Consider the following 68,684-nt stretch of genomic DNA (forward strand, 5'->3'; position numbering starts at 1 on the left):
TTCAGACTTTGAAATATGGCAGTTCCTCTTTGTTCCTTTTTTTTTTTTTTCTTAAGAAGAAACTGTTCTGGCTCAGAAATTTAAAATAAGCTATGGTAACATCCTTTATATCTGGTCTTTTCCTGTTTAATCTCTCTCTCTCTCTTTTTTTTTTTGCTTAACTATTTTGTTTTGCAGGAGGGGAAAGAAGGAGAGTTCTAAGAAAAGCTTTCATAACAGGTTCAAAAGTATAGAAGCCATTTCAAGCTCCAGACATTTGTAGCCTTTATTTCTATGGTCCTTGAAAGGGCTTTTTAAATGTTAACAGCTAGGACAGGACTGCTATCCTATACTGATTTTCCAGGCTTCATTTCCTTTGTAGTCTTAGGTTCTTCCCCACCCTTAATCCCCCAATAACCTCCATGCCAGCTTCTTTTTTAAACAAAAACAATTGAAAAAAAGATTTCATTCATCATGGTAATGTGTATAGACAGACCTCTAAGATCCCACACAGGGTGACCGTCTCTGGGATACAGAGTATTAAAATACTTTTGCTTTAATTTCTTCTGCATTTGGTGATTTTGTGTGCCTTCTTAACATCCTTTCATTTTTCAAATAATGACATGGCACTTGCAAAATTATTAGAACTAAATTAGCTAGCAGGAAGCTTTGTTAGTTCCCTCTCCTTAAGAAATGCTGAAATACAATCTTTAAAAACTAAATGTCAAAAAAGTGCTCATTGATATACTCTTAAGTTTTAAAAAAAGATCTAAATTGTTTAAATCAATATGGGATACATTGTTATCTTATGTTAGAAAAAAATTAAACAAACACAAAATGTAAGTCTGAAACACCTTATTCCAAGGTCATATTATTTCTAGATGGTAAGATCATAAAAGTTTTTATTTTTTAATTTTCTTCTTGCTTATGAATACATTTTATCTTAAGTGTACATACATTGTTTGTAATAAGTGAAAATATTACTTAGTTTAAATAATTATTGTTTTGTTACTTTTCAGCACATCATATGAGTATTTCTTTAAATTTCATATACATATGTGTTTGTGAGTGTGTGTGCATGCTCAATCATGTCCAACTCTTTGCAACCCCATAGACTGTAGCCCGCCAGGATCTTCTGTCCATGGGATTTCCCAGGCAAGAATATTGGAGTGGGTTGCCATTTCCTTCTCCAGGGGTTCTTCCAGACCCAGAGATCAAACCTACATCTCTTGCATTGACAGGTGGATTCTTTACTACTGGGCCACCAGGAGCCCACATATATGCTTGTACTTATCTATTTATATGTACATTTTATAAGTATTTAAAAATTTTAGTGTATAATTTCCAAAATGGTAAAATCATGACTCATATAAACAGCAGTAACCATGAGTCAAAATGTTAAGTGTCAGGGATTTTATTTAATGTATTAATTAAGAGGAATCTAGCAACAAGTGAAAATCTATTCATAATAGAATTTAACTTACAGAGATTTATATTCTCTACTGGAAAAGATTGTCCTGCATTGCTGAGAAGAGGAATCATTTACATTGTTATGGGCAGAAAACATTTACATTGTTTTCTATTTTCTTTTTTTTTTAACGTTTTTTTTTTTTTAATTTGATTTTATTTTTAAACTTTACAATATTGTATTAGTTTTGCCAAATATTGAAATGAATCCGCCACAGGTATACCCGCAATTTTTCTTTCTTTTTTTTTTTATGGAAGCTTTTTTGTTTTCTATTTTCTACACTTTAACTTTTATCTCTAAAGAACTGTAAAATAGCCTCATCAATAAAAGATGACAAAAAATACACACTCAGTTAGAATCAGATAAACCCTCTAGTGCCCCTTCAGTTCAGTTCAGTTCAGTCGCCCCCGCTCAGTCATGTCCGACTCTTTGCGACCCCATGAATCGCAGCACACCAAGTTTTCCTGTCCATCATCAGCTCCCGGAGTTCACCCAAACTCATGTCCATCAAGTCGGTGATGCCATCCAGCCATCTCATCCTCTGTCGTCCCCTTCTCCTCCTGCCCGCAATCCCTCCCAGCATCAGAGTCTTTTCCAGTGAGTTAACTCTTCGCATGAGGTGGCCAAAGTACTGGAGTTTCAGCTTTAGCATCAGTCCTTCCAAAGAACACCCAGGACTGATATCCTTTAGAATGCCCCTAAACACTCAGTATTCCCATAAACAGAAATCCAGTGATTTTTTTTTCAACGTTTTGACAAATTTCCCTGATATATTTTACTAATTGGTAAACTGAATCACTTCATAGCAAATAGATGGGGAAACAATGGAAACAGTGATAGACTTTTTCTTGGGCTCCAAAATCACTGCAGATGGTGATTGCAGCCATGAAATTAAAAGATGCTTGCAACTTGGAAGAAGAGCTATGACCAACCTAGAGAGTGTGTTAAAAAGCAGAGACATTACTTTGCCAACAAAGGTCCATCTAGTCAGTGTTATGGTTTTTCCAGTAGTTATGTATCGATGTGAGAGTTGGACTGTAAAGAAGGCTGAGTGCCAAAGAATTGATGTTTTTGAACCATGGTATTGGAGAAGACTCTTCAGAGTCCCTTGGACTGCAGGGAGACCAAACCAGTCAATCCTAAAGGAAATCAGTCCTGAATATTCATTGGAAGCATGATGCTAAAGCTGAAGCTCCAATACTATAGCCACCTGATGAGAAGAACCGACTTCTTGGAAAATACCCTGATGCTGGGAAAGATTGAAGGCGAGAGAAGAAGTGGGTGACAGAGGATGAGATGGTTGGATGGCATCACTGACTCAATGGACATGAGTTTGAGCAAACTCAGGGAGATAGTGAAGGACAGGGAAGGCCGGCATGCTGCAGTTCATGGGGTTGCAAAGAGTTGGACACAACTTAGCAATTGTACAATTTGCTACACCCCTACTGTTTCTTATTAATCTTAAAAAAAAATTGTTTTCAGTCTTTTAGACTGCTTAAGGATCTAGGGCATATGTTAAAGGAGAGATTCTTAGGCCTTCTTTCCAGAGGTTCTGATTCAGAAGTTTGTCTTTTTTTAATTTATTTTTAATTGAAGGATAATTGCTTTATAATATTGTGTTAATTTCTGCCATATATCAGCATGAATCAGCCATAGACACACATATGTCTCCACCCTCTTGAACCTCCCTCCGACCTCCCACCCCATCTTATCCCCCTAGGTTGTCACAGCTCCAATACTTAGGGCACTTGACACAAAAAGCCAATTCATCAGAAAAGCCCCTGATGCTGTGAAAGATTGAAGGCAGGAAGAGAAGGGGATGACAGAGGATGAGACGGTTGGATGGCATCACCGACTCAATGGACATGAGTTTGAGCAAGCTCTGGGAGACGGTGAAGGACAGGGAAGCCTGGAGTGCTACAGTCCATGGGGTCACAAAGAGTTGGACACAACTGAGCAACTGAACAACAAAAACAACAACAAAAGAAAAACTGAATGAAAACTATTACAAGTAAAATTTAAATTCCTTTACTTCTTTCTTATGCATCCTCTAGAAATGTTTAGCAAAGTTTGCTGAATTTAATGTGTATATAACCAAGGTATAACACAAAGTATTTGAGGTAGTACACACTTTAGAAACTGCTGCTGCTGCTGCTGCTGCTAAGTCACTTCAGTTGTGTCCAACTCTGTGCGACCCCATAGACGGCAGCCCTCCAGGCTCCCCCGTCCCTGGGATTCTCCAGGCAAGAACACTGGAGTGGGTTGCCATTTTCTTCTCCAATGCGTGAGAGTGAAAAGTGAAAGTGAAGTCGCTCAGTCGTATCCGACTCTTAGCGACCCCATGGACTGCAGCCTACCAGGCTCCTCCATCCATGGGATTTTCCAGGCAAGAGTACTGGAGTGGGGTGCCATTGCCTTTTCTGTTAGAAACTTCAGATCAGTCTAAGAGATAAAACATTAATAAATTATAAAACACCATGAAATACTGATATACAAAATAGAAAAAAAATAAAGAAATTACTAATTCAAAATAAAATCATAATCACAAAAACAATGTCCAGGGACTTTCCTGGTGGTCCAGTGGTTAAGAATACACCTTCCAATGTAGGAGATGCAGGTTCAATCCCTGGGCAGGAAACTAAGATCCCACATGTTGCAGGACAACTAAGCCCCCAAGCTGCAACTACTGAGCCCATGCACTTTGGAGTCCTTGTGCCACAACTAGAGAAAAGTCCACATGCCACAATTAAGAACCAACACAGCCCCCTCCAAAATATATACACACACACACACACACAAATATCCACAGAGAAACAAGCCATCAAACAAAGCACGATTGACTCTGTTTTTTCATCTGTAACTTTTCTAACATTGAGAAAATTTTACAGGAGAAAAATTTTAAAACTGAGAATACTCCATCTGCTGAATTAAATTTCGCTTCCAACTAAAAAATGATTGTCATCATCTGACTATTACAATGAAACAACTAAGTCCAAATCACAGAAGCACAATTTGATGAAGAAACTGACACCCCAAAAATTTCAATGACACTCCAAGGTCACAATACTACTTAAATATTCAACAATACTTGCTATTATAAACGTATAATTCACAGTAGTCCCACCTTATATAAAACATAAAATATCAAAACATAAAAATATTTTATTACTGGACACAGCAATGAATGAATTAACTACTAGACACAAGAACATTGAAGGAATACTTGATTTTTAAAATTGCCTTGAAAGAGGACAGTTCTTTCTTGGAACTAAGTATCCCAAATTTGTAGGAAATTGATTGTTTGCAAGTTTTCATTCAGTAAATGTGTGACTTAACTAAACATAAAGCAGCTAACAGGTGATTAAGAACCTAAACTCTAGAGCCAGAGCAAACCATCAGCTCTGCTATTTTTCAGTTCAATACAGTTCAATCGCTAAGTTGTGTACGACTCTGTGACCAACGGACTGCAGCATGCCAGGCCTCCCTGTCCATCACCAACTCTCAGAGTTTACTCAAACTCATGTCCATTGTGTCGATGATGCCATCCAACCATCTCGTCCTCTGTCACCCCCTTCTCCTCCTGCCTTCAATCTTTCCCAGCATTAGGGTCTTTTCCAATGAGTCAGTTCTTCACACCACGTGGTCAAAGTATTAGAGTTTCAGCTTCAGCATCAGTCCTTCCAATGAATATTCAGGACTGATTTCCTTTAGGATAGACTGGATCTCCTTAAAGTCCAAGGGACTCTCAAGAGTCTTCTCCAACACCACAGTTCAAAAGCATCAATTCTTCGATGCTCAGCTTTCTTTATAGTTCAACTCTCACATCCATGCATGACTACTCGAAAAACCATAGCTTTGACTAGATGGACCTTTGTTGGCAAAGTAATGTCTCTGCTTTTTAAAATGCTGTCTAGGTTGGTCTTAACTTTTCTTCCAAGGAGCAAGCATCTTTTAATTTCATGGCTGCAGTCACCATCTGCAGTGATTTTAAAGCCCAAGAATATAGTCTGCCACTGTTTCCACTGTTTCCCCATCTATTTACTGCGAAGTGATGGGAACAGACACCATAATCTTAGTTTTCTGAATGTCAAGTTTTAAGCCAACATTTTCACTCTGCTCTTTCACTTTCATCAAGAGGCTCTTTAGCTCTTCTTCACTTTCTACCTTAAGGGTGGTATCATCTACATATCTGAGGTTATTGGTATTTCTCCCAGCAATCTTGATTCCAGCTTGTACCTCATCCTGTCCAGCATTTCTCATGATGTACTCTGCATTTAAGTTAAATAAGCAAGGTGACAATATATAGCCCTGACGTACTCCTTTCCCTATTTGGAATAAGTCTATTGTTCCATGTCCAGTTCTAACTGTTGCTTCCTGATCTGCATACAGATTTCTCAAGAGGCAGGTCAGGTGGTCTGGTATTCCCATCTCTTTCAGAATTTTCCACAGTTTGTTGTGATCCACACAGTCAAAGGCTTTGGCATAGTCAATAAAGCAGAAATAGATGTTTTTCGGGAACTCTCTTGCTTTTTCCATGATCCAGCGGATGTTGGCAATTTGATCTCTGGTTCCTCTGCCAGAAATCGAACCAAATCCAGCTTGAACATCTGGAAGCGCACAGTTCACGTACTGTTGAAGCCTGGCTTGGAGAATTTTCAGCATTACTTTACTAGCATTGAGATGAGTGCAATTGTGCAGTAGTTTGAGCATTCTTTGGCATCACCTTTCTTTAGGATTATAATGAAAACTGACCTTTTCCTGTCCTGTGGCCACTGCTGAGTTTTCCAAATTTGCTGGCATATTGAGTGCAGCACTTTCACAGCATCATCTCTTAGCATTTGAAATAGCTCAACTGGAATTCCATCACCTCCACTAGCTTTGTTTGCAATGATGCTTCCTAAGGCCCACTTGACTTTGCATTCCAGGATGTCTGGCTCTAGATGAGTGATCACATTGTTGTAATTATCTGGGTCATGAAGATCTTTTTTGTATAGTTCTTCTGTGTATTCTTGCCACCTCTTCTTAATATCTTCTGCTTCTATTAGGTCCATACCATTTCTGTCCTTTATCGAGCCCGTCTTTGCATGAAATGTTCCCTTGGTACCTCTAATTTTCTTGAAGTGATCTCTAGTCTTTCCCATTCTATTGTTTTCCTCTATGTCTTTGCATTGATCAGCAAGAAAGGTTTTCTTTTCACTCCTTGCTATTTTTTGGAATTCTGCATTGAAATGGGTATATCTTTCCTTTTCTCTTTTGCCTTTAGTTTCTCTGCTTTTCTCAGCTATTTATAAGGCCTCCTTAGAAAACCATTTTGCTTTTTTGCATTTCTTCTTGAGGATGGTCTTGATCCCTGCCTCCTGTACAATGTCACGAATCTCCGTCCATAGTTCTTCAGGTATTCTATCAGATCTAATCCCTTGAATCTATGTCTCACTTCTACTGTATAATCATAAGTAAGGTATGATTTAGGTCATACCTGAATGATTTAGTGGTTTTCCCTACTTTCTTCAATTTACGTCTGAATTTGGCAATAAGGAGTTCATTATCTGAGCCACAGTCAGCTCCCAGTCTTATTTTTGCTGACTGTATAGAGCTTCTCCATCTTTGGCTGCAAAGAATGTAATCAATCTGATTTTAGTATTGACCATTTGATGATGTCTATGTGTAGAGTCTTCTCTTGTGTTGTTGGAAGAGGGTGTTTGCTATGACCAGTGTTCTCTCTTGGCCAAACTCTCTTAACCTTTTCCCTGCTTCAGGGCCAAATTTGCCTGTTACTCCAGCTATTTCTTAACTTCCTACTTTTGCATTCCAGTCCCCCCAAAAAGGACATCTTTCTGGGGTGTTAGTTATCGAACATCTTGTAGATCTTCATTGAACCATTCATCTTCTGTTTCTTCAGCATTACTGGTTGGGGAATAGATTTGGATTACTCTGATATTGAATGGTTTGCCTTGGAAACAGAGGTCATTCTGTCATTTTTGAGATTGCATCCAAGTACTGCATTTCAGAGTCTTAAATTGACTATGATGGTTACTTTATTTCTTCTAAGGGATTCTTGTCCACAGTAGTAGATATAATGGTAATCTGAGTTAAATTTGCTCATTCCAGTCCATTTTAGTTCACTGATTCCTAAAATGTCGATGGTCACTCTTGCCATCTCCTGTTTGACCACTTTCAATTTGCCTTTGATTCATGGACCTAACATTCCAGGTTCCTATGCAATATTGCTCTTTACAGCATCAGACCTTGCTTCTATCACCAGTCACATCCACAGCTGGATGTTGTTTTTGCTTTGGCTCCATCCCTTCACTCGTTCTGGAGTTATTTCTCCACTGATCTCCAGTAGCATGTTGGGCACCTACCGACTGGGGGAGTTCCTCTTTCAGTATCCTATCTTTTTTCCCTTTCATACTCTTCATGGGGTTCTCAAGGCAAAAATACTGAAGTGGTTTGTCATTCCCTCCTCCACTGGACCACGTTTTGTCAGAACTCTCCACCATGACCCGTTCGTCTTGGGTGGCTTTACACGCCATGGCTTGTAGTTTCATTTAGTTAGACAAGCTGTGGTCCATGTGATCAGATTGGTTAGTTTTCTGTGATTGTAGTTTTGAGTCTGTCTGCCCTCTGATGAGTCTCCCCTGGTGGCTCAGACGTTAAAAGTGTCTGCCTACAATGGGGAGACCTGGACTTGATCATTGGGTTGGGAAGATCCCCTGGAGAAGGAAATGGCAACCCATTCCAGTATTCTTGCCTGGAAAATCCCATGGACGGAGGAGCCTGGTAGGCTACAGTCCATGGAGTCACAAAGAGTCGGACATGATTGAGTGACTTCACTTTGCTTTTTTGCTTTGCCCTCTGGTTTCCCTGGTGGCTCAGACGGTAAAGTGTCTGCCTGCAATGAGGGAGACCCGGGTTCGATTCCTGGGTCAGGAAGATCCCCTGGAGATGGAAATGGCAATCCACTCCAGCACTCTTGCCTGGAAAATCCCATGGACGGAGGAGCCTGATAGGCTGCAGTCCATGGGGTCGCAAAGAGTCGGACATGACTGAGCGACTTCACTTCACTGATAGAGGATAAGAGGCTTCTGGAAGCCTCCTGATGGGAGAGACTGACTGAGGGGGAACTGGATCTTATTCTGATGGGAAGGGCCATGCTCAGTAAAACTTTAATCCAATTTTCTGTTGATGGGTGGGGTTGTGTTCCCTTCCTGGTTTTTCAGATCAGATCAGATCAGATCAGTAGCTCAGTCGTGTCCGACTCTTTGTGACCCCATGAATTGCAGCACGCCAGGCCTCCCAGTCCATCACCAACTCCCGGAGTTCACTCAGACTCATGTCCATCGAGTCAGTGATGCCATCCAGCCATCTCCTCCTCTGTCGTCCTCTTCTCCTCTTGCCCCCAATCCCTCCCAGCATCAGAGTCTTTTCCAATGAGTCAACTCTTCGCATGAGGTGACCAAAGTACGGGAGTTTCAGCTTTAGCATCATTCCTTCCAAAGAAATCCCAGGGCTGATCTCCTTCAGAATGGACTGGTTGGATTTCCTTGCAGTCCAAGGGACTCTCAAGAGTCTTCTCCAACACCACACTTCAAAAGCATCAATTCTTCAGCGCTCAGCCTTCTTCACAGTCCAACTCTCACATCCATACATGACCACAGGAAAAACCATAGCCTTGACTAGACGAACCTTTGTTGGCAAAGTAATGTCTCTGCTTTTGAATATGCTATCTAGGTTGGTCATACCTTTCCTTCCAAGGAGTAAGCATCTTTTAATTTCATGGCTGCAGTCATCATCTGCAGTGATTTTGGAGCCCAAAAAAATAAAGTCTGACACTGTTTCCACTGTTTCTCCATCTGTTTCCCATGAAATGATGGGACCGGATGCCATGATCTTCATTTTCTGAATGTTGAGCTTTAAGCCAACTTTTTCTCTCCACTTTCACTTTCATCAAGAGGCTTTTGAGTTCCTCTTCACTTTCTGCCATAAGGGTGGTGTCATCTGCATATCTGAGGTTATTGATATTTCTCCCGGCAATCTTGATTCCAGCTTGTGTTTCTTCCAGTCCAGCGTTTCTCATGATGTACTCTGCATATAAGTTAAATAAGCAGGGTGACAATATACAGCCTTGACATACTCCTTTTCCTATTTGGAACCAGTCTGTTGTTCCATGTCCAGTTCTAACTGTTGCTTCCTGACCTGCATACAAATTTCTCAAGAGGCAGATCAGGTGGTCTGGTATTCCCATCTCTTTCAGAATTTTCCACAGTTTGTTGTGATCCACACAGTCCAAGGCTTTGGCATAGTCAATAAAGCAGAAATAGATGTTTTTCTGGAACTCTCTTGCTTTTTTGATGATCCAGCAGATGCTGGCAATTTGATCTCTGCTTCCTCTGCCTTTTCTAAAAACAGCTTAAACATCAGGACGTTCACGGTTCACATATTGCTGAAGCCTGGCTTGGAGAATTTTAAGCATTACTTTACTGGCGTGTGAGATGAGTGCAATTGTGTTGTAGTTTGAGCATTCTTTGGCATTGCCTTTCTTTGGGATTGGAATGAAAACTGACCTTTTCCAGTCCTGTGGCCACTGCTGAGTTTTCCAAATTTGCTGGCATATTGAGTGCAGCACTTTCACAGCATCATCTTTCAGGATTTGGAATAGCTCAACTGGAATTCCATCACCTCCACTAGCTTTGTTCGTAGTGATGCTTTCTAAGGCCCACTTGACTTCACATTCCAGGATGTCTGGCTCTAGGTCAGTGATCACACCATCGTGATTATCTGGGTCGTGAAGATCTTTTTTGTACAGTTCTTCTGTGTATTCTTGCCGTCTCTTCTTAATATCTTCTGCTCCTGTTAGGTCTATACCATTTCTGTCCTTTATCGAGCCCATCTTTGCATGAAATGTTCCTTTGGTATCTCTGATTTTCTTGAAGAGACCTCTAGTCTTTCCCATTCTGTTGTTTTCCTCTATTTCTTTACATTGATCGCTGAGGAAGGCTTTCTTATCTCTTCTTGCTCTTCTTTGGAACTCTGCATTCAGATGTTTATATCTTTCCTTTTCTCCTTTGCTTTTCACTTCTCTTCTTTTCACAGCTATTTGTAAGGTCTCCTCAGACAGCCATTTTGCTTTTCTGCATTTCTTTTCCATGGGCATGGTCTTGATCCCTGTCTCCTGTACAATGTCACGAACCTCAGTCCATAGCTCATCAGGCATTCTATCAGATCTAGGCCCTTAAATCTATTTCTCACTTTCACTGTATAATCATAAGGGATGTGATTTAGGTCATACCTGAATGGTCTAGTGGTTTTCCCTACTTTCTTCAATTTAAGTCTGAATTTGGCAATAAGGAGTTCATGCTCTGAGCCACAGTCAGCTCCTGGTCCTGTTTTTGCTGATTGTATAGAGCTTCTCCATCTTTGGCTGCAAAGAATATAATCAATCTGATTTCAGTGTTGACCATCTGGTGATGTCCATGTGTAGAGTCTTCTCTTGTGTTGTTGGAAGAGGGTGTTTGTTATGACCAGTGCATTTTCTTGGCAAAACTCAGGACAAAACTTTGCTCTGCTTCATTCCGTATTCCAAGGCCAAGTTTGCCTGTTACTCCAGGTGTTTCTTGACGTCCTACTTTTGCATTCCAGTCCCCTATAATGAAAAGGACATCTTTTTTGGGTGTTAGTTCTAAGAGGTCTTGTAGGTCTTCATAGAACCATTCAACTTCAGCTTCTTCAACTTTACTGGTTGGGGCATAGACTTGGATTACTGTGATATTGAATGGTTTGCCTTGGAAACGAACAGAGATCATTCTGTCATTTTTGAGATTGCATCCAAGTACTGCATTTCAGACTCTTTTGTTGACCATGATGGCCACTCCATTTCTTCTGAGGGATTCCTGCCCTCAGTAGTAGATATAATGGTCATCTGAGTTAAATTCACCCAGTCCAGTCCATTTCAGTTCACTGATTCCTAGAATGTCGACATTCACTCTTGCCATCTCTTGTTTGACCACTTCCAATTTGCCTTGATTCATGGACCTGACATTCCAGGTTCCTATGCAATATTGCTCTTTACAGCATCGGACCTTGCTTCTATCACCAGTCACATCCACAGCTGGGTATTCTTTTTGCTTTGGCTCCATCCCTTCATTGTTTCTGGAGTTATTTCTCCACTGATCTCCAGTAGCATTTGGATACCCCTCATCCAAGGTAAGGAGCATTAGCTGCGCTTTTCTGGAACAGCCATGAAGAGATATGGCTGTTCTTCAAGAGAAGAACAGCCATGCCTAAGGTAAGAGAAACCCAAGTAAGACGGTAGGTGTTGCAAGAGGGCATCAGAGGGCAGACACACTGAAACCATACTCAGAAAACTAGTCAATCTAATCACACTAGGACAACAGCCTTGTCTAACTCAAAGAAATTAAGCCATGCCCGTGGGGCAACCCAAGATGGGAGGGTCATGGTGGAGAGATCTGACAGAATGTGGTCCACTGGAGAAGGGAATGGCAAACCACTTTGGTATTCTTGCCTTGAGAACCCCATGAACGGTATGAAAACCAAAATGATAGGATACTGAAAGACAAACTCCCCAGGTCAGTAGGTGCCCAATATGCTACTGGAGATCAGTGGAGAAATAACTCCTGGTTTTTACCTGGGGCCAAACTATGGTGGGGGGCTTCCCTGGTGGCTCAGAAGTTAAAGCATCTGCCTGCAATGCAGGAGACCTGGGTTCGATCCCTGGGTCAGGAAGATCCCCTGGAGAAGGAAATGGCAACCCACTCCAGTACTCTTGCCTGGAGAATCCCATGGAGGGAGGAGCCTGGTAGGCTACAGTCCATGGGGTCACAAAGAGTCAGACACGACTGAGCGACTTCACTCACTCAAACTATGGTGGAGGTAATGAAGATAATAGAGACCTCTTTCCAAAGGTCCCATGCACACAGTGCCCCCAACCCTGCAGCAGGCCACTGCCAACACATGCCTCCACTGGAGACTCCTGTACACTCACAAGCAAGTCTGGATCAGTCTCTTGTGAGGTCACTGCTCCTTTCTCCTGGGTCCTGTTGCACACAAGGTTCTGTTTGTGCCCTCCAAGAGTCTGTTTCCCCAGTCCTGTGTACGTTCCGGCAGCTCTATAGTGGGGTTAATGGTGACCTCCTCCAAGAGGGCTTATGCCATACCCAGGTCTGTTGCACCCAGAGCCCCTACCCCTGCAGCAGTCCACTGCTGACCCATAACTCCACAGGAGACACTCAAACACAGTTCTGTCTCAGTCTCTGTGGGGTCTCTGGGTTCTGGTGTACACAAGATTTGTTTGAGCCCTCTGAGTGTCTCTGGCGGGTATGAGGTTTGATTCGAAATGCAATTTTGCCCCTCCTACAGTCTTGCTGGGGCTTCTCCTTTGCCCTTGGATGTGGGGTATCTCCTCACAGCTGCTCCAGCACCATGCAGCTGCCACTCCAACTGGAGTGGGTAGTCTTTCCCTTCTCCAGGGGATCTTCTCAGCCCAGGTATCGAACCCAGGTTGCCTGCATTGCAGGCAGATTCTTTACCAACTGAGCCACAAGGGAAGCCCCTGCTATTTTTAGATATGTGATTTTGAACATGTTATTAACCTTTATAGGTCTCAATTTCCTTGTCTAGTTACTTAATCTGTATGTGCCTCAATTTCCTCATCTGTAAAATGATATATTAACTAACACATATGAAACACTTAAGGAAGAAACTGAGGACAAAGAAAGCATTACCAACATGTTTGTCAAATCACTGGTTCTAAAAGTGTAGTCCTCAGACCAGCAGCATATAAAAACTTGCTACAAAATCTACACATCACAGGCTTACTAACTCAGAAACTCAGGTAGGGCCCAACAATATAAACTTTCACAAAAAATCTTCCAGGTGATTCCAATGCACACTGAAGTCTGAGAGCTATTGGTACAAATTAATAAGATGTTATCTGTTTAGTATAAAGTCCTTTAGTATACACAGCCATTAGTATACTTGGTGTTTTGCCCCAAGTATAAAGACATCATATTTTACTGCAAAACAACTAAAAGATTTGGTTTCAGAACTGAAAGTAACTTCATATCCACTAGGATAGCTATAATAAAAAAAGAAAAACACATAATAACAAGTACTGGGCAGACTGTGGAGAAATTGGACCTTCAAACATTGCTGGTGAGAATGTAAAATGGTGCGGTCACTTTGGAAAGAAATCTGACAATTCTTCAAAAAGATAACCACTGAGTAACCTCGTGACACAGCAATTTCTTTCCTAGGCATAAACACATGAGAATGAAAACATGTTCACACAAAAACTTGCACATAAATGTTCATAACAGCATTATTCATAATAGCCAAATAATGGAAACAATCCAAATGCACATGAAATGGAGAATGAATAAACAAAATATGGTATATCCACGTGATGGAATCTTATTCTACTATAAAAAGGAATAAAAGCATTGATACATGCTACACTATGAATGAACCTTGAAAACATTATGCTAAGTCAAACCAATCCCCAGAGACCACATATTGTATGATTTCACTTATATGAAATAGGCAAATCTACAGATGCAGAAAGTAGATTAGTGGTTGCCTAGGGTTGGGGGACTTCCTTGGTGGCTCAGACGGTAAAGCATCTGTCTACAATGCGGGAGACCCGGGTTCGATCCCTGGGTCAGGAAGACCCCCTGGAGAAGAAAATGGCAATCCACTCCAGTACTATTGCCTGGAAAGTCCCATGGACAGAGAAGCCTGGTAGGCTACAGTCCATGGGATCGAAAAAAGTCAGACACGACTGAGCGACTTCACTTTCACTTTCACAATCTTTGATGACTACAAAAATACTAATCGTAGCCATAAAAAAGAAAATGATCATCATAAACCTGTACTGAGTGGTCACTACAGGCCAGGTACTTTGCAGGAATCTATGCTCAAACTATATTAGATAATAAAATATTCCTATAAGTTAGGTACTGATTAATATTTCCATTATCAAGATGAGGAAACAAAGGCTTGGAGAAAGAAATGGCAATCCACTCCAATATTCTTGCCTGGAGAATCCCAGGGACGGGGGAGCCTGGTGGGCTGCCATCTATGGGATCGCACAGAGTCAGACATGATTGAAGTGACTTAGCAGTAGCAGGGGTGGGAGAAGTGGGAGGAAAAACTGCTAATGAACACATGGTTTCTTTTGGGAATGATAACATTGACTGTGGTGATAACTGTATAACTCTGTGACTATATTAAAAAATAATTGTGTACTTTATGAATGAAAAATGTATACTTTATTATGTGAATTAAGTGGTATGTGAATTACATCTCAATAAGCCTGCTGTGTAAAGAGCCTAAGGCATAGGTCAAAATATTATTGATGGAAAATATTTGTAATATAAAAATTGATGCAATAACAAAAATTTGTACTTAAATTCTAAATTATATTATCCTGAAAGTGAACGAGGGAAGAACAAGGTGAAAGGGAAGGTGTTAAATTCTTCATACATCTAACGGAAGTCAGGAGACATTGAGATAGTTATAACCTTGATTGGAGCAAAAACTAAAATATAACGATTCATAATACTGAAAATAAAATATATATCCTCCAAATCAAAAGAAAAAAGAAATGAGAAGGGATTACACTTGGATGTTAACTAGTTACCCCACAACTATTGCTTTATGAGTGATTTTTATTTCCTCTTTGATGTGTGTGTGCTCACTTTTGGCTGATTCTTTGCAATCCTATGGACCGTTGCCTGCCAGGCTTCTCTGTCCATAGGATTTTGCAACCAAGATTACTAGAGTGGATTGCCATTTCCTCCTCCAGGCGATCTTCCTGACCCAGAGATGGAACCCACATCTCCTGCATTGCCTGGCAAATTCTTTACCACTGAGCCATCTGGGGATATCCAAGCCATGAAACTCACTAGTTATCTCACAACTCTGGCACCATGAGTGACTTTTTTTTCTGCTTTATTTCCCACATTTTCTACAAAGGGTTGTTTTATCTTTGTGTAAGCCTGCTTACCTTTGTGACCTTAACTTTTTTAAAATCCAATTTCATTTACTTATGTATTCACTTATGGTTAATTTTAATATGTTAATAGATTCAAATAATTTAAAATTCAAAAGATACAGAAAGTATGGTGAAAAGACTCGCTGCTACCAGTGTACTCAGTCCCCCAGCCACTACCACAAGCACGGAGGCTACAAATATTATCAGTTATTTCCTGGGTATCTTTCTGAAAATATTAGATGCATATATATTAATTCTTTTCTGTCTTTTTAATACAAATATACTGGAACATACACATTGTTCCATACTTTCCTGTTTTTATTCAAAAATGTGTCTTACAGATTGTCTTATATTAGTATGTGTAGAGCTTCCTATTTCTTTTTAATGGATACATGGTAGCCCACTGTATGCATTACCATAATTTATTTCAGTTCAGTTCAGTTCAGTCACTCAGTCATGTCCAACTCTTTGCGACCCCATGAATCACAGCTGGCCAGGCCTCCGTGTCCATCACCAACTCCTGGAGTTCACTCAAACTCATGTCCATAGAGTCGGTGATACCATCCAGCCATCTCATCCTCTGTCATCCCCTTCTCCTCCTGCCCCCAATCCCTCCCAGCATCAGGGTCTTTTCCAATGAGTCAGCTCTTCACATGAGGTGGCCAAAGTCTTGGAGTTTCAGCTTCAACATCAGTCCTTTCAATGAATACCCAGGACTGATCTCCTTTAGAATGGACTGGTTGGATCTCCTTGCAGTCCAAGGGACTCTCAAGAATCTTCTCCAACACCACACTTCAAAAGCATCAATTCTTTGGTGCTCAGCGTTCTTCACAGTCCAACTCTCACATCCATACATGAACACTGGAAAAACCACAACCTTGACTAGATGGACCTTTGTTGGCAAAGTAATGTCTCTGCTTTTGAATATGCTATCTAGGTTAGACATAACTTTCCTTCCAAGGAGTAAGCGTCTTTTAATGTCATGGCTGCAGTCACCATCTGTAGTGATTTTGGAGCCCAGAAAAATAAAGTCTGACACTGTTTCCATTGTTTCTCCATCTATTTCCCATGAAGTGATGGGACCGGATGCCATGATCTTCGTTTTCTGAATGTTGAGCTTTAAGCCAACTTTTTCAGTCTCCTCTTTCACCTTCATCAAGAGGCTTTTTAGTTCCTCTTCACTTTCTGCCATAAGGGTGGTGTCATCTGCATATCTGAGGTTATTGATATTGCTCCTGGCAATCTTGATTCCAGCTTGTGCTTCTTCCAGCCCAGAGTTTCTCATGATGTACTCTGCATATAAGTTAAATAAGCAGGGTGACAATATACAGCCTTGACGTACTCCTTTTCCTATTTGGAATCAGTCTGTTGTTCCATGTCCAGTTCTAACTGTTGCTTCCTGACCTGCATATAGGTTTCTCAAGAGGCAGGTCAGGTGGTCTGGTATTCCAATCTCTAAGAATTTTCCACAGTTTGTTGTGATCCACACAGTCAAAGGCTTTGGCATAGTCAATAAAGCAGAAATAGATGTTTTTCTGGAACTCTCTTGCTTTTTCGATGATCCAGCAGATGTTGACAATTTGATCTCTGATTCCTCTGCCTTTTCTAAAACCAGCTTGAACATCTGGAAGTTCGTGGTTCACATACTGCTGAAGCCTGGCTTGGAGAATTTTGAGCATTATTTTACTAGCATATGAGATGAGTGCAATTGTGCGGTAGTTTGAGCATTCTTTGGCATTGCCTTTCTTTGGGATTGGAATGAAAACTGACCTTTTCCAGTCCTGTGGCCACTGCTGAGTATTCCAAGTTTACTGGCATATTGAGTGCAGCACTTTCACAGCATCATCTTTCAGGATTTGAAATAGCTCAACTGGAATTCCATCACCTCCACTAGCTTTGTTCATAGTGATGCTTTCTAAGGCCCACTTGACTTCACATTCCAGGATGTCTGGCTCTAGGTCAGTGATCACACCATCGTGATGATCTGGGTTACAAAGCTCTTTTTTGTATAGTTCTTCTGTGTATTCTTATCACCTCTTCTTAATATCTTCTGCTTCTGTTAGGTCCATACCATTTCTGTCCTTTATCAAGCCCATTTTTGCATGAAATATTCCCTTGGTGTCTCTAATTTTCTTGAAGAGATCTCTAGTCTTTCCCATTCTGTTGTTTTCCTCTATTTCTTTGCATTGATCGCTGAGGAAGGCTTTCTTATCTCTTCTTTCTATTCTTTGGAACTCTGCATTCAGATGCTTATATCTTTCCTTTTCTCCTTTGCTTTTCACTTCTCTTCTTTTCACAGCTATTTGTAAGGCCTCCTCAGACAGCCATTTTGCTTTTAATAATAATTTATTTAGCCTCATATAAAACTTATTACTTTTATAATTGGCAAGAACAGCAAAGAGATTATGGAAGAAAAACTATCTTTTAATCTCAGGCTCTTTTTCCTCACAAAAATGTATTGAGTCATGGTTTATCTACAAGACATGGTGCTAAGCCTAGATCCTATCCAAAAGAATCTTACAGTCTAGAATAGCCAGTAACACGTGTATCTTTATTCATACCTCTATGATAGCACATATACTTTTGCTATAAATAGTGATGGCAGATTAATAAAGATAAATAAAAGGTAGTGGCTCAGGGATAAAGAATCCGTCTGCAGTGCAGAAGACTCAGGAGATACAGGTTCGATCCCTGGGTTGGGAAGATCCCCTGGAACCCACTCCAGTATTCTTGCCGGGAAAATCCCATGGACAGAGGAGCCTGACAGGATACAGTCCATGGGGTCGCAAAAAGTCAGACACAATTGAAGTGACTAAGCACACAGCACCGTACAAAGTAGTATTGGAACAGATGATTGAGGTCAGAATATAGACCCTTAATTATAGGCTTAATTATATCAACTTAAAATCTGTATGAAATGGGAAGCTCCTGAAATTTTTTGAGTAAGGGAGTCTCTACATTCCATTTTCAGATGATAGATCTGACTGTGATGTAGAAAAATTATTTAACTGGGGACCTATTCAAGGATGGGAGAACATATCTATTAAACAGATGATGGGAACCTGAAAAGACCTAAATTAAGACTTTGATCAGGTTGTCTTTGATCAGCCTATCGAGTTTTCTCTCAGAATATAATACTTTCATGCTTATCAGGTTTCATTCACATAGGACACTCAGTTCAGTTCAATTCAGTCACTCAGTCGTGTCTGACTCTTTGCGACCCCATGAATTGCAGCACGCCAGGCCTCCCTGTCCATCACCTACTCCCGGAGTTCACTCAAACTCACGTCCATCGAGTCGGTGATGCCATCCAGCCATCTCATCCTCTGTCGTCCCCTTCTCCTCCTGCCCCCAATCCCTCCCATCATCAGGGTCTTTTCCAATGAGTCAACTCTTCGCATGAGGTGGCCAAAGTATTGGAGTTTCAGCCTCAGCATCAGTCCTTCCAATGAACACCCATGACTGGTCTCCTTTAGGGTGGACTGGTTGGATCTCCTTGCAGTGCAAGGAACTTGCAAGAGTCTTCTCCAGCACCACAGTTCAAAAGCATCAATTCTTCAGCGCTCAGCTTTCTTCACACTGCTGCTGCTAAGTTGCTTCAGTCGTGTCCAACTCTGTGCAACCCCATAGACAGCAGCCCACCAGGCTCCCCCATCCCTGGGATTCTCCAGGCAAGAACACTGGAGTGGGTTGCCATTTCCTTCTCCAATGCATGAAATTGAAAAGTGAAAGTGAAGTCACTCAGTCTATTCCCAAATACATGCTCCACCCTGCTCCACTCTTTTCCAACGTCTAGCTCAAAAACTTTGGGGGAAGAATTTCCCCCATTTCCCTCAGCTAAAATGAACTGCTTCCAGAACATTTTATCTGTAACTTACTGGTGCTACTTAATCATTCTCCCCCACCAAGCTGTAAACTCCTCTAGGTAAAGGATTACTCATTATTTATTCTGGTTTTCCAGAAATTTAGTACACTGCCTGACACATACTAAGCACTCTATATAAATTGTTGAATTATACTGGCACAGTGGAAAGTGCATGGGTTTTGGGAGTTTCACAGACTTAAGGACTTAATCGCAGCTTAGCCACTCTCTCATTGGCTATATGATTATGAGCAGGTATTTAACTTTTCTTATCTATAGAATAAAACTTCTTGCAAATTGTTGTGAAGCTTTGAGATCAGTACCTAGGAAAGTATACAGTGCATAATGGATAGTCAATGAATAATAGTCAAAATAATGGCTCCAGAAATTTTTTTTTTAGTCTCAGGTAAAAGAGCAGATCTCTTGTATTTTTGTTTACATTGTTATCTATGCTCAGTTATGACTCCTCTTTGTTGAGGGATATCAATGTATGCACTCAACAAACATTTTTGAATGCCTACTACATGTTAAGCATTGAGTATATAAAAATGAGGAAAGCATGGTCTCTTTAATTAGGACAATTATTTCAAAATCCTTTTAGTAACAAGATCTCCTCTCCTTGTCTTTACTATCCAAGAAAGAAGGACATTGCAGAGTTTCTGGGCTTTATATGAGATGTCACCCTGTTGCATTGTATAATTTCATATTTCTTATATTAATTAAAAAAAAATACTTACTAACTATCCTGTGGCAGGCGTTGTTCTAGAAGATACAGAAACAAACAAACAAACAAACAAAATACAGAACAGCCCCAGTCTTGAAGAAGGTATTTTAGAGCATCTTCTTCTTGTTTTTCAAAACTAGGAAGAAGAGTATTACTAAGTTTTTCTACCACATATGCATTTCTATTACACTGTGTAATTTCATCCTTACCTATAGCCTTCTATAGATGAAACTGAGTAGAATCTGATAAAATGATCCAGTCTTTACTACCTCCTTTGTTATTTGTTGGCTTTTAATCTTGTTTTATGGTAACTTGAAGATTTAGCCATCCATGTACCAACAATTCTGGGGACGAAATAAAAGACATGTCACTAGATCATTAACCTTTTCTGGACTTTCTCCAACATTACTGATAGTTCTTTTTTTACTTCAGAATTCTTTTAGCAATCTAAATTACCGACTCAGCCATCCTATTTACTAATAACAAAACTAAAGGTTTTAAATTATATATACTACAGTCTGTTAAAACCTTCGAGTGTGAGCTGTAGCCCATCCTAGAAAATTCTCTAATTTAATTGTATTTCATTGTAGTTAAACTTATAAACATTTTATAGAATCATAGAGTTAGACAAAATGTTATAAATAATTTCATAGTTAAGAGCAAGCAACCACTTCCCCAAAATACCTTTCCTCCTCTTGATTTTACTCTTCTCCTCCTTGATTTAAGGTTTATTTTTACCACAGAACTAGTTGATAAAGCTGCCCTTGCTTGGTTATAAAATAGGATGTCACAGTTAGATTTAAAAAAATATTTCCTAATTATAATTGTTACTCCCTTGCTTCCAAAATAAAGGAGTAAAATTCGAATACTGCATAAATTAAAGAACTGTCTTCTACTAGTCATAGTTCTATAAAAGGTTCAGTGATTATCAGAAATTTAGGAAAGTAATAGGACCACACAGGCAGTCAGATTAGAGTAATTGCTGAGCTCAGAAGCTAATAGCTAAGCAGCTTCATAGGCTGCGCTCAATACCAAATTGCACTTTCAGTCTGTATTGTCTGTACAGACCGTACGTACTGACTTTGGTTTTCAAACAAAATTAAAATTCTGAACAAGGTAAGAAAGCTTCAGAATAAGTAAGGAAAAAGAAGTTCAGGTTCAGCCAGGTTCTGGCCTAGTTAAAAAAAATTCAGATACCTTGCTACTCCATGAATTAAACTCCAATACCAGAGGTGGTCCTAAGATGGCGGAGGAATAGGATGGAGAGATCACTTTCTCCCCCACAAATTCATCAAAAGAACATTTGAAAGCTGAGTACATTCCACAAAACAACTTCTGAATGCCGGCAGAGGACATCAGGCACCCAGAAAAGCAGCCCATTGTCTTCAAAAGGAGGTAGGAAAAAACATAAAAGACAAAAAGAGAGACAAAAGAGGTAGGGATGGAGCTCCATCCTGGGAAGAGAGTCTTAAAAAAGAGAGAAGTGTCCAAATACCAGGAAACACTCTCACTGCTGAGTCTGTGGCGAACCTTGGAACCACAGAGGGCAACATAACTGGGAGGAAAAATAAACAATTAAAACCCATAGATTCCATACCCAATGGTAACTCCCCCAGCGGAGAAGCAGCCCAGAGGTCTGCATCCGCCACTAGCAAGTGGGGGCTGGGCAGGGAGGCGCGGGCTGCATTGCTTAGAGTAAGGACCCGGCCTGAAGGCCCCGAGGGCAATCTGAGGGAACTAACTTAGGTTAGCAAAGCAGACTGTGGGATAGCTACCATACGAAAAGCCCTAACCTAAGACACCACCAGGCCCGCTCACAGAACAACGGACTGACTAGAGCTAAGGGAAAAGCCCTAACCTAAGACACTGCCAGGCTCACTCACAGAACAAAGGACTGAGCAGAGCTAGCCGGCTGCAGGCCATCCCCCTCCAGTGACAGGCAGCCAGAGCCGAAAGGGGGCAATTGCGGCCCCAGAGAGGCATTATCTATCAAACTGCAAGCAGACTTTGTTGCTAACTAAGACTTCTTGGGATTCTGGAGGGTCAACATCCGCCTGAGAAGGTGCGCCGGTTGTACACCCAGAAAACCAAGCAGCAGGGACAATGGAGGCAATAAGTCACAGCGACCACTCTCGCCAAACACCTGGTCACCTGAGCTGCTCCGACCTGGGAAAGGCACAAAACGCAGGCCCAACTGAGTCTGCAGCTCTGAGGACTACCGGAGTACCTGAACCTAAGCGGCTTAGACCTGGGAAGTGCATACAACCCAGGGCTGGCCTCATACAGTTTCCAGCAGAGCAACCTAGAGCATAAGCAGTGTTGACAGGGAAAACACACACACCGTGAGTGGGGGCAAACCCAATGTGGCCAAGACACTGCAAGCACACGCCAGTGTTATTTGTTTGCAGCTTCCCTCCCTCCCCAACTGAGCCTAAAAAAGTGTCCACCACCACCCCCTTGAGACAGGGCGGAAATTAGACACTGAAGAGACCAGCAAGCAGAAGAAGCTAAAATAGAGGGAACCTCCTTGGAAGTGACAGGTGCAATAGATTAAAACCCTGTAGTTAGTACCAACTACATAGAAAGGGGCCTATAGATCTTGAGAAATATAAGCCGGATCAAGGAACTATCCGAAAATGAACTGACCCCACACTGCCCACAACAACACCAGAGAAAGTCCTAGATATATTTTTACCATTTTTACTATCATTCTTTATTTTTTTAATTTAAAAAAAATTTTTGCGTCCTCTATTACTCCTTTAATTTTCATTTTTATAACCTACTATTAAATTTGTATGCAGGTCAGGAAGCAACAGTTAGAACTGGACATGGAACAACAGACTGGTTCCAAATAGGAAAAGGAGTACGTCAAGGTTGTATATTGTCACCCTGTTTATTTAACTTATATGCAGAGTACATCATGAGAAACGCTGGACTGGAAGAAACACAAGCTGGAATCAAGATTGCCGGGAGAAATATCAATAACCTCAGATATGCAGATGACACCACCCTTATGGCAGAAAGTGAAGAGGAACTCAAAAGCCTCTTGATGAAAGTGAAAGTGGAGAGAAAAAGTTGGCTTAAAGCTCAACATTCAGAAAACGAAGATCATGGCATCTGGTCCCATCACTTCATGGGAAATAGATGGAGAAACAGTGGAAACAGTGTCAGACTTTATTTTTCTGGGCTCCAAAATTACCGCAGATGGTGACTGCAGCCATGAAATTAAAAGACGCTTACTCCTTGGAAGGAAAGTTATGACCAACCTAGATAGCATATTCAAAAGCAGAGACATTACTTTGCCAACAAAGGTCCATCCAGTCAAGGCTATGGTTTCTCCTGTGGTCATGTATGGATGTGAGAGTTGGACTGTGAAGAAGGCTGAATGCCGAAGAATTGATGCTTTTGAGGTGTGGTGTTGGAGAAGACTCTTGAGAGTCCCTTGGACTGCAAGGAGATCCAACCAGTTCATTCTGAAGGAGACCAGCCCTGGGACTTCTTTGGAAGGAATGATGCTAAAGCTGAAACTCCAATACTTTGGCCACCTCATGAGAAGAGTTGACTCATTGGAAAAGACTCTGATGCTGGGAGGGATTGGGGGCAAGAGGAGAAGGGGACGATAGAGGATGAGATGGCTGGATGGCATCACTGACTCGATGGATGTGAGTCTGAGTGAACTCCGGGAGTTGGTGATGGACAGGGAGGCCTGGCGTGCTGTGACTCATGGGGTCACAAAGAGTTGGACACGACTGAGTGACTGATCTGATCTGATTACTTTGCAAAAAAATAAATAAATAAATAAAAGAGAGAGAGAGAGAGACCCTATTTTTTAAAAGCAAACTTCATATATATATTTTTTATAATTTTTGTGACTTTGTTTTGTTTTGTTTTCTTTTCCTTTTCTTTAATATTGTATTTTTGAAAATCCAACCTCTACTCTAGATTTTTAATCTTTGCTTTTTGGTATTTGTAATCAATTTTGTACTTTAAGAACCCAATCTTCAGTACCCATTTTTACTTGGGAGTGAGATTACTGGCTTGACTGCTCTCTCCCCCTTTGGACTCTCCTTTTTCTCCATCAGGTCGTCTCTATCTCCTCCCTTCCCCTTCTCTTCTCTACCCAACTCTGTGAATCTCTTTGTGTGTTCCGGACGGTGGAGAACACTTAGGGAACTGATTACTGGCTGGATCTGTCTCTCTCCTTTTGATTCCCCCATTTATCCTCCTGGCCACCTCTGTCTCCTTCCTCCCTCTTCTCTTCTCTGTATAACTCCGTGAACATCTCTGAGCAGTCCAGACTGTGGAGCACACATAAGGAAGTGATTACTGGCTAGCTTGCTGTCTCCTCTTTTGATTCCACCTCATCTCATTTGGGTCACCTCTATCTCCCTCCTCCCTTTTCTCTTGTCCATGTAACTCTGTGAACCTCTCTGGGTGTCCCTCACTGTGGAGAAACTTTTCATCTTTAACCTAGATGTTTTATCAACAGTGCTGTATAGATGGAGAAGTCTTCAGGCTACTATAAAAATAAGACTGAAAACCAGAAGCAGGAGGCTTAAGTCCAAATCCTGAGAACACCAGAGAACTCCTGACTCCAGGGAACATTAATCAACAGGAGCTCATCAAAGACCTCCATACCTGCACTGAAACCAAGCACCACCCAAGGGCCAAGAAGTTCCAGAGCAAGACATACCACGCAAATTCTCCAGCAACACAGGAATACAGCCCTGAGCTTCAATATACAGGCTGCCCAAAGTCACTCCAAACCCGTTGACATCTCCTAACTCATTACTGGACACTTCATTGCACTCCAGAGAGAAGAAATCCAGCTCCACCCACCAGAACACCGACACAAGCTTCCCTAACCAGGAAACCTTGACAAGCCACCCGTACAACCCCACCCACAGCGAGGAAAATCCACAATAAAGAAAACTCCACAAACTGCCAGAATACAGAAAGGCCACCCCAAACACACCAATATAAACAAGATGAAGAGACAGAGGAATACCCAGCAGGTAAAGTGACAGGATAAATGCCCACCAAACCAAACAAAAGTAGAAGAGTTAGGGAATCTACCTGATAAAGAATTCTGAATGATGATAGTGAAAATGATCCAAAATCTTGAAAACAAAATGGAATCAGAGATAAATAGCCTGGAGACAAGGATTGAGAAGGTGCAAGAAAGGTTTAACAAGGACCTAGAAGAAATAAAAAAGAGTCAATATATAATGAATAATGCAATAAATGAGATCATAAACACTCAGGAGGGAACCAACAGTAGAATAACGGAGGCAGAAGATAGGATTAGTGAGGTAGAAGATGGAATGGTAGAAATAAATGAATCAGAGAGGAAAAAAGAAAAACAAATTAAAATGAGGACAATCTCAGAGACCTCTGGGACAATGTTAAATGCCCCAACATTTGAATCATAGGAGTCCCAGAAGAAGAAGACAAAAAGAAAGACCATGAGAAAATACTTGAGGAGATAATAGTTGAAAACTTCCCTAAAATGGGGAAGGAAATAATCATCCAAGTCTAAGAAACTCAGAGAGTCCCAAACAGGATAAACAGCGAAACACCCCAAGACACATATTAATCAAGTTAACAAAGATCAAACACAAAGAACAAATATTAAAAGCATCAAGGGAAAAACAACAAATAACACACAAGGGGATTCCCATAAGGATAACAGCTGATGTTTCAGTAGAAACTCTTCAGGCCAGGAGGGAATGGCAGGACATACTTAAAGTGATGAAAGAAAATAACCTACAGCCCAGATTACTGTACCCAGCAAGGATCACATTCAAATATGAAGGAGAAATCAAAAGCTTTACAGACAAGCAAAAGCGGAGAGAATTCAGCACCACCAAACCAGCTCTCCAACAAATGTTAAAGGATCTTCTCTAGACAGGAAACACAAAAAGGTGTATAAACTTGAACCCAGAATAATAAAGTAAATGACAATGGGTTCCTACTTATCAATCAGATCAGATCAGATCAGTCGCTCAGTCGTGTCCAACTCTTTGCGACCCCATGAATCGCAGCACGCCAGGCCTCCCTGTCCATCACCAACTCCAAGAGTTCACTCAGACTCACGTCCATTGAGTCAGTGATGCCATCCAGCCATCTCCTCCTCTGTCGTCCCCTTCTCCTCCTGCCCTCAATCCCTCCCAGAATCAGAGTCTTTTCCAATGAGTCAACTCTTCGCATGAGGTGGCCAAAGTATTGGAGTTTCAGCTTTAGCATCATTCCTTCCAAAGAAATCCCAGGGCTGATCTCCTTCAGAATGGACTGGTTGGATTTCCTTGCAGTCCAAGGGACTCTTAAGAGTCTTCTCCAACACCACACCTCAAAAGCATCAATTCTTCAGCGCTCAGCCTTCTTCACAGTCCAACTCTCACATCCATACATGACCACAGGAAAAACCATAGCCTTGACTAGATGGACCTTTGTTGGCAAAGTAATGTCTCTGCTTTTGAATATGCCATCTAGGTTGGTCATAACTTTCCTTCCAAGGAGTAAGCGTCTTTTAATTTCATGGCTGCAGTCACCATCTGTAGTGATTTTGGAGCCCAGAAAAATAAAGTCTGACACTGTTTCCACTGTTCTCCCATCTATTTCCCATGAAGTGGTGGGACCAGATGCCATGATCTTCGTTTTCTGAAGATCATGGCATCCGATCCCACCAATACAATTACCTTAAATGTAAATGGGTTGACTGCCCCAACCAAAAGACAAAGACTGGCTGAATGGATACAAAAACAAGACCCCTATATATGTTGTCTACAAGAGACCCACCCTGAAACAAGGGACACATACAGACTGAAAGTGAAGGGCTGGAAAAAGATATTCCATGCAAATAGAGACCAAAAGAAAGCAGGAGTAGCAATACTCATATCAGATAAAATAGACTTTAAAACAAAGGCTGTGCAAAGAGACAAAGAAGGACACTACATAATGATCAAAGGACCAATCCAAGAAGAAGATGTACAATTATAAATATATATGCACCCAACAAAGGAGCACCACAATATGTAAGGCAAATGCTAACAAGTATGAAAGGGGAAATTAATAATAACACAATAATAGTGGGAGACTTTAATACCCCACTCACACCTATGGATAGATCAACTAAAGAGAAAATTAACAAGGAAACACAAACTTTAAATGATACAAAAGACCAGTTAGACTTAATTGATATCTATAAGACATTTCACCCCAAAACAATGAATTTCCCCTTTTTCTCAAGCATACATGGAAACTTCTCCAGGATAGATCACATCCTGGGCCATAAATCTAGCCTTGGTAAATTCAGAAAAATTGAAATTATTCCAAGCATCTTTTCTGACCACAATGCAGTAAGATTAGATCTCAATTACAGGAGAAAAACTATTAAAAAATTCCAACATATGGAGGCTGAACAACATGCTGCTGAATAACCAACAAATCACAGAAGAAATTTAAAAAAAATCAAAATATGCATAGAAATGAATGAAAATGAAAACAACAACCCAAAACCTGTGGGACACTGTAAAAGCAGTGCTAAGGGGAAATAGCAATACAGGCATACCTCAAGAAACAAGAAAAAAGTCAAATAAATAACCTAACTCTACACCTAAAGCAACTAGAAAAGGAAGAAATGAAGAACCCCAGGGTTAGTAGAAGGAAAGGAATCTTAAAAATTAGGGCAGAAATAAACTCAAAAGAAACAAAAGAGACCATAGCAAAAATCAAAAAAGCCAAAAGCTGATTCTTCGAGAGGATAAATAAAATTGACAAACCATTAGCCAGATTCATCAAGAAACAAAGGGAGAAAATCAAATCAATAAAATTAGAAATGAAAATAGAGAGATCACAATAGAAAACACAGAAATACAAAGGATCATAAGAGACTACTATCATCAATTATATGCCAATAAAATGGAAACTTGAAAGAAATGGACAAATTCTTAGAAAAGTACAACTTTCCAAAACTGAACCAGGAAGAAATAGAAAATCTCAACAGACCCATCACAAGTACGGAAATTGAAACTATAATCAGAAATCTTCCAGCGAACAAAAGCCCAGGTCCAGAGGGCGTCACAGCTGAATTCTACCAAAAATTTAAAGAGTCTCATTCCAATCCCAAAGAAAGGCAATGCCAAAGAATGCTCAAACTACCGCACAATTGCACTCATCTCACATGCTAGTAAAGTAATGCTCAAAATTCTCCAAGCCAGGCTTCAGAAATATGTGAATCGTGAACTTCCTGATGTTCAAGCTGGTTTTAGAAAAGGCAGAGGAACCAGAGATCAAAGTGCCAACATCCGCTGGATCATCAAAAAAGCAAGAGAGTTCCAGAAAAACATCTATTTCTGCTTTATTGACTATGCCAAAGCCTTTGACTGTGTGGATCACAATAAACTGTGGAAAATTCTGAAAGAGATGGGAATACCAGACCACCTGACCTGCCTCTTGAGAAACCTATATGCAGGTCAGGAAGCAACAGTTAGAACTGGACATGGAACAACAGACTGGTTCCAAATAGGAAAAGGAGTACGTCAAGGCTGTATATTGTCACCCTGCCTATTTAACTTATATGCAAAGTACATCATGAGAAACGCTGGGCTGGAAGAAGCACAAGCTGGAATCAAGATTGCCAGGAGAAATAGCAGTAACCTCAGATGTTCAGATGATACCACCCTTATGGCAGAAAGTGAAGAGGAACTAAAAAGCCTCTTGATGAAAGTGAAAGTGGAGAGTGAAAAAGTTGGCTTAAAGCTCAACATTCAGAAAACAAAGATCATGGCATCTGGTCCCATCACTTCATGGGAAATAGATGGAGAAACAGTGGAAACAGTGTCAGACTTTATTTTGGGGGGCTCCAAAATCACTGCAGATGGTGACTGCAGCCATGAAATTAAAAGACGCTTACTCCTTGGAAGGAAAGTTATGACCAACCTAGATGGCATATTCAAAAGCAGAGACATCACTTTGCCAACAAAGGTCCGTCTAGTCAAGGCTATGGTTTTTCCTGTGGTCATGTATAGATGTGAGAGTTGGACTGTGAAGAAGGCTGAGCGCCGAAGAATTGATGCTTTTGAAGTGTGGTGTTGGCGAAGACTCTTGAGAGTCCCTTGGACTGCAAGGAGATCCAACCAGTCCATTCTGAAGGAGTTCAGCCCTGGGATTTCTTTGGAAGGAATGATGCTAAAGCTGAAACTCCAGTACTTTGGCCACCTCATGCAAAAAGCTGACTCATTGGAAAAGACTCTGATGCTGGGAAATATTGGGAGCAGGAGAAGGGGACGACAGAGGATGAGATGGCTGGATGGCATCACTGACTCGATGGACATGAGTCTGGGTGAACTCCGGGAGTTGGTGATGGACAGGGAGGCCTGGCGTGCTGCAATTCATGGGGTCACAAAGAGTCGGACACAACTGAGCGACTGAACTGAACTGAACACCTATCCTACTCAAACTCTTCCAGAAAATTGCAGAGGAAGGTAAACTCCCAACTCATTCTATGAGGCCACCATCACCCTAATACCAAAACCTGACAAAGATGCCACAAAAAAAAGAAAACTACAGGCCAATATCACTGATGAACATAGATGCAAAAATCCTTAACAAAATTCTAGCAATCAGAATCAAACAACACATTTAAAAGATCATACACCATGACCAAGTGGGCTTCATTCCAGGGATGCAAGGATTCTTCAATATCTGCAAATCAATCAATGTAATACACCACATTAACAAATTGAAAAATAAAAGCCATATGATTATCTCAATAGATGCATAGAAAGCCTTTGACAAAATTCAACATCCATTTATGATAAAAACTCTCCAGAAAGCAGGAATAGAAGGAACATACCTCAACATAATAAAAGCTATATATGACAAACCCACAGCAAACATTATCCTCAATGGTGAAAAATTGAAAGCATTTCCCCTAAAGTCAGGAACAAGACAAGGGTGCCCACTTTCACCAGGACTATTCAACATAGTTTTGGAAGTTTTGGCCATAGCAATCAGAGCAGAAAAAGAAATAAAAGGAATCCAAATTGGAAAAGAAGAAGTAAAACTCTCCCTGTGTGCACATGACATGAGCCTCTACATAGAAAACCCTAAAGACTCCACCAGAAAATTACTAGAGCTAATCAATGAATATAGTAAAGTTGCAGGATATAAAGTCAACACACAGAAATTCCTTGCATTCCTATATACTAATAATGAGAAAATAGAAAGAGAAATTAAGGAAACAATTCCATTCACCATTGCAACAAAAAGAATAAAATAGTTAGGAATATATCTACCTAAAGAAACAAAAGACCATAAAACACTAGTGAAAGAAATAAAAAAGGACACTAATAGATGGAGAAATATACCGTGTTCGTGGATCGGAAGAATCAATATAGTGAAAATGAGTATACTATCCAAAGCAATCTATAGATTCAATGCAATCCCTAACAAGCTACCAACAGTATTTTTCACAGAGCTAGAACAAATAATTTCACAATTTGTATGGAAATACAAAAAACCTTGAAAAGTCAAAGCAATCTTGAGAAAGAAGAATGGAACAGGAGGAATCAACCTGCCTGACTTCAGGCTCTACCACAAAGCCACAGTCATCAAGACAGTATGGTACTGGCACAAAGACAGAAATATACACCAATGGAACAAAATAGAAAGCCCAGAGATAAATCCACGCACCTATGGACACCTTATCTTTGACAAAGGAGGCAAGAATATACAAGGGAGAAAAGACAATCTCTTTAACAAATGGTGCTGAGAAAACTGGTCAACCACTTGTAAAAGAATGAAACTAGAACACTTTCTAACACCATACACAAAAATAAACTCAAAATGGATTAAAGATCTAAACATAAGACCAGAAACTATAAAATTCCTAGAGGAAAACATAGGCAAAACACTCTCTGACATAAATCACAGCAGGATCCTCTATGACCCACCTCCCAGAATATTGGAAATAAAAGCAAAAATAAACAAATGGGACCTAATTAAAATGAAAAGCTTCTGCACAACAAAGGAAATTATAAGCAAGGTGAAAAGACAGCCTTTGGAATGGGAGAAAATAATAGCAAATGAAGCAACGGACAAAGAATTAATCTAAAAAATATACAAGCAACTCCTACAGCTCAACTCCAGAAAAAAAAATGATCCAATCAAAAAATGGGCCGAAGAACTAAACAGACATTTCTCCAAAGAAGACATACAGATGGCTAACAAACATATGAAAAGATGCTCGACATCACTCATTATCAGAGAAATGCAAATCAAAACCACAATGAGGTACCATTTCACACCATTCAGAATGGCTGCTATCCAAAAGTCTACAAGAAATAAATGCTGGAGAAGGTGTCGAGAAAAGGGAACCCTCTTACACTGTTGGTGGGAATGCAAACTAGTATAGCCAGTATGGAGAACAGTGTGGAGATTCCTTTAAAAACTGGAAATAGAACTGCCATATGACCCAGCAATTGCACTGCTGGACATACACACTGAGAAAACCAGAATTGAAAGAGACATGTGTACCCCAATGTTCATTTCAGCACTGTTTATAATAGCCAGGACATGGAAGCAATCTAGATGTCCACCAGCAGATGAATGGATAAGAAAGCTGTGGTACATATACACAATGGATTATTACTCAGCCATTAAAAAGAATACATTTGAATCAGTTCTAATGAGGTGGATGAAACTGGAGCCTATTATACAGAGTGAAGTAAGCCAGAAAGAAAAACACCAATACAGTATACTAACACATATATATGGAATTTAGAAAGATGGTAACGATAACCCTGTATGTGAGACAGCAAAAGAGATACAGATGTATAGAATAGTCTTTTGGACTCTGTGGGAGAGGGAGAGGGTGGGATGATTTGGGAGAATGGCATTTAAACATGTATAATATCATATGTGAAATGAATCGCCAGTCCAGGTTTGATGCATGATACAGGATGCTCGGGACTGGTGCACTGGGATGACCCAGAAGGATGGTATGGGGAAGGAATTGGGAGGGGGTTCAGGATGGAGAACATGTGTACACCCGTGGCGGATTCATGTTGATGTATGGCAAAACCAATACAATATTGTAATTAGCCTCCAATTAAAATAAATTAAAAAAAAAAACTTCAATACCCAATTAATACTTTAGATTCAGTGCTTTCTTTCTTACTAAACTAGCAGTTGGTGGGGAGAGGGAAGAAGGGGGAAGAACTGCTTAGTGGATATTGAGGTGCTTAATCGTTTGGGGGTGATGAAAATGTCTTAGGACTAGGTAGAGGTGATGGTTGCACAACACTATTTGTGTATTACATGATACTTCATTATACACTTTAGGCTTCCCCGTTGGCTCTGCAGTAAAGAATCCGCCTGCAATGCAGGAGGCGCAGGTTTGATTTCTGGGTCACGAAGATCTCTTGGAGAAGGAAATGGCAACCCACTCCAGTATTCTTGCCTGGAGAATTCCACGGACTGAGGAGCCTAGAGGGCTACAGTCCACTACAAAGAGTCAGACACGACTGAAGCGACTTAGCACACAGGCAGGCAACTAAACACTCTAAAATGGTTGATTTTATATGATGTGAATCTCATTTCAAATCTTTAAGTGAATTATTTCTTAAAAGGAAAAGCTACGGGCTTTCTTGCAGAGATGGACTTCACTTTCTGAAGGCCCTCAAAGTACAAAACCTACATACCAGAAGCGAGGTTGAAGAGGGTCACTCCTGCTTCACATAAAGCAGAGTTAAAAGCTAACAGATTTTCCTCAGGTGGACCCTAGTTTCAATACTGGCCAATTAACTGGCATTTAACACCAATACTGAACTCATTCCAGTGAGAATGAGAAAGCGGGAAAATGTTTATCTGGAATTTTCTAAAAGCAGCCATGCCGGTTTAGAAATTGACTACAAGCGAGAGAGCACCACAGGGGAAATGCTAGGAGCCATATTTTTTCCCTGAAAGGTTTTTGTTTTGGGCTGAGGCTACTCGTGAGGTTCTATAATCCTGAAACATTACATTTAAACCCAGGTGCTTAACGGTAACGAATGGATTTGTAAAAGGGGCAACGTCCCACAGTGAAATGCAAACACCCAGGCTACGTCTCTTTCTGTAGCAACGAATCTTCCGTACGCCGCTCACCGCCATACCCATCCGCGGGAAAACTACCTCCACTAGCCGAGGAAGGCGGAGCCTCGGAGGGCACTCCCGCCACACAGCGCTGGCGGCGCCGCTGGGCTTCTTGAGAGTTGTAGTTTTAGTCACCCATCTATCTCCTTTGCTCAGGCGGTATGTTGTGAACCAGGAAACTACAACTCCCAGAGTGCGCCAAGGTAGCGAGCGCCCGCGGCAGTGACGATTGTGGCGGACAAGGCCCGAAGGGACTCTGCCTTGTGGAGTGGCGCTGCTGCTTGGGCCGGTGGCAGACTGCAGGCTGCTGGCGTCGCGGCTGAGGAGAACGGGCGAGTGGGTTCGACCTTTCCCATTGTGGTGTCCGCAACGATGAGTGCTGCCAGGGAGTCCCATCCGCACGGGGTGAAGCGTTCAGCCTCCCCAGACGACGATGTAAATAACAATGGCGGAGTGGTGGAGGGTTGCGGCCTACCAAAGATTGGGATAGGCGGGGAAGGGTGGATGAAGACGGAGGAAGCGCTTGAGGTGACCTGAATGGGGAGGGCCGCGGGGAGGACCCAGAAGAATGGGAAATGTACTCTTTTCTTAATTAGGCTTGAACTGTTTGTAGTTCTACCCGCTAAGAGCCAGAGACCTGCATGGGAAGGGGAATCGAGGAAGAAAATTCTGAATGGTCGAGAAGTGAAAGAGCTTAGTCAAGTGTACGTGTTTACCCATTTGGGGGCTGTTGAAGCTTCTTTATGGATGTTTCTACTAGGAAATGGCAAGATCCTGCTGGTTTTAGGCTTAAAATCCTCCTGTGGTAGTCGAGATGTTCGTGCAAATTTGGACAGATATTCTGGCCAGGATTATTTTTGCAACGTAATGGTAACAGTTAAAATTAACTGTACTATTAAGAGTAAACCAAGAAAGTACTGAACGGAAGAACTGTACCGGGGGAAGTGGCGCACAGTGCTGAGGCCTGAGACGTTGAGATGTAGAATCCAGTTTTGATGTCAAGTACTGCTCTTCTCCCTCCCCCCACAGTTGTCAGTTTAAGTAGCAGGACATTCATTCCTTGAAGTAAACTATTAAATATTTACTGCTGTGCCAGATGTTGGGAGTTCAAAGATGAATAACTATGGTGTTTATCCTGGGCCTTTTGTGTATTTGTACTAGTTCCTAGCGCGGTGTCATGGACACTGCAGTAACCAGTAAACGTAAAACTAGGTCCCTCATACAATGGACGAATGCCATGGAAACGTAGACGGGGAAATTGGGGAGCGGGGGAAGGTGGAGAGGTTATTGATAAGGATGATGAAGGGAGGATAACTAGTTTACTTTCGATTATTTAAAGCGCTGTCAATTTCTGATTGTGTAGAGGTCTTTGTTTTCTGAAGTGCGGTTCAGTGCCTTTGGTAATATTTTACTTTGCGAAACATAAAAGACTCATTGAACTCTGTTGGTGCGTCAGTTGTAATAAATGAGATGACGTTAAGACCCATCCCTCGTTAGGTAAATGGTGGAGTTAGGTCCAGAATAGTAAGGCTCTTTACGGAAATTGATTTTAGCTCTGCAGAAAGATAAGTAATCAGTAAAGATTTGAGGATGAATAGTTATATAGTGAGATTTATTTGTGCCCACGGTTCCTCCCTACAACTGGCTTTGAGATAGTTTCTTGTTAATATGGTAGGCCAGTTCTTATCAGAAATTTATCTAGGCTTTTTGAGTAACCTGAGTGCCGTTTTAAAAACCATTACGCTGTTTTCCTCCTGGTATTTAACTGTGACTTGATTGCTAGAATGTCAGGCACCTGTTTTGCTAGAATCAAAGAAATAATGTTTTATTTTGACAGAAAACTCTTGGCGTTATTAGGTAATTTAACAAAGTTAAAGTGATTAAATAATTAAATCTCTACAGTTTTTGATGAGGTCAGGTTAAACTACATGACCTTTAAGACCTTTTCCAATCCTATAAGCATTCCTTTTAATAGAGATGGTTACAGTTGCAGTTCAAAATTAGGTCCTCGGACCTTAACACATTATCTATAAATTTTGCTAATGCGTGCTGCAGTTCATGGGGTCGTAAAGTGTCGGACACGACTGAGCTGAATTCCATATTTTAGTGCAATACAGTAGTAACTTGTCCCTTGACAGTGATTTTTGAGTCAGTTTCTTTAATATTTTTATTTTTGTTGGTAATTGGGAGTTATCTTTAAATGCTTGTGTTTTTAATATTTTAAGAATAATACATATTTAAAATTTTAAAATACGTGTCTAAGTTTAGAAAATAAAATGTAAGTGGTCAACAGTTTCTAATGTGCCTCTGCACTTAAAAGATTATCAGTTTTCTTTGTCCACTCACCTCATGTTTATTGGGGGTAACAAATCATGGAATCCAACTCTAGGAACATGCTGACAATTGTAGAAATAAATTCTGGGAGTTACTACAGTGTGTACTGAAGAGGAGGTAAATTGACTGCAGTTCTATAATAAGTGGATTAAGGATGAAACCAACTTAAAAATGGTTTCATTGGTTTGATTGGAGTGGAGAAATGAAAGCTGTCTTTTAGGAAGTAGGATGAATAGGGAGGTTGACTTTAGTAACTGGTGGAGAATCTCTAAGAATATATGGGCACCCATGTGCTTTTCAGAGTACAGCACTTGAGCAAGGTACTTTTGACTGTATGGGAAGACCTGGAAAGAAGAACTGGAAGGACTTCATGATTTTTTTTAAAATTAGAATTATAAATTGTAGATGATAGGGTTATTTATGTAAGGCATTGAAGATATTTGCTCTTTTAATAGGAAATTTGGGGAAGTTTTGCTTTTTTAGACAATTATTTTAAATTAATTCTACATATTTTATAACTGTAGTTCATAAACTACTTGTATATATCCTGTCTCATTTGATCATGTACAGAGTATGATGTGGAAAGAGCAGAGGATGGAAGCAAGTCATTTAGCCTCGTTGCCTCAGTGTCCTTATTTATTAAATGGTCGCTTGAGAGAATATAAATAAAAAGTGATCTGTAAGTTGTGAAACACTATGCAGTTCTCAGGTGTTGGTATTCTTAAGACAGCCTTTCAAAAAGACTCTTAGGGCAGATGGAGAATTAAAACTTAAAAGTTAAATATCAGGTTCACGGAACAAGTGTTTAGTGAGAATCAGAACTTAAGCTTCACTAATACTTTGTTTTTTGTTTTGGGTTTCTTTTACTTAACTATATTAAGCCAGAAATAGTTAAGAACTAACTAGTCTATGAAAAAATATGAGATGTTAGGTGGGAAGAAGTAAAGATTGGGAACTTAGATGGCCAGAATCAGAAGAGCATGCCACCAAAAGGAATTGAGAAGAACCATAAGTGGGTGTCCAATATGGGACAAATATTTCAACTCTCAATGCCCAGGAAGGATGACCATCATTGTTTTGCTGCTGCTGCTGCGTCACTTTAGTCGTGTCCGACTCTGTGTGACCCCAGAGACGGCAGCCCACCAGGCTCGTCTGTCCCTGGGATTCTCCAGGCAAGAACACTGGAGTGGGTTGCCATTTCCTTCTCCAATGCATGAAAGTGAAAAGTGAAAGTGAAGTCGCTCAGTCGTGTCGACTTTTAGCGACCCCATGGACTGCAGCCTACCAGGCTCCTCCGCCCATGGGATTTTCCAGGCAAGAGTACTGGTCATTTATGAATAATTTTCAGAAGAAAAGATTGTAAAAGTAATTTTATTAAAAATTGTAATAACTTAAATTCTAGAATTTAACCATAACCAAATTTTCTTGATTTTTTTTTCACCTTATGTATCTGTGCATGCATACCCAAAATATTTAGCATTCTCTGAATATAGCTCCTTTGCTTCTCTTCTTTTCACAGCTATTTGTAAGGCCTCCAAAGACAGCCATTTTGCTTTTTTGAATTTCTTTTCAATGGGCATGGTCTTGATCTCTATCTCCTATACAATGTCACAAACCTCCATCCATAGTTCATCAGGCACTCTATCAGATCTAGTCCCTTAAATCTATTTCTCACTTCCACTATATAATCATAAGGGATTTGATTTAGGTCATACCTGAATGGTCTAGTGGTTTTCCCTACTTCTTCAATTTAAGTCTGAATTTGGCAATAAGGAGTTCATGATGTGAGCCACAGTCAGCTCCCGGTCTTGTTTTTGCTGACTGTATAGAGCTTCTCCATCTTTGGCTGCAAAGAATATAATCAGTCTGATTTCATTGTTGACCATATGGTGATGTCCATGTGTAGTCTTCTCTTGTGTTGTTGGAAGAGGGTGTTTGCTATGGCCAGTGCATTCTCTTTGCCCTGCTTCATTCCGTACTCCAAGGCCAAATGTGCCTGTTACTCCAGGTGTTTCTTGACTTCCTACTTTTGCATTCCAGTTCCCTATAATTAAAAGGACATCTTTTGGGGATGTTAGTTCTAAAAGGTCTTGTAGGTCTTCATAGAACCGTTCAACTTCAGTTTCTTCAGCGCTACTGGTTGAGGCATAGGCTCGGATTACCATGATATTGAATGGCTTGCCTTGGAAATGAACAGATCATTCTGTCGTTTTTGAGATTGCATCCAAGTACTGCATTTTGGACTCTCTTGTTGACCATGATGGCTACTCCATTTCTTCTAAGGGATTGCTGCCCCCAGTAGTAGGTATAATGGTCATCTGAGTTAAATTCACCCAGTCCAGTCCATTTTAGTTCTCTGATTCCTAGAATGTTGACATTCACTCTTGCCATCTCCTGTTTGACCACTTCCAATTTGCCTTGATTCATGGACCTAACATTCCAGGTTCCTATGCAATATTGCTCTTTACAGCATCGGACCTTGCTTCTATCACCAGTAACATCCACAGCTGGGTATTGTTTTTGCTTTGGCTCCATCCCTTCATTCTTTCTGGAGTTATTTCTCCACTGATCTCCAGTAGCATATTGGGCACCTACTGACCTGGGGAGTTTCTCTTTCAGTATCCTGTCATTTTGCCTTTTCATACTGTTCATGGGGTTCTCAAGGCAAGACTACTGAAGTGGTTTGCCAATCCCTTCTCCAGTGGACCACATTCTGTCAGACCTCTCCATCATGACCCTCCTGTCTTGGATGGCCCCACACGGCATGGCTTAGTTTCATTGAGTTAGACAAGGCTGTGGTCCGTGTGATCAGATTGGCTAGTGTTCTATGATTATGGTTTCAGTGTGTCTGCCCTCTGATGTAGAGTTCCAAAGAATAGCAAAGATCTGAATGCACAGTTCCAAAGAATAGCAAGGAGAGATAAGAAAGCCTTCCTCAGCGATCAATGCAAAGAAATAGAGGAAAACAACAGAATGGGAAAGACTAGAGATCTCTTCAAGAAAATTAGAGATACCAAGGGAACATTTCATGCAAAGATGAATGCGATAAAGGACAGAAATGGTATGGACCTAACAGAAGCAGAAGATATTAAGAAGAGGTGGCAAGAATATACAGAAAAACTATACAAAAAGGAGCTTCGTGACCTAGATAATCACAATGATGTGATCACTCACCTAGAGCCAGACATCCTGGAATGTGAAGTCAGGTGGGCCTTAGAAAGCATCATTGCGAACAAAGCTAGTGGAGGTGATGGAATTCCAGTTGAGCTATTCCAAATCCTGAAAGATGATGCTGTGAAAGTGCTGCACTCAATATGCCAGCAAATTTGGAACACTCAGCAGTGGCCACAGGACTGGAAAAGGTCAGTTTTCATTCCAATCCCAAAGAAAGGCAATGCCAAAGAATGCTCAAACTACCGCACAATTGCACTCATCTCACACGCTACTAAAGTAATGCTCAAAATTCTCCAAGCCAGGCTTCAACAATACGTGAACCGTGAATTTCCAGATGTTCAAGCTGGTTTTAGAAAAGGCGGAGGAACCAGAGATCAAATTGCCAACATCCGCTGGATCATCAAAAAGCAAGAGAGTTCCCGAAAAACATGTATTTCTGCTTTATTGACTATGCCAAAGCCTTTGACTGTGTGGGTCACAGTAAACTGTGGAAAATTCTAAAAGAGATGGGAATACCAGACCACCTGACCTGCCTCTTGAGAAACCTATATGCAGGTCAGGAAGCAGCAGTTAGAACTGGACATGGAACAACAGACTGGTTCCAAATAGGAAAAGGAGTACGTCAAGGCTGTATATTGTCACCCTGCTTATTTAGCTTATATGCAGAGTACATCATGAGAAACGCTGGGCTGGAAGAAACACAAGCTGGAATCAAGATTGTCCAGAGAAATAATCAGTAACCTCAGATGTGGAGATGACACCACCCTTATGGCAGAAAGTGAAGAGGAACTAAAAAGCCTTTTGATGAAAGTGAAAGAGGAGAGGGGAAAAAGTTGGCTTAAAGCTCAACATTCAGAAAACGAAGATCATGGCATCTGGTCCCATCACTTTGTGGGAAATAGATGGGGAAACAGTGGAAACAGTGTCAGATTTTATTTTGGGGGGGGGTCCAAAATCACTGCAGATGGTGACTGCAGCCATGAAATTAAAAGATGCTTACTCCTTGGAAGGAAAGTTATGACCAACCTAGATAGTATTTTAAAAAGCAGAGATATTACTTTGCCAACAAAGGTCCGTCTAGTCGAGGCTATGGTTTTTCTAGTGGTCATGTATGGATGTGAGAGTTGGACTGTGAAGAAAGCTGAGTGCCGAAGAATCGATGCTCAAAAGCATCACTGTGGTGTTGGAGAAGACTCCTGCGAGTCCCTTGGACTGCAAGGAAATCCAACCAGTCCATTCTGAAGGAGATCAGCCCTGGCATTTCTTTGGAAGGAATGATGCTAAAGCTGAAATTCCAGTACTTTGGCCACCTCATGCGAAGAGTTGACTCATTGGAAAAGACTCTGATGCTGGGAGGGATTGAGGGCAGGATGAAAAGGAGACAACAGAGGATGAGATGGCTGGATGGCAGCACCGACTTGATGGACATGAGCTTGAGTGAACTTTGGGAGTTAGTGATGGACAGGGAGGCCTGGCGTGCTGCGATTCTTGGGGTCGCAAAGAGTCGGACACGACTGAGCGACTGAACTGAACTGAATATAGCTAACTACATATCAGTTGTCATGTGTGAAACTGAAACATAATTTCAGATCTATTTATAAAAATCTTTATTTTTTTATTATTTTTTATTATTTATTTATTATTATTTTTTATTATTAGCTTTATCTTTATTCTTGCATTTGCATCATCAAAAAAGAAACCTGAAATTTTTTGAAACGCTTTCATTTCTCATAGTTTTGTGTAGAAAGGGGGGGTTCCCTTCTTTGCTCTATAATTACACAGCATTTTCATTTTTAGATTATAAAGTCAACTGAAATGATCAGTGAATGCTTTCATTTCTGTATTCCTTCCAGTCACTAGCCCTTAATGTTTGTCCACTTACAAACTATATCAAATAAGTTTCGGTGTACAAATATCATAAAAGAGGAAATTAAAAAATTGTTACATATCTCTCTAGAAAAAATGGGATGGTCCCGGCTGTTGTTACAATGATGCAAGATGAAGCCTGTTGAATGGCTTTCTAGATGAAAGTATCATATTTCTTTTTTTGTCTATTTTATTTGTCTCGCGTTGACTTCCAGGTTGGAGAAAAATTCTGTCTCTCATTGCCTTCTGGGTTGGGGAAATCTACTATTTCATCATCCAAAAACTCATAGTTTTAGATTTTTGCAGTTAAGTTTGCCATTATCATTAGAGTGTGTACCCTACTTGTCATTTTGCATTCATATGCTGCTGCTGCTGCTAAGTCACTTCAGTCGTGTCTGACTCTGTGCGACCTCATAGACGGCAGCCCACCAGGCTCCCCCATCCCTGGGATTCTCTAGGCAAGAACACTGGAGTGGGTTGCCATTTCCTTCTCCAGTGCATGAAAGTGAAAAGTGAAAGTGAAGTCGCTCAGTCGTGTCCGACTCTTAGCAACCGCATGGACTGCAGCCTACTAGGCTCCTTCATCCATGGGATTTTCTGGGCAAGAGTACTGGAGTGGGTTGCCCTTGCCTTCTCCAATTCATCTTCTAATTCATGTAATAGTTGTGAAATACCTCCTGTCAGTCTAGGTTTTTTTACTCAGTTGCCATTATGGGTAGAAATGTAAAATTTTCAACTGTGTCCAAAGAAAACTAAAGCATACAACAGAGAGGTGATGTCTTCTTGAAAGATGATGCAATTCTTTGGACAACACAATGGGATAACTTTTCTTATTATTTTAGTCATTTTTAGCATAATTGGGAATGATTAATGAATTATAGTGAAATAATTCTTACATTTGTTTCAAGTTGTAGGGAAAAATATTGCTAGGATTCCATAATATTTGTTAGATTTATATAAAGGTTCAATAGACCCATTTGATAATTACAAGATAGGATGAGTTTTGTTCTATTCTTTTTTTAAAAAAAAATAGTAAACACTCTCTGTTCTTTGGAAGACCTTAAAGAATAAAAGTCCTAACATACCAGTCCTTAAGAAGTAACAGAAACTGTTCAAAAAAGAAACTAAAAGTGGGTCCAGTTGACTCTGAAGTTATACTGTTCTTTAGAATATTACTATAGCCAGTTTTTAACTTCAGTTAACAGCTGTGGCAGCCTTCTAGGTTCAAAGTATTAGGTACCCTTGGGTCCTGTAAGGCTCTAAGTAGCTCTCACAGTGTGGTCAACATCATCAGCCTCTCTTAAGAATTTGTTGGAAGTGCAATAAATCCTTGAGCTCCACCCCAGATGTATTAAATCTGAAATTCCTGAGGTACAGCCCAGCAGTCTGTGTTTTAACCAACCCTCTAGGTAATTCTTATAGGTGTAAACTTTTGAAACCCAGATCTCTGGCTTCAAAAGAATTAAAGGAGTTTGCAGTAACAGAAAAGAAGTATTTTTTAAATCGAATATAATACATATGGTTAACTTCCTAATCAAGAATGAGTCTAGTTTATAGTGAAAACTGATGGGAGTGGGAGGGTGGTAGAAACTTGGGATTTACTAGTAGACTCTTTCTAAGTTTTCTTAGTATTTATTATTACACAGAAAAGATTAACTGGTCTATTTCTTTTCCAGCTTGGATCTAGCAATTGGGAGGCAGCAGACTTAGGTAATGAAGAAAGAAAGCAAAAGTTCTTGAGACTTATGGGAGCAGGAAAGGTAAGCATCAGATAGAATACATTTTCATCTTTTCTGTGAAAATAATGCCCTTTTTGTGTATGTTAAGTGAGAAAGAATGAATGCACTCGGATTCCATCTTACTTTACATTTTAAGGTCTGCCTGGTTAGTTTTTTGTAACTGTAACTGACCTAATTGAGCTGCTTCTAGGATTCTCTGTGCCACTGGGTGATAGTGTTTAGAGATATATAGCGAAAAAAAATTGGTTTGAGTAGACTCCTTGGAAGAAAGAAAAGGCAAAAGTTGTGATTTGCCATCTGTTAGCCTAATAATTTGATACTTCTGGGCAGACCATTTGATAGATCTTAAAAAGAATAATCTTTCATATTTTATAGCTTGTCCAGCTCTTTAAGTAGTGGCCAAGGGAATAGCCTTTATCAAAAACTTGAATTCTGTCCTTTGCCTTTGTTTTTTTTATTCATATGAGAATCCATTCATGCATTTTACCAATGACTATTGACTGTCTAATACATGCCAAGCACTGTCCTAGGTCCTGGAGGAGCAGGGTGGGATCACACAGATCAGTAACACATGTTTGGAGTCATCATCTGCTGGAGGATACCAGATAATGACAATATAGAATTATAATTACTATGGAAGAGCTATGCACATGCTGCAAAATCAGCAGACAAGGGAAGCTAACTCTTGTTTAGCAGCACAAGAAAGCTTCCCAGAAATAGAATTGATCTGAATCTGAGAGGATTAAGAGTTAGCCAGACTAGAACAGTGGAGTTGGGCATATGGAAAGATCATGTAAGATGTTAGGACCTATACAAAGGAAGTGTTTGTATAATACTACATTAGTCCAGATTTCCAATAATTTGTGATTTGTCATAGAAAGTAGTCTGAAGTTTCTCTTGATTCATGTAAATAGATTTTCTAAGGATATATAAAGCAATAGTTTAGGAAGTATACTCAATCTAGTAGAATTAAATTTCTTTAAGTACCTTGAAATAACATCCTAACATAAAATGTATGAAATTTAACCACCAGTGGTCAGTTATATCTCAGTAAAACAGGAGGGGGCAAGTAAGGTGGAGGACAGATTGAACAATTTTTTTAGAAAAAGAAAAAATTTGGCTACTGATAAATGGGTATAGCATACATTAAATTCTTTGATAGCAAAGATTATAACTGATCTTTTAGTCACAGGGTGCCATCATCTTAGAATAACTTGGTGCCATTGTATATATTCAAATCTTGTTACATATTTTCTGCAATCTAAAGGAGCCATCTGCTTAATTATTGATTTGCTTTTGTGCTAATAATATGTAGGACAATAAGCATTAATGCTTGAAGCTTTTCGGGAGTATCGTCTGGGTATGGAGAATGTGGCATGATTCCACAATAGGATGATTTGTTATCTATATCTTCACACTTGATTGGTTAAGATTGCTTTGCAGAGTCAAATTTTAATGAACAGTTTTGCTGTTATTGTTGAGTTGCTAAGTCATGTCTGACTCTTTTGCAACCCCATGGTCTGTAGCCCCCCAGGCTCCTCTGTCCATGGGATTTTGCAGGCAAGAATACTGGAGTGGGTTACCATTCCCTTCTCCAGGGGATCTTCCTGACCTAGGGATTGAACCCAAGTCTCTTGAAAGGGCAGGCAAATGCCTTACCACTGAGCTACTAATTTTAGTGAACAATATTTTTTTCAGTTGGTTTTTTTTTTTAATTGAAGTATAGTTGATTTACAGTTTTGTATTAGTTTCATATATACAGCAGAGTGATTCAGTTATGCATCTGTGTCTGTTTTTCAGATTCTTTTTCATTATAGTTTATTACAAGATCCTGAATATAGTTCCCTGTGCTATATATGTATAGTAGGACCTTATTGTTTGTTTATTTTATATATAAGAGTTTGTGTCTAAAATTCCAGATTTATCCCTCCCACCTGTCTTGCCCTTTGGTAACCATAAGTTTGTTTTCTATGTCTGTAAGTCTGGTTTCTGTCTTGTAAATAAATTCATTGTATATTTTTTTAGATTTTACATGTGGTATAATATTTGTTTTTGTCTGACTTCATTTATTATGATAATATCTAGATCCATCCATGTTGCTGTGAATGGCATTATCCATTCTTTTATTGCTGAGCAGTATTCTATTGTGTGTGTGTGTGTGTGTGTATATATATATAATTCCATTATATATGTATGTATGTATACACACCACATCTTCTTTATCCATTCACCTAAATGATGGACATTTAGGTTGCTTCCATGACTTGGCTATTGTAAATGCTGCTGCTATGAACATTGGGGTGTTTATATCTTTTTGAGGTAGTTGTATATATGCCCAGGAATGGGATTTATGAATCATATGGTAACTCTTTCTAGTTTTTAAAGGAACGTCCATACTGTTCTCCATTTACATTCCTACCAACATCATAGGAGGGATCCTTTTTCTCTTCATCCCCTCCAGCAGTGTGAGGTGATACCCCCTTGCCGGAGTCCAGCCCCAGCAGCCAGGGATTCAACCTGAAGAGATGAACGGTGTCCGCGATGAGACAGCCTCTCAGTTTTCTTGGACTGCCTATTTATTTCAAGTTTAAGATTTTATTTTATACTTTTACAAAAGCATTAGGTCAGAGGTTTGACATTTTCAGTTCCCCCTCACCCAGATTTATTATGTCTATAAATCATTATTGCTCTTCAAACAGAGTTCCTGCTTCAGTGATTCTCTGGGAATCAGCCTTACCATCTATTATCTACTTCCTCTAATGTGTCCTATAGTTAACTTGTTTTTACATTGTAACTCATGCTACATTCCTCAGTTTACTACTTATCTTCCTAAATCCTGTTTGCCCCTAACATCCTGAGCTCACTATCTCTTAAAAAGGCTATAGTGTCTCTAAAAATTCCTAACTTCTATAAGGTATAGTAAAATATGCTAACTTTACAACATTCCTTAAATCTTTAACTTCTATTTTAATTATTTCTAAGCCCTAAATTCAGTAAACTCCTTTGCCATAAACAGTTTCCTCACAAATAGGCTTCAGATAGCAATCCCTCCCATGGCCTCAAGCTGTGGCCTATGTGCTTATCCTGGAACACTCTTTTGTAAAAGTCCTTAAACAAATGTCAATGATTAACTTTATGAATTATTCTCTGAGCAATGCTGCAGAAGGCTTTGTGCCTTCTCATGCTCCTCTCAAGAACAATAAGCACCTTAATATTCCTTTTCAGTCATCTCAGCCGAGGAGAGGAAAAAACAAGTCAGAATTACAAGGCCTAACTCCTTCATTCCGGGTCCGTGCCTGCAGAATGAGGAGAAGGGGCTGGGGCAGTGCCTCCATTTTGTCAGTAATGCCTAACATGGCTCCTGACACCCCCTTATAGTTTTGATTGAAGTTTTTATAATAATTAGTGATGTTGAGCATTGTTTCATGTGTCTTTTGGCCATCTCTATGTCTTCTTGGAGAAATGTCTGTTTAGATATTCTGCCTGTATTTTGATTGGGTCAGGATTTTCTTTTGATATTGACCTATAGGAGCTATTTGTACATTTTGGAAATTAATGTGTTGGTGGTCTCATCATTTGCAAACATTTTCTCCCATTCCATAGATTGTTTTTTCATTTTGCTTATGGTTTCCTTTGCTGTGCAAAAGCTTTTAAGTTCAAGTTTTTTTAGGTCCCATTTGTTTATTTTTGTTTTATTTCCATTACTCTAAGAGACAGGTGAAATAAATAGTGCTGCAGTTTACTTGTATCTTTAATCCTGTTCAAGTTTATATTTGAATACAGTGTTAGAGAATGTTCTAATTTCATTCATATACATGTAGCTGTCCAGTTTTCCAAGCACCACTTATTGAAGAGACTTTCTCTGTTGTATATTCTTGCCTTTTTTATCATAGATTAATTGACTATAAGTATATGGGATTATTCCTGGGCTTTTGATCCTGTTCCATTGATCTATGTATGTTTTTGTGCCAGTTCCATACAGTTTTGACTACTGTGACTGTGTAGAATAGTCTGAAATGAGGGTGTGATTCCTCTGACTATTCTTCCTCAAAATTGTTTTGGCTCTTTGGGGCCACAGAAATTTTAAAATTATTTGTTCTAGTTCTTTGAAAAATGCCATTGGTGATTTGATAGGGATTGCATTAAATTGATAGATGGCTTTGGGAAGTATGGTCACTAACAATATGGATTCTTCCAATTCAAGAATACTTTCCATTTGTTTCTGTTGTCTTCAGTTTCTTCTGTTAGCATCTTTTAGGCTTCTCAATACAGTTCTTTTGCATGTTTGGGTAGGTTTATTCCTTCGTATTTTATTCTTTCTGATGTGATGGTAAGTGGAATTGTTTCCTTAATTTCTCTTTCTGATAGTTCATTGTTAATGTGTAGAAATGCAGCCAATTTCTATATATTAATTTTGTAGTCTGCAACTTTACCCAGTTCATTGATGAACTCTAGTAGTTTTCTGCTGGTGTCTTTAGGATTTCCTATATATGGTATCATATTATCTGCAAACAGTGACAGTTTTACTTCTTCCTTTCTAATTTGGATTCCTTTTATTTATTTTTATTGTCTGATAGCTGTGGCTAGGATTCCCAATACTATGCTGAATAAAAGTGGCAAAAGTGGGTATCCTTGTCTTGTTCCTGATCTTAGGGGGAATGATTTCAAGTTTTCACCTTTGAGTGTCATGTTAGCTGTAGGTTTGTCATATATGGCCTTTATTATGTTGAGGCAGATTCCCTCTGTGCCCACTTTCTGAAGAGTTTTTATCATAAATGTATGCTGAGTTTTAGCAAAAGTTTTTTGTTCATCTATTGAGATTGTCAGTTGAAAAAAATGCACAACGTAACAGTTGAGAATTATTTTATTCAGCTGATTTTCTGAGTACTTAAGCCCAGAAGGCAGCCTCTCAGATTGCTCTGAGCAACTGCTCCAAAGAGGTAAGGGAGGAACCAGCTTTGCAGCAAAAACAAGATTAGTTGGAACATCAAAAGATTACTGTTAACTAGGGAAAAAATATGTTAAGTTAGTGAATTTAACACTTCATAGGGAAGGTACAAGAGTCTGGACTCATTGAAGTCATTCTTTTGGTAGGCATCTTAAGTGTTTAGGGCCAGTATCCTGCTTTTCTACATTCTGAATCTCTACCGGGAGCAAAGTGGTGAATGCAGTGGCTGCTAGCTTGATGGCTACAGTGCCCTTTGTTTACTGACATGGCTACATTTTTCATTCATAGTTCTTTCCTCTTGATTGAAATTCAACCAACATTTGAGAGGCCCTTTGTGACCAATTTTGTCCAACAGTGCTAGGGAGTCTCGTGTGTGAGTATAAGATTAACTGTCCCTTTGAAGCATCCCAGAGTTAGTAGGAGCTCAGGAGAACTTCAGAGTTTGATGTTTGGGAAGTGTGAGTGTGAGATTAACTGTCTTAAGACCTTTGCCATCATTAGTTTTTTGGAGACCTGGTTACACATTGGGTAATGCAAGAGACAATGTTATAAACTAGACAAGATAATTAATATAGTTGGTAACATTAATAACTTTGCCATCATTAATTTTTTGGAGACCTGATTACACATTGGGTAATGCAATAGATAATCTTATAAACTAGACAGGATAATTAATATAGTTGATAACGTTAATAAGGTCATAGTATGGCAGAGAAAGACAGAGTAAAATTAATGTTTTATTTTTGTTTATAAAGGAATACTTGATCAACTTGTAGATCATTATTTCATTCAGTCCCATGTAATATTGATCTAGATACAGTCATCAGGTTTTACATGAGAGTTTTGTCATTTCTTACATGTTTCAGTGATGTGATCTAAAAGTTACCAGAAACTTACATTTTTTTTAAAAGTTCTTTTTATGAATCTTCTTGAAGATCTTCATTTTATAAAAGCATTAGAGTAAAACAATGGCTGTTCATAAATGACAGAACTTAAAATGGCATGGTTAAAGAACTGACTACAATGTAGTTGACAAGGAACTTGGGTATTTCTGTGAACATAAAACATTTTAAGACAATAAGTAGAATTATAATGATAACATTATACCAGAGCATCTCAGATTTTTTAGTAATTTCATGTAAATTTTGGAGTATCTATTAATGGCATCCATACAGTATAACATAAGGTTTATCTCTAATTACATGACAATGCTTCTCAAGTAATTTAACATACCTGATAAGCCTAATTAGTTTGACATTGCTCGCTGAGGTGTCTTGGTCCCTTTGAAGCATCCCAGAGTTAGTAGGAGCTCAGGAGAACTTGAGAGTTTGATGTTTGGGAAGTCTGTCCATACTGTCAACACTTGATCAAATAGGATCATAGGTCATTCTGAAACAATACTTAAACACAGTGACAAAAGATTTCAAAGCAAATATAGATCACCCACAGGCAAAGAAACTCACATGATCTGTTGTCAAAGCAGTTTTCTAAGAAAACTTGATTCTTTCAACAGAGAGAAGAAACAAATCCAGTCATGTACCAGCCTACTTTTAATAGCAAAATCCATTTATGTAGTTCAATCTAATTTTAGTCAGTCCTGACCACGTACAAAATTCTTTTCTCAAAGTTCCTTTTCCACAAACCTTCCATCACATATTATTTTGTCTATTCTCTCATCTACAACTAACCACTTCTAGGAAAGAGTTACTTTCTTTTCTCTATCAAAATGCAAATCTAATCCTCAGACCTTCATTTGTTCTTAACACACATCTTACTTTTCTAGCATACTGGACTGTTTTTCTTTATTATTTGTAGTAGCTTTAATTTTGTATTAAAAACTTTTTCTAGTGAATACTAAGAAGTAAGCAATTATGAACTGTCTTTTACGTAGCATTCTGTATATTGGTGAACATAAATACCAGTTTTTATAAACTTTCATCTCAATTCTGTCAACTTTTATACCTTTGACTCTAATTTTTATTAGGACTCAGTCAGCAAGTCTTGGTCTTACAGGGAGTCCTAGAAGCTTTCCTTTCTTTCATCCTCCAACCATTTTATCTATTTGTATAAAAGTCTCTGGGGTCCTCAGTGAGGGATTGAGCCAAGTGACTCAGGCCCTTTTCTCAATCTTTGAAGCTGATAAATTGGCCCATTTCCCCAAGTAATTGTTGATCAGGATCTCAGTGCAATTTTCTTCCACTCTTTAAATACATACATAAATACATATATATATATATGTATATTAAATAGAGCAGACCTGCTTGAGGTCTTTTATTGCTGGGGACCAGCACTTTGGGGCGAGGATCCCTTTGACACACTGAACCTTAGGTAATGTTGTTTGAGAATCTTTTGTTTTAATCCCTTTGACATATTTATCCCATTTAAAATAATCATTTATCTAAACATTTCTTTATCTGTTTGGGATAAGTTCCTTTACAATTTTTACCTTGTTGGGAAATAGTCTCTAGACTTTGTTTTTTTTCTTATTTTTCCGTTAATCAACCTAATTAATATTAATTATTCTAATGCTTTTATTGGCATCTGTAAGATCCATTAAGGGGAAGCAGAAACCAAAATAAGATTTCCCAAACTAGTTTTTTGGGTTTGTTAAACTAAGGGTGTTCTTAGAGTTAACCATTATATACTGTTTTTTCCCCATCTTTTAATTTTTTTTCCCATAGGTATCAAGAAAACACATATTTATAATGTTTAGTCACTGAGTCATGTCTGGCTCTTTTGCAACCCCATGGACTGTAGCCTGCCAAGCTCCTTAGTCCACAAGATTTCCAAGGCAAGAATACAGGAGTGGATTCTTCAGGGGATCTTTCCAACCCAGGGATCAAACCCACATCTCCTGCATTGGCAGGTGGATTCTTTACCACTGAGCCACCAGGGAATCCTGTTTATACTAAGAGCTCTCTAAAAATTTAGATATTTAGAAGTTTCTCCAATTTAAAGGATTGATCATCTGGTTGTTAGTGAGATGTATTTTAATAGCGACTTAAACCGATAACACAAGAGGGTTCTCCACAAGAGAGTGGGAATGATGCCACCTAAACAGATCCAGAAAGTTTATTCTCAGAAATAAGTCTAAGAAAGTAAAGGCCTTCACTAAACAAGCTGATGCAGTGAAGGTTAAGAATGCAAAAAGCCCCTGTGAGTTGGTAAATGCAGACAAAAAACTGCTCAGGATCTCAGTCTATTTGGCAGCTAAACGTGCACCATTTGTGTACCTTTTGGATGACAGAGACCAAGTGCTCAAAACACTCACACATCTAAAGAAAAGGCCTGAAGATCAGGTAAAACATTTATATCTCAAAGACACAGAAGAAAAAGATGAATGAAAATCCCCCTAGAAGGGCTTTTGTTTTTTAACATCAGAATTCTGTTTTTTTTCAAGCTGACTTTTTCTAACTTAGGTGCATATACAATAAATGAGTTCCATTTAGTCGTTTTCAGGGCAAGACTCCTTAATTTACTTGCAGGTATAAGTTCTGTATGTACATGAATCTGGCTGGAGTATTAGTTGGAGGTTGGCTTTCTGACACTCCTCATTTCTCTGAGTGAGTCTGTTTCCTATTTTAAAGTTGAATTTCTCTCAAATTTACTACTGCACTTTTATCCCAACAGATTCTTAATAAGGTAGCCAATTTGAGGAAAACATCAATCAGGTCAGCCTCTTAACCCAACCATTCAACCAAGACCGCTTAGTATGTTTTCAGTTGAGGAAATCCCAATGTCTTTCCATTGAGTTCCCCAGTGTCTTTCAGGTAGGGGGCACTTTCTCTCAGGGTCTTTCATCTGGGCTCCCTTAGTACCTTTCAACTAGGGGGAGCCACTGTCTTTCAACTGGGGAGCCAGGTACCAGTTAGATACCACCAAATATAACTCATCATCATCAGGAACCGGGAGAAACTCAGGTAGGGGGCACTTTCTCTCAGGGTCTTTCATCTGGGCTCCCTTAGTACCTTTCAACTAGGGGGAGCCACTGTCTTTCAACTGGGGAGCCAGGTACCAGTTAGATACCACCAAATATAACTCATCATCATCAGGAACCGGGAGAAACTCACCCAAAGAGACTCACTTATCCAAATTCGTCTGCACTCTGTGAGGAGACAGATGAGCACAACAGGTCTCTGTTGGTATCAAGGCCTCAGTTCCTCATAGCGTTCAGACAAAAGAGGGGCGTTTTCTCTGTGTCCCTTCCTGGTTATCAAAACTGTCCACTGGAAAAAATACACAACCTAAAAGTTGAGAACTATGTTTTATTTGGCAGATTTTCTGTGGACTTAAGTCAGCCTCTCATATTGCTCTGAATAACTGCTCCAAAGAGGTAAGAGATATATAGACATTTTTGCAACAAAAACTATAGATAGTCGAAACATCAAAAGATTACTGTTCATTAAAGAAACTAAGGAAAACCAGACATGTCAAGTTAATGAATTTAATGCTTTTCAGGGAAGATTTAATGGGAAGATATGAGTTTGGATTCACTGAAATCATTCCTCTGATACTCACCTTAGATACCTAGGGCCAGTATCCTGCTTTTCTCCATCCCAAATCCCCTCAGGGTGCACAATTGGGGGTGGCTGCTGATTTGATGGTCAAAATATCCTTTATTTTTTGATGTGGCAGGCCACATCTTTCATTCACAAGAGGATCGTGTAGTTTTTTATTCTTCAATTAATGTGGCATATCACACTGATTGATTTGTAGATATTGAAAAATCCATGCATTGTTGGGATAAATCCTGTTTGATCATGTTGCCTGATCTTTTTAGTGTATTATTGTATTCAGTTTGCTAGTATTTTGTTGACGGTTTTTGCGTCTATGTTCATCAGTGATACTGGCCAGAAATTTTCTGTTTGTGTGTTATCTTTGCTTGGTTTTGGTATCAGGGTAATGGTGGCTTCACAGAATGACTTCGAAAAAATTCCCTCCTCTTTAATCTTTTGGAAGAGTTTGAGAAGGAGCAGAATAAGTTCTTTGATGTTTATTAGAATTCCTCAGAAGCCATCAGTTCCTGGATTTTTGTTTGTAGTGAGTTTTTTAAGTTACAGATTCTATTTCACTTCCAGTGTCCAGTCTGTTGAAATTTTTATGTTTCTCCTTGATTCAATTTTGGTGTGTTGTATGTTTCTAGAAACTTGTCCATTTTTTCTGGGTTGTCCAGTTTGTTGGTATATAATTGTTGATAGTATTCTCTTAAGGTTTTTACTTCTGCTGTTTCATTTCTTATTTTATTTGGGTCGTCTCCTTTCTTCTTGGTGAGCCTGGCCAGAGGTTTGTTGATTCTGTTTACTCTTTCAAAAATACCCAGCTCTTGGTTGATTTTTATTTTTCCCCCATTTTTAAAAAGCCTCTATTTTCTCTCTGAAAGTGAAAAAGTGAAATTGTTAGACTCAGTCATGTCTGTCTCTTTGCAACCCCATGGACTGCAGCCCACCAGGCTCCTCTGCCCATGGAATTCTCTAGGCAAGAAAACTGGAGTGGGTAGCCATTCCCTTCTCCAGGGGACCTTCCCAGTCCAGGGATTGAACCTGGGTCTTAATGCAAGGACTTCCCTGGTGGCTCAGATGGTAAAGCGTCTGCCTACAATGTCTTGCTGTGTAGAGTATCCTAGGTTGTAGGATTTTTAGGACTTTGAATTTGTCTTGCCGCTCCCTTCTGTCCTGCAGCATTTCTGTAGAGGAGTCAGCTGATAGACTTATGAGGTTTTCCTTGTAAGTAAACTCTTTTGACTGCCTTTTTTGACTGTGCCACACAGCTTGTGGGATCCTAATTCTCTGACCAGGAATCAAACCCTGGCCCCCTGCAGTAGAAGTATGGAATCCTATCCACTGGGCTGCCAGGGAACTCCTACTTGCTGCCTTTAGAATTCCCACTTTAACTCTGGCCATTTTAATTATAATGTCACAGTATAGGTCTGTTGGGTTCATCTTGTTTGGTACTCTCTTGTGTTTCTTGTACCTGGATATCTGTTTCCTTTTGGTTTGGGGAATTCTCAGCTATCATTTCTTCAAATGCATTTTCAGTCCCCTTTTCTGTTTCTTCTGGGATCTCTGTTATATGTAGATTGACTAGCTCTGTTTTATACCACAGATCTCATATATTGCTTTCATTTTTTTTTTTCCACTTGTCGTTTTGTCTGCTGTTCTGATTGGGTGATTTCCATTATTCTGTCTTCCAAATCATTTATTTATTCTTCTGCATTGTTAGCTCGCTGTTTATTGCCTTTAGCTCAGGTTTTGTCACAGTAGGTGCTTTCTAATTTTAATTGGCTTCTCTTTATAGTTTCTAGTTACAATGATCTGCATTTTTGTTGATAGCCTTTTTTAACTCCTTTATTATTTTTATCATCTTTTTGAACTTGGGGTCTAGTATACTGGAGAGAGGTTTCATTGCACGTCCAGGGGATTTCTCGTTTTAATTGGGAACAATTCCTGGCTTCTTCATTTTACTTATGTTTCTCTATAATTTTAGGAGAAACAGTTTTTTGCTATGGTCTTAAAGGGTTGTATTTATGTGGAAATATCCCTGTATAGCCCATGAGTCTAATATTTTTGGTGTGAAGGCTGTTCTTAGTATGGATAATTGCTGCATCTTTCTTCAGTGTATGCTTGCTGTCATTTCCTTGTTGTAGGGGTTATAATTGGTGTTCAGGATGTAATCTGGCCTCAGGTGATGTGAGTTTTTGTGATTCCTTTAATCTGGCCTCAGGTGGTCTCTTGGAGAGCTTCTCTGGTTCCTTTAATCTGGAATGAGGAATGCTAACATCTTATATTTGTTTATGGGGTTTAGTTCTGTAAAGAACTCTGAAATTCTGTTACTTGTATTTCTCGAGGTGGAACTGAGACCCTGCCCAAAGGCTACACTATTGTTTCTTGACTGCTCCTCACTCTGCATCCCCTCCCTTCTCTGTTTAGCCTCTATTTGAATCTGCCCTTTGGAACTCAAGGAAGGTCACGGAGGCTGGAGTCTCTTCCCTACAAGCTAGAAATGAGGGACACAGAAAGGTTTCTGTGCCCAGGAGCCCCACAGGCTCCTGTTTGGTTTCAAAACTCAGTATAAACCATAAAGAATGGATTGGAAATGATAAATTGAGACTAATTATGTAAGCTAATGAGTTGTTAACTTTGAGTTAGATTTATCTTTATGTTGTATAGAACTAGATGGTTTTAAATTCTGTGCTTTTTCATAGTGTGAAAGAGAGTGTTTTTTGTAGTCAGAAGTAACGAGCTAGCTGTTTGTGGTCTGTTGCTAAGTAGTAATGATTCTTATTTTTTATATTTTTATCATTTTGTTCATTATCTTTATTTAGCTAAATAATCTGATTTGCTTTTTCTTCATGATATATACCTGAGACATAGTTCAGTTCAGTTCAGTCGCTCAGTCGTGTCCGACTCTTTGCGACTCCATGAATCGCAGCACTCCAGGCCTCCCTGTCCATCACCAACTCCCAGAGTTCACCCAGACTCACGTCCATCGAGTCAGTGATGCCATCCAGCCATCTCATCCTCTGTCATCCCCTTCTCCTCCTGCCCCCAATCCCTTCCAGCATCAGAGTCTTTTCCAGTGAGTCAACTCTTCGCATGAGGTGGCCAAAGTACTGGAGTTTCAGCTTTAGCATCATTCCTTCCAAAGAAATCCCAGGGCTGATCTCCTTCAGAATGGACTGGTTGGATCTCCTTGCAGTCCAAGGGACTCTTAAGAGTCTTCTCCAACACACTTCAAAAGCATCAAAACCTGAGACATGTTTAAATGTAAAAAATGTTTAAATTGATCCAATTTTCTAGTTATCTGTCTTGTTTAAAACCTACATACTTTCTATACCCATCCTCTGCTTGGTTTATTGTAATGACACTGCCTTCAGACATAACTATAATTTACTTATTGATTTTGTTTCCCCTCCCCATCCCTATCCATGCAAGAATGTAAGTTCAGCATCAGGCACATGGGCAATAATTATGTTAAATCTGTGGTTTCAAATTCTAATACATTTCCTTCTTCTTACAGAAAGAACATACTGGTCGTCTTGTTATAGGAGATCACAAATCCACATCTCACTTCCGCACAGGTAAGAAGGTAAAATATGATTGAAGTGGAGGTGCTAAAGTTGGAATGTAAAATACTTACATATATTTTGGCATATTCTAACTTTTGTGTATAATTGTTGATTAGTTCTGATGAGTAACATGTTGGAAATAGATGTATATGTAAACAGGTTACATACATCATGTAACAGTATATACTCTGATGAAGGATTTGAAAGAATTTACATTAATATGATATTCTAACCAAGAAACTGACTTGTTTCTGTTTTCATTTTTACCAATTTACAACATGTAGTATTTTAATTGTAGTGAGGTTTTATGCCTCATCTTGCCAATTGTAGTTTCTAGAGTTTACATATATTTTGTATACTATTTACTGTACAGTGTTAATAGTTGGCATATTATACTGGTTTTTAGTTTATTCACTAAGTTTTGCTCTGAGATCTTTGAAGAGCATAAACTCATTGGAAAACCTGAAGAAATGAGTTTTTCTTTTAATTTTTTGGGGGGGATTTAAATTAAAAACTGAAAATGAATTAGAATTTGGATTTGAATTCAGTCTGCTGAAAAATTTTCTCCCATTTAATATTGACCCTGATCTTGGACATTATTAATAATAGGGCACAGTACCCCATATACATTTAAGAAAACCTTTACTTACATCATTTGAATTAACTTTATGCTGACCTAGATTATGTAGCATATTTTAGAAATTAATAGGCATTTTATTTTTCTGGTGTTGAACAATTACTTCAAATTAATCTGCATTGCTACAAAAGGCTCAAGAGTCTGAACTTCGGCAGAATGGAAATGTATTTAACTGTTGCACTTATTCTTTTAAAATATGAAGTTATATTCTTGTATTTACAAATTAAAATGCCATGTACAGAAAGCTCCAGTGGTATTGGTAATATTTTAGTCCTTGGGTGGTAAGTTTATAGATGGTTGTTTAATATTCTGCTTCCTAACTTACATGCAACAGAGTATATGTTAAAATATGTCACCTGATATATTGGTTCAGTACAGTGATACACAAAGAAAGGCATATGGAGAGCCAATTCCAAGGTCATTTTATTTAGCCATTTTCTGAACAGAATTATGTGCCTTTTCATTATTTGTGTTCAAAGACAGAAGCTGTTGTTTGTTGGAGGTGTTTTTCTATGACTAGGAGGAAACTTTCACTTTCAGGAGAACCATTATTAGACTATATTAACTAAAACATGATACCCAAAGTTCTTAGTAATAAATATTTACAGTATCTAAACTTCAGGCAGTTCTGAGAATTCCTTATCTGGTTTAAATTATTACATGGAAAAAATTTTCATCTTTAATAAAACAGCTTCTAGTTTTAGTAGTTACTAAAGAAGTAAGTTATTTTATCTGTTAGGTAAACTACGTATGGTATATAAACCCAGTCACAAAATTCACTGTAAAATTACTCAGAGAAATCAGCCCTAAATATAATAGCATCTGTATTATGGGTTTTTTGTGTAATCAAATATTTTTATTAATTTGACTGAAACATAATCAAAGTACACTGGACATACAGGGGAAGAAGACAAGAAAATTAATGAAGAACTGGAGTCTCAATATCAACAAAGTATGGACAGTAAATTATCAGGAAGATATCGACGACATTGTGGACTTGGCTTCAGTGAGGTAGTAATTAACATATTTTCATTAAGTGGAAAGATAATTCCAATTTGATATCACTTATTTCTGTTAAATTACTGTAGCAACCAAGAATCCTATGTAGAAACCTCTCTTTATATAGTTACTTAAAATATTTTTATATGCCAAACTAGGTCTTTGTAGATAATGAGAAGAGATACTGAGAGTTTTTGAAATGTTTTTTGATACTAGCTTAATGTACATTCTGCTTAGAGAATCATTAGGGCACATTTTAGGTAGGCATGGACAATGTACTCACAAGTTAGATGAAATATTTCCTGTAAATACTCATTAGGAGAGTTTTCTCAGTTGTTTCCTATGTCACCTTGTTCCATATAACTACTGGTTCATTACTCCAAAATAATGTAATATGCAAAACATTGGTAACTGTTTTCAGCATTCCCATGAATCAGTGGTTAACTTGCCTTATTCTTAAAAAAAGTATTGTTTCCATCAGGAAGACAATGTTAATTTCAAACTAGGGAGGGAAGGAAAGGTGGTGGTCTTCAGAGCCCTTTCTTAAGCAAAAATCCTACTCAAGTACCAGTTTATGAAACAGCTGGAGACGCCTGAGCCCTCAGCTCTTCCCTAGGCAGCCTCTGTTCTTAAACTGTTGATTTAATGGCTAGGGAGTGAGACAAAAATGAGAGTCTGCTCCAGTTTTTGTACTGGATACTTTTAACAGGCTGTTGGTTGATGTTTGTAGGTAGATGATCATGATGGGGAAGGTGATGTGGCTGGAGATGACGATGATGATGATTCACCTGATCCTGAAAGTCCAGATGACTCTGAAAGTGATTCAGAGTCAGAGAAGGAAGAATCTACTGAAGAGCTCCAAGCTGCTGAGCACCCTGATGAAGTGGAGGATTCCAAAAACAAAAAAGATGCAAAAAGCAACTATAAGATGATGTTTGTTAAATCCAGTGGCTCATAACTCCCCAACACTTAGTCTTTGTATTAAAAGTAAGCCTTATTGTTATAATGCACAGTGGAGGACTGCTGATAGAGCACAGACCTTTGTATTATAATTTTTAAAAAGGCCCTTTTAAATAATTACAAAGAGTGTTTGCTTTCAGATGCCATGGGTTACACTTTTATGGGCATGACTATAACCATTTTTGTAAAGAGTAAGAGTTGTATAAAATAAGAAATAAATACAATACTCAACTTCTTTTCATGTTAGCATCATCAACAATCTCTAATATCACCTTTTTACCCCTTCAGATACAGTTATGGGGGAAACAGTATTTTTTGTGTGGTAGCTGTTAATCTTTTTTTGTTTCTTCATGTTTTTCTTTTATAAAGTTTTATCTGGTACTGTGATGTGTTCATGGGAAATAGTCTTTTATTATACTTTCTCATAGTAGAACTATTCATCATGGCTATTTCTGCTGCCAATAACAATCTAAATTAATTCTGGCAAAAGATTTGGAACTTAGTTTACTCTTACTGATTCAGCTCTACTCTTTTGGACCAAAGCAACATGAGAGCAAATACTTTTCACACCTGTTAGGTTGGGGTTGCAGTTGTCATGTATTTGGAATGTTATGATCCCAAGCAGTCTTTATATAATTTGAATGATATTGTATGTTAGTTTTTTTTTAATATAAAATTGGCCAATTTTTACAGAAGAACATTTTTTTCTGATCATTTGGTCCTATCTATTTAGGAATATGTAAAATGGAACTTTTTTTTTCTTAAGGTAATATGTGACCAAAGTTAATTTCCTTCCTAATGCTTAAATAAAGAGAAAGCAGTTTCCCATATTTGGTTGTAATACCTTTATCCTCATTATCTAAAAATGAGGAACAGGCTTATTGAACAAGAATCTGAAACCAAATTCTCTCCATTTTATCCCAGTGCTGTTATCTTACAAAAAGGAGTATTGCTTTGATTTTATCACTACTTCTGTCGGAGTAAGATTAGTATCTGACTACTATTATGTGGTTAATTTGTACAGCAGGTTAACACAAACTGCATTATGAGCTAGTCAATGATGTTTGAGTAATTAATTGGATTCAAAATCTTAATGTTTCTAAGTGATGTGTTCAAAGGCTTGACTTAAACCTATTTGTTTGCTGAACTGTTATACGTCTAGATGCTTAAGTATGTTAATGTGTTGGATTTTTCTTTTTTTAGTTCCTGTGTCATTTTGAAATACAGAATGTGTTCAAGGAGTGTAGCAACTAGAACAGGTGATTTTTGGATTATGCAGTCCATCCTGAAATTTTTTTTAGATTTCACACCCCCAACATTTTTTTTTCTTATTTCTCACATTGTTTTATAATAGGTGTTACCCTATATAGTAAAATACTGAGTCAGTGGGTAGTAAACAGAATGTACAACATTTAACAAATAGCATTTGGTTTAAACAAGTTTGGCTTTGTTCAGATTTCAGTTTGGCCATTGATTTTCAAATAACTAGCCTGTAGGGTTGCTTATTACAACTAATTTAAGAAGTGAAAACTGATTTATGTTTAACAGTGTTATATTTTAAAAAGTACTTTTCATCACTTTATTTAAATATGCTGGATTATTAATAAGCCTCGATTCTTATATAAATAGAAGAGCCTTGTTCTAAAATAACTACACTGGAGGACCTTTTTTCTTCTTCTTCAAGTAGAGAAAGTCTTACTCCAGTTCATTTACTATTGGACATTTAACAAAATTCAGGGTCGGAATAAATTGAGGTCTGTTGGACCATGTGGCCCAGTGGCCCAGCACCACATTAAATATCATGGCTGTCTTTTAAGCATGAGCATTGGGTTTTTGTTTTTCTTTGTTAAATTGTGGGGGAAGGGGATTAAAGGAAGACAGATACAATGCCATTTTGATATCCCTACTAAAGTACCAGGAGGGAAAACACAATTTGCTTTTGCGCAATGAAATATGCTATTGAGGTGAAAGTCGAGTGGCAACTTTTTCCTACTATTGATACTTTCTTACCTGAAATATACTTCTCCCAGGTGTTGATTATACTGATGTTCCAGTGATCTTTCTATTGTAAAGGTTTTCAGGAACAGATTCCTGTATTAATGGGTAAAAGTCTTCTCATATCTGTAATTTTTTAAACCTGGAAGAATTCAAGGTATAGAAAAAAGTCTGACGTGATTGTTGTTCTGATTAAACAATGGTTTGAGAGCAGAAAGGTGGGTCATATTTTTTGAGTAAATTTTGAGGTAGTAAATTTCAGCTGCCCGGTTGGCATCAGTGAACACTGCAGGGCTGTGGTTCCATTGCTTTGTCTCCACAATAACCACATCTTGGATACTTTCAGTATCCAAAAACAGCTTTACCTCTGAAATGACAAATGTAGAAATCTTATCTCTGACCGTAACTGCTCTGTTCCTTTACGTATGTTCAAATCAGATCATTTCACTGTTGTCACCTGTTTCATAAGCCCTGTCTAGATTTCTTATGTGATCAATTCAGTGTCCCTGTTGTCAGTAACCCAAATAATCTTCCCTAAATGTCATAACATTCCTAGAAACACAGCCCTGGATTATCCAGTTTCCTATGGATTATTTCTGGAGAAAGACTACCAACTGAACAAACCAGTATTTCTAAATGTTAACAACACTGCATATTATCCTTATTGTTTTCTCTCATCAACCCTTCTCCCATTCTTAACTGTTGAAAACCCCTATTTTCAAACTTGCAACCCTCTCTTTCCTCCTTCACTCTTATATCATGTCCTTACATTCTAGCTTACATTGAAGAATAGGTTTTATCAGGCAGAAACTCCCTGAACTTCAGCCTAATTTGACAACCATGCAGAAGTGCTCCAGTCTTCTAGGTCACATCCCAGCTCTACCAACTTAGTGATAAACCCAATGACCTTGGGCATAACTAGATCTGAGTCTCCTTTCCTCCCTTTCATCAGTAAAATGAGATTATCAATAGCAACCACCTTGCATGGTTATTATGAGAACTAGTTAAAACAGGTAAAATGCATTGTTGTTCAGTTGCCAAGTTGTGTGTGACTCTTTTACAGCCCCATGGACTGTAGCCAGCCAGGCTCCTTTGGTCCATGGGATTTCCTAAGCAAGGATACTGCAGTGGGTTGCCATTTCCTTCTCTGGGGGACCTTCCCAACCCAGGGATCAAACCCGTTTCTCTTGCATTGGTAGGTAGATTCTTGACCACTGAGCCACCAGGGAAGCCCACATTTTCAATAGTTTTAATAACTTACTGCTGTTACTGTTTGCTTCACTGCTATTCCCTTCCCCCAAATCCACTCCAGCTTTCTACCCAACTTTATTTAACACCACAACTGCATTGAAAACTGCTTTGATCAATGATTCTTTCCTAAACAAGATTTTTTGGCCACTTGATGCAAAGAACTGACTCATTGGAAAAGATCCTGATGCTGGGAAAGATTGAAGGCAAAAGGAGAAGGGGGCAGCAGAGAATGAGATGGTTAGATAACATCATTGACTCAGTGGACATGAATTTGAGCAAATCCCGGAAGATAGTGGTGGACAGGGAAGCCTGGTGTACCGCAATCGAGTTGCAAAGAGTCAGACATTTAGCAACTGAACAACATCAGAATGATGTGTCTGAAATCTATTAACTGACTCCATGTGAGTAAGGTTTCTCAATGCTTTCATTTATAAAAATAGAAGTTTTCTCCTTTAGAAACTCCAATTACATGTGCATATTTCATTTCCTATCCCCATGTCATTTTTGTTTATTTTTATCCCTCTTTTCTCCTTATTGTGATTTGAGCACTGTGTACTCTTTGTCATTCCAATTTTATATTCATTTTTATGACTATATACTTTTTTCCTTGAATTCTGTCAGTTCATGTTTCTTCTGTTTTCTCATATCCTCTTTTATTTCTGATGTATCAGTTTATAGAGATCATAAGATATTAAGGTTGTCATGAAATCTTTGATCATAGTTTTCAACTGTTTATTGAGGGAATGTTTTTCTGGTAAGTGTTCTTCACATGTCATTTATTTTTCTTGACCCCTTTTTCTCTATTTTAATATCCTCATGCAAAGCCTGTGCCAGTTCTTTTTCATTGTTTAGTTACCTGCAGATATTTACTCAGCACCTACTCTGTGCCAGGTACTATTCTAGCTCCTGAAAGGACAGCAGTATTATCTTCCCTTCACCAGAATGTACGCTTCATTAGAGCAGGGACTGATTTCGTTTACTGCTGTCCTTCCAGGAGCTAGAATAGTGCCTGGCACAGAGTAGGTGCTCAGTAAATATTTGCAGGTAACTAAACAATGAAAAAGAACTGGCACAGGCTTTGCCTACTTTTAGGCCCAGGTAAGATGGGCTCCTGCCTTGGGGGCTACATGTTAGAAGGCCCTGCATATCACAGATATTTATCAAAGAGCATGTGGCTGCCTAAGTCACTCAGAATTTGCCACTGAGGACTAGCACAGTGCAGTCTATAACCGTAATTGTTTAACCTTGTGACCAGGAAAATCCTCCATGTTTTTTGCCCTATGTCCTTGAAACAAAAGGTGACTTATGTCAAATTCCATGAAGGTTTGTGAGTTTCATCACTGCTAATGTCAGAGACAGACACTGCTTCTTAGCACAGAAAAATTGTAGTGGCATCAGTATTTCAGTAAGAGAAATAACTAATTTGTCAAATCCATTTCACATGGATGTAATGGATTCTTGCATAATAAGATACTGTTTCCCAGGAGTGGAAAATATAGTAAAAAGGGTGTATAAAAATATGTATATTACACATACATTCATATATAATTGGAGTCGCTGAAAGAAGAGAGAGTATGGGGAAAATTGAAAGAGATGAAGGTTAAGAATCTTCCAAAACTGACAAAAGATACCCACCCATAGATTTTAGATCTACAATTCCCAAGCTGGATAAAGATAAAACCACACCTAGGCATATGACAGTAAAAGTGCTGTGACCCAAAGACAAGAAAAAAACTAAATGCATATGGGGCGGAGGGAGACATATTAAGGGTGCAAGTCAGTCAGTTCAGTCACTCAGTCATGTCGTCTTTGCAACCCCATGAATCGCAGCACGCCAGGCCTCCCTGTCCATCACCAACTCCCAGAGTTCACCCAAAGTCATGTGCATCAAGTTGGTGATGCCATCCAGCCATCTCATCCTCTGTTGTCCCCTTCTGCCCCCAATCCCTCCCAGCATCAGGGTCTTTTCCAATGAGTCAACTCTTCACATGAGGTGGCCAAAGTATTGGAGTTTCAGCCTCAGCATCAGTCCTTCCAATGAAAACCCAGGACTGGTCTCCTTTAGAATGGACTGGTTGGATCTCCTTGCAGTCCAAGGGACTCTCAAGAGTCTTCTCCAACACCACAGTTCAAAAGCATCAATTCGGCACTCAGCTTTCTTCACAGTCCAACTCTCACATCCATACATGACCACTGGAAAAACCATAGCCTTGACTAGATGGACCTTTGTTGCAAGGGTGCAAGAGTAAGACATATAACTTCTCGACATAACTTCCCAGATGGCGCAGTGGTAAAGAATCTGCCTGCAATGCAGGAGACCCAGATTGGATCCCTGGGTTGGGAGAAGGAAATGGCTGCTGCTGCTGCTGCTGCTAAGTCACTTCGGTCGTGTCCGACTCTGTGCAACCCCATAGATGGCAGCCCACCAGGCTCCACCATCCCTGGGATTCTCCAGGCAAGAACATTGGAGTGGGTTGCCATTTCCTTCTCCAATGCATAAAAGTGAAAAGTGAAAGTGAAGTCGCTCAGTCGTGTCCAAGGAAATGGCTACCCACTAATTATTCTCACCTGGGAAATTCCATGGACAATGGAGCCTAGGAAGCTGCAGTCCATGGGGTCACATAGAGTTAAGACGACTGAGCGACTGACCACATACTACACATAACCCAAATAAGCCAGAAGACAATGTAATATCCTCAAAACACTGAAAGAAAGGAAAAAAAAAATCACCAACTTATGACCCTATCCCAGTGGAAATATCCTTCAAGAATAAAGGTAAGACATTTGTGTTGGCCAACCCACAAAGGGAAGTGCTTGCAATGAGTTCCACATTCAACCCAAATTTCTCTCTAGGGTCATTTTTCAACAAAGTACAAACGGGCGGCAGACTCACTGGGTGGAGGTAGCATTCAGGGCTGTCAAGAGATCGCAGTTTGGAGGGAAGAGTTCAGAGACTACATAAATCTACATAAAGAAACTCCCCTGGTCCTTGACTAACTCCTAAGCCATATACAAACGTGATGAGAGTAGGAGAGTCCGTCAAAAAACAGCTAGTCAGGCTCTCAGCGTCACAGCTTTTGGAACAGACAATCTACTTCAGGGGGAAAAGGGATACCAGAGGTTGACCTCATGCTTCCTATCTTTGCTCCATTCCTCTGGATCTTGGCTCCAGATATTTTCACAGCTTTGCAAGCTCTCCATTGCCTTCAAATACATATTTTTAAAAAATAGTTCAGCCTCCTTTTCCATTTGTTCTCAGTAGGAATGTTGCTTCAAAGTACCCTTGTCTACCATTGCTAGAAGCATAATTTTTTTTCCAATAAAGTATTTTGGAGAGAAATATTTAAAGGTTTAAATAAACAAGTTCATAGACTAGGACACTCAATATTGTAGTGATATAATTCTCTCCAAAGTAATCTACATACAATGTAATCTCAGTAGAAAAAAAAATACCCAATTGAGAGTGGAAAATAAAACTTGACAAGTTTGTTCTAAAATTTACAAGGAAAAACAAAGACCAAAAATAGCCAAGATAGTTGTGGAAAATAAGAACAAGATAGACACTTTGCTTTTCTGTGTATCAACGCTTACCATAAAGCCCCACTAATTAAAATAGTATGATATTGGCACAATGATAGACATATAGACAACAGAACAGAAAAATTGAGTCACACGTATACAGATACTTGATTACGACAAAGTGGCACAGCAGTGGGAAGAAAATGATAGACTCTTCATTAAGTTGGGCATCTGTGGGGAAAAATGAGATCTGATGACCACTTCACACCTTAACTTAAAAACCAGTTCCAGGTATACTGTAGATCTGTGAAAGGCAAAACAAGAAAGCTCCTTAGAGAATAGCTTCATGACTTGAGCACAAGAAGACTTTGAACAAGATGCAAAACACCGCAAACTACAAAGGAAAATATTTATATGATTACCTTAAAACTAGTAATGTCTACTGACTGAAAGTCGCTGTGAAAAGGCAAGCCAGCGTGGTATAAGACATTTGCAATGCACATCACCCATAACAGGTTCTGTGTCAAATACGCCTTGTGTTTCACCACGCATCCTCTAGATATGACTGTGGTAGGATCTCATTCTAGCCACACCTCACATGGTGCCCCAGGGCTTCTTAGCTGCCCCAGTGTGGGGTTCACATGGGAATCACCCACACATGTGGGATATGGAGATGTGAGGGACTTACCCCATGGGGAGCCCTTGGTCAAAGAAGGCTCTGAGCCAGAAGATAAATGCTCTTCTTATACCACAGGTGGATAATTTTGAAGAGCATTTTATGTGACTCTTCAGAAGGTCCCAGTGAGACTGAGCCCAAGTTTTTCACAACAGTGACCAACTTGAGAAGGCGCATGCTTCTGTTGCTTTCCTTTCTTTGCCACTTCCGTTCCTTGGATATACTTAGTTGCTCTGTCATGTCCAACTCTTTTGCAACCCCATGGACTATAGCCCACCAGGCTCCTTTGTCCATGGGGATTCTCCAGGTAGGAATACTGGAGTGAGTTGCCATGCCCTCCTCCGAGGGATCTTCCCAACCCAGGGATCGAGCCCAGGTCTCCTGCATTGCAGGCAGATTCTTTACCAGCTGAGCCACCAGGGAAGCCCTCTCTTCCTTGGATCATTTCCCAAATTAACTCTCTGCCTACAAGCCCTTCCCTCAGACTTCTTTCTAAGGGTAGCCAAGATTAAGACAGGCTTATGTCTAGAACCTTTACAAATCAACAAGAAAAAGATACATAAACCAATGGAATAATGATAAAGAGTCCTGAAGATATTTCACAAATAAAGAAATCCAAAAGGTCAAAGAGCATTTGAAAGGATGCACAATATCAATAACCAGGAAGATGCTAGTAAACCTAATTCATACACATTAAAAATTGTTACAACTTTTTAAAAAGTTTTGTTGAGTATATTATCTATTGCCGTGTAACAAATTACCCCAAAACTTACCAACTTAAAACAATAAACATTTATCTCACAGTTTCTGTGAGTCAAGAATCTGGGCTCTGCTGGGTGCTTCTGGCTGAAGGTCTCTCACAAGGTTGTAATCAGGTGGCAGGCAGGGCTGTAATCATCTCGAGGGCTGACTGGAGGCAGGGAGGACCCATTTCCAAGCTCACTCTTAGGTCCTCGCTGGCTGTTGGTCACAGACATCTGTCCCCACCCTGTGGGCCTCCCCACAGGTTAGCTCACAACATGGTTTCTCCAGTGAGAAAGCAAGGGAGGATGCCCAAGACAGAAGCAACAGTCTCCTTGTAACCTCATCTTGGAAGTGACACCCTGTTAGGTTCTGTCATGGCCTATTCATTAAAAGGGAGCTGCTAGCTCCAGCCCAGGGGGACGGGCTTACAGAGGGTGTGAATGCCAGAAGGCGGGCATCACTGGGGGGCCATCTCAGAGGCTGCCACCACAATGAGGATATGGAGAAACTCACATATTCATGGTGGGACTGTAAATTAATACTATCACTTTGGAAACCAGTTTGTCATTTGTTACCTAAATTGAAAGTATGCATACCTTATAACCTATCAACTCTATACCGAGGTATAGACCAAAAGAAACGATCACATGTGGATTGAGGGATATATGTAAAAATGTACATAGCAGCATTATTTTTAATAGCTCCAAACTGGAAACATCCAAATGTCCTTTAACAGTAGAGTGGATAAAAACTCCTAAAATATTCCTACAGGGAATACTATACGACAGCAAAATGAGTGAAATATAGTTACATGGATGAATATCATAATGTTTAGTGGAAAAAAGCCTGACACAAAGGATTACATTCTTTTATTATTCCATTCTATTATTCCATTGGTACACATTTCAGAAAACAAAAATAAGTTAGAGTATCTGACTAGGCCTGCTTAGATAGTAAAACTATAAAAAAAAAGTATGTAGTAATAACAAAAGTCTGGGAGAGGAGGGCCTAACTGAGCAGGAAGGGGCATTAACAGAGCTTCCTGCATCCTGGCAAACCTGGATTTCTTAACTAAGGCAGTGATTACACAGATATCTGTTTTCTGATCATTTTTTTTTGAGCTGTATGCTGTTATTTCATAGACTTTCTGTGTGTATGTTACATTTTGCCATAAAGGCAGCTTTCCCCAAACTACACATATATCCACATCCTATTATCCAATCATGCACAAAAGGGGCCCTGCAGAAGGCCTGGCATGAGGTTAAATGCTCAGGGTACACAAGCCAGTATCCATTTCAGGACTCCTTCAGGTGGGAAACCTTGTCTGCCTCCTTTCTTGACCATGCCAGGCCCTGGAAGGAAAGGTAGGCAACAGGGCTGAGCCTCCCGGAAGCCCTGCTATTTGCAGGGTTTGGCCTGGAGGGGACCATGGTCTCTCTTTCAGTGAGAGGGCCCCATCTTCTCCCCTGTTCCAGGCAGGAACAGGGCTGGCGGGGTGGGGGGGGGGGGAGTCAGGTCAGGAGTCTAGGACCAGGAGCCCTTTTGGGGCAGTCATTGGAGCTCAGCTCTGAGACAACCTGCCTACCCCATGTGACTTCAGCAAGAAGACTCAAAATCCTCTCTAACCACTTCCCCCACCCAGAACTTCAATGAAAAGGTCAAGGGAATTTTCCTCCCCTATAAATGGAATGGATCTTTCTCGGGCCCAGAAAGAATTATTTATCAGGTGTTCATGGCATTCCGTGTGCCTTTACAGGGCCCAGGCGTGCTCTGAGGCACACCAGACAACTTTCTTCCTGAAAGCTCAGTTTATAGGCCAACTTCAAAGCCCAGGTCCTCAGAACAGGACAAGGCTCCAGTTTGGGAATTGACATCAAAGGCGCACGCATAGGTTGATCTGATGTCGGGGTGGACAGCCTCAGGGCTGCGAGGGGAGGCCTCAGAGAATTCGCCTGTCCTCAGCCCTTGGAGAGCTGAGGGAGGCAGCCTGGCGGTGGCACGGCCTTGTGAACCCAAACTTCAAAAGCCCTGAGCCACTGCTTAACTTGCTGCAGGCAGCTGTCTAAAATGGCAGACAGATGGTAGAGGGCAGAAGACTCGGGTGGGCAACAGCAGCTGACCCCATCTGTTTATCCACTGAGCCAGGGAGAGGGTACAGGGTTTAAATGTGGAAGGGCTGTCTGAAGCCCTGCTGTCCATAGTAAGGAGCCTACACGAGAGCAAACCAGCACCGGGACGGTCGGCCCACTCAGTCTTCACATCGCCCATGTACGGTAGGGACTTGTCATTTCTATTTCTCAAAGGAGGAAACTGAAGCTTAGGGAGGTACCATGACTTGCCCAAGGTCAGAGTCAATCAATAAGGGTGGATCTATCTGCATTGCACAACCCCTGCTCTTACCTACTACTCAAGAAACTTAAAAATAGGGCACTAGGAATGCTCTCTAGGGGCTTGAGTATAAAACAGGTAAGAGAGCAGAGAGAGACAAAGTCATCTGAGAAGGAGAGAAGGCTTCTGGCCAACAGCCCTTGACTTTTTCATCCCCTCATTCATTCAACAAATTTCTCAGTACCTTCTTTGTGGCAGACATTGTTCTCGG

At 39.7% G+C, this 68,684-nt stretch overlaps 1 protein-coding gene across 1 annotated transcript; it reads left to right on the forward strand.

Annotated features, from left to right (window-relative positions):
• The first annotated feature begins 33,399 nt into the window (after nucleotides 1-33,399).
• On the forward strand, nucleotides 33,400-60,112 carry C15H11orf58 (chromosome 15 C11orf58 homolog). Its single transcript, XM_027563384.1, has 5 exons — nucleotides 33,400-33,613; nucleotides 42,229-42,312; nucleotides 55,256-55,316; nucleotides 56,843-56,952; nucleotides 57,671-60,112. The coding sequence occupies exons 1-5, from the start codon at nucleotides 33,551-33,553 to the stop codon at nucleotides 57,896-57,898; spliced, it is 546 nt and encodes a 181-aa protein (XP_027419185.1). The 5' UTR covers nucleotides 33,400-33,550; the 3' UTR covers nucleotides 57,899-60,112.
• Nucleotides 60,113-68,684: the final 8,572 nt, after the last annotated feature.

The sequence above is a fragment of the Bos indicus x Bos taurus genome, chromosome 15, assembly GCF_003369695.1.
Source record: "Bos indicus x Bos taurus breed Angus x Brahman F1 hybrid chromosome 15, Bos_hybrid_MaternalHap_v2.0, whole genome shotgun sequence".
Taxonomy (NCBI): domain Eukaryota; kingdom Metazoa; phylum Chordata; class Mammalia; order Artiodactyla; family Bovidae; genus Bos; species Bos indicus x Bos taurus.

Bases quoted from the DNA above. Each gene is read 5' to 3' on its own strand.
- C15H11orf58 (XM_027563384.1), top strand. From the start codon at position 33,551: ATGAGTGCTGCCAGGGAGTCCCATCCGCACGGGGTGAAGCGTTCAGCC. The intron at 55,317-56,842 runs GTAAGAAGGTAA...CTGGACATACAG, and splicing joins CACATCTCACTTCCGCACAG to GGGAAGAAGACAAGAAAATT. The intron at 56,953-57,670 runs GTAGTAATTAAC...TGATGTTTGTAG, and splicing joins GTGGACTTGGCTTCAGTGAG to GTAGATGATCATGATGGGGA.